General features: G+C 38.9%; 1 protein-coding gene and 1 pseudogene across 7 annotated transcripts; one reads left to right on the top strand and one right to left on the bottom strand.

Moving 5' to 3' along the window:
• The first annotated feature begins 28447 nt into the window (after positions 1–28447).
• On the top strand, positions 28448–29520 carry LOC138160387 (taste receptor type 2 member 3-like; annotated as a pseudogene).
• A 12509-nt stretch (positions 29521–42029) lies between these two features.
• On the bottom strand, positions 42030–68729 carry SSBP1 (single stranded DNA binding protein 1). Of its 7 annotated transcripts, none has more exons than XM_069087395.1 (7): positions 68715–68729; positions 65456–65522; positions 61367–61427; positions 55403–55543; positions 51324–51411; positions 44901–44989; positions 42030–42304 (listed from the first exon to the last, which is right to left on the bottom strand). In XM_069087395.1, exons 2-7 carry the CDS (start codon positions 65477–65479, stop codon positions 42261–42263), a joined length of 447 nt encoding a protein of 148 aa, XP_068943496.1. In that variant the 5' UTR covers positions 65480–65522; positions 68715–68729; the 3' UTR covers positions 42030–42260. The 7 variants fall into 7 exon arrangements, with proteins under 7 accessions (XP_068943496.1, XP_068943494.1, XP_068943492.1 ...); XM_069087393.1 differs by lacking the exon at positions 68715–68729 and adding an exon at positions 68433–68652; XM_069087391.1 differs by lacking the exon at positions 68715–68729 and adding an exon at positions 68212–68349.
• Between the last annotated feature and the right edge of the window lie 3360 nt (positions 68730–72089).

Below are 72089 nucleotides of genomic sequence, written 5' to 3'. Positions count from 1 at the left end.
GACACAAAGTGAAACGAGCAGAACCAGGAAAACACGTTAAACCGTGACTACACTAATGCAAAATGAAACAACTTATAAAGACTTAAAAACTCAGATCAATGTAATAAACAACTATGGCTTTGAAAGACTGATGATAAAGTATGTCTCTTACCTCTCTGTGTTCTGTTGTGTTTAGGGAAATGCTTTTATTTCTTGGTGTTTTAAATTTAATTTTAAATTAAAATGAAGTTTAAATTTTTTTTCCAAAATAAAATTTAAATTGCTCAGCAAAGATCCATATGGAGGCTACACATATTTCATATATATGTGTATATATATGTGCATGTATGTATATACACATACATATATGTATATATACACAGAGAGATGTCTATAGATATGAGTGTATATGTATATATACACATATATCTCTTTACCTATCTTATCTCTTCATATATATAAATAAAATCTCTCTGTATAGATATATTTTGTATTTATATATTTTTACATATATATATCTTACCTAACAATAATCTGGCTCTCAACTATGAGGGGGAGGGGTAGCCCTCCACTATATATGTCATAAAAAGGTCGTCCCCTTTTCTGTGACCTTGATTTCCTATGCTCTGATCATCCTCTCCTTGAGAAGACACACCCACAATCCTAACTGAAGGAGAGAATTCTGAGGCCATCTTGTGCATCTGCATGAGGCGGTAAAGTTGTTGGGAAAGATATGTGGTTCCTAAGACTCTTTAGGAGAGAGATATACTGAAAGACTTTGGAAACTGCAGATTATATACAGAAAACTGCTTCTTCAAAATGTTCCTGATTTCTAGATTGTCTCCTAGAGACTTCAGAGATAGAATTCCCCCTTTGATAAGATTGAAGCCTCTCTTGTGGTTGAGCTGAGATCTTTTTTTTGTTTTCATCAACAGAGCTTATTCACTCAAACATTTTCTGATATATCCTTTTTGTTTTTTCTTTGGATAAATGGGCTTTCTCATTATTCTCTATTTGTGATGGTCTTTTATGGAACCTATTTTGGTGGGAAGGGACTAAGCTGCAAGTGTAAGCTAAAAGAACTACGCTGCCCCTTAAGAGTAACCAGGGTAATGTCTTTTGCTTTAAACACCACCTTATCCCCCCAAAAGTCATACTCCTAGGGCAGGGATACTTGGAAGGAGGGGGCAAAGAGATAAAATTCCTCTTGGAGAGAGGAAAGGAGGGGAGTAAGCACCCAACCATGGCCTTTTCCCTTGCTCCACTCAAGAAGGAAATTGTGGGCTCCCTTGAAGAGGGGTTGTTCAGTTTCAAGAGATAGCTATCCATTCTACCTCAGAGCTACATCTATATATTTATACAACCCATGAAAGCATCACATATCTCACATGTGCACACCAACCTTGCATTAAAATGATTCCTATTTTTAATAGCTTAAGGTTGATAAATCAGTTTCCTGACCCTATAAAATACATGGAACATGCAAATATTATTATTCCCTTTTAATATATGGGGGAAAAAATTGAGATTTTGAGAAATTAAGTGACCTGATCTTGGACATATAAAGTAATGAGTATCTGAGGCAAAAGTAAAATTCAAGACTCTTTTTTTTTGGTCGGGGGGAGCTTTTTGGAGGGCAATTGAGGTTAAAAGACTTGCCCAAGGTCACACAGTGTTTTTGTGTTGAGTTTCTGAGACCAAATTTGAACTCAGGTCCTCCCGACTCCAGGGCCGGTGCTCTATTCACTACACCACTTAGCCACCCCTAATTCAAGACTCTTTACAGAAAAATATTTTTCCACTACAACATGCTGCCTTATTTCCTTTATCAATTAATTGATAATTATATTATGATATTATAATGATATTATAAGTACTTAATTTTACTACCCCTGGTCTAGTAGAAAGTGTGACAAACTTGGGCCCAAAGATCAAATCCCTGCTCAGTCCTCTCACTATCTGTGTGACTTTGGGCAAGTAACTCACCAACTCAGGGCCTCAGTTTCCATATCTGTAAAATGAGAGGGTTGAACCAGATGGCTTTTAAGGACTTTTGCCCCTCTGAATCTGTGGTCCTAAGTCCTAAATGACATGATTGACTTTGATTGAAAGAGGAAGCTTTTTGTGAACAATGCACTGATCAGATCACCAATACCACCTGGTGAAAGGAAAATAAAGAGTAGATAACCCAGGAAATTTAGTGAGAATAGCATTAGATTTCACTTAGGTGGTTGTATTTCTTTAAGCTTCATCCTAAGGTAACCATCACATTACATAAGTAGAAAATTTAGATAAACCAGTATTAATGATATTCTAATAACTATCTTAATAGTTGCTTTTAAGTAACATTCTTGATATGTGATGCTGATGTTGTTCAGTCATTTGAATCATGTCTGGCCCTTCAGGAGAACCATTTGGGGTTATCTTGGCAAAGATGCTGGAATGGTTTATCATTTCTTCTCCAGCTCTTTTCTACAAAGGAGGAACTGAGGCAAATAGGATGAAGTGATTTGCCTGGGGTCATACAGCTGGTAAGTGTTGAAAGCATGAAGATGAGTCATCCTGACTTCACCTGGGCACTCAATCCACTGTGCCAACCAGCTGCCTCTTGTGACAGTGACAGTTGACAAATAGTCCCTTCTCTGAGTGACACTTACCCACCTCACAATGGTCTCAGGACCCCTCCACTTTATCTGTGTGACACTAATCTCTGCTCTCTGGGTAACAAAGAACACCAGTGCTTCTCATACACCCCTACATTGTTCTATCTAAGAGGGATCACAGATCATCTACTCCAAGCCTCTTGTTTTATAGATGAGGAAACAGTGGTTTAGAGAAGTTAACTGGCTTAACTAGGGTCTCACAGCCAATGAATGACAGAATTGGGACTCAGATCCTGCCCTTGACATTCTAAGTCCAGTTATCTGTACAACTGTGTGACTCTGACCTTTCCTTTCCTAGTGTGAAATGAGGAAACCTACTCTTTATGTGGAATCAGATCCTCCCCTGTTTGGAGCACAAACCATTCTCCTTCATGTGATGCTCCCCCCTCCTTTCTCAGTGTGACATAGAATCCTGTATCCATTTGCATCTTAGCAAAAAAGCTGTTTGGTCTTTCATCCATTAGTTTAAAGTGACAACCCAAGTTGCTAAGTGACTCAAAGGCTGGTATATAATACATCAACAGATCTTCTTGGAAGGAAATCATGAAGGTCTCTTGATGATAGCTCTTCTGTTTAGATACCCTCTTCTCTAGCCTCCTAAGGCAGGAGCATAACCATTGTAGAAAACAGACGATTACTACCAGAGAGGAACAGCAAGCATCTCCCTCTTCTGGACCCAGGTCAGAGAAATTCTGGAAAAGCAAGGAAGTGTCCAAGCAGATATCCAGAATCAAGGTTGACAGTCCTTCTGCAAACATGATCAAGATAGCCCAAAGCCTGTTTATAATTGTGACAACCAGTGAGTCAGTTCTGGGTATTTGTTGTAATGGATATATCTGGTTAGTTAATAGCATCAGCTTGGTCAAGAGCAAGAAAATGTCTTTGTCTGAATTTGTCATTACCAGCCTGGCCATCTGCAGAATTTGCTTCCTTTCAATAATCATAACTAATGTGTTAATAGTGTTCGAAAGTAATTTGAGTAAAACAAGCATAGGATCAATAATAGAGTTTTGGTTTTGGATTCTTGCTAACTTCTTAAGCATCAACTTGGCCACCTGCCTTAGTATCCTCTACTGCCTGAAGATTGCCAATTTCTCCCACCATGTCTTCCTCTGGCTCAAGTGGAGGGTTTCCCAGGTGGTTAGATGGATTCTTCTGGTCTCTGTGCTCTTATCTTTCTTCAGTACATTGATGTTGATCAAAGAATTTCATGATGCTTTTAGTGACACAGAAATGGCACCTACAGTAAACTGCACTGAAGACATTAGGAAAAAGAAATGTGCTAATGTTTTCATGTATATCTTTATTACACTCTGCATGGTCATGCCCTTTATTTTGTCCTTGATTTCTTATGTTCTGATCCTCCTCTCCCTGAGAAGACACACCCAACAGATGCAGAACAATGGCACTGGCTCCAGAGACCCAAGCACTGAGGCTCATGTGAGAGCAACCAAAATCATCCTCTCTTTCCTCTTCCTCTTCATTGTGTATTTGGCTGGCTTTTTTCTTATTACATGGGGCATATTTTTTCCAGATTCTATTTTGGCATGGGTAACTGGTGAGATGATTTTAGCTGTTGAACCTACTGTACACTCAATCATCATCATTTGGGGCAATAACAAGTTGAAACAGGCATTCCTGGGGATGTTACAGATAAAGAAGTAGGGTATGGAGGTAGAACACTGCACCCAAAGTTAAAAGAAAAAAAATAAGTATTTATTAAGAGTCTGCTATGTGTCATACCCTAAGTTAAGTGCTTTACAAATACTTCATTTGATTCCCATTTTACAACTGAGGGCAGACAAAGGAAAACAGTTTCTAAGAGGTGGAGACAAGATGATGGAGAAAAGGCAAGAAGTTTCCTGAGCTCTCCCTAATTCCCCTCAAAACCACTTTAAATCATACCTCAAAACAAATCCTGGAGTTACCAAACTTACAAAATGATGGAGTGAACCAATTTTCCAGCCCAAATAACTTAGATGGAGTGCAGGAAAGGTCTGTCTCACTTAGGAAAAATGTGATTGCAGCCCAGCACATATCATGTGCAGGGAAGCCAGCAGGAGCTCCCTAGACCCACCACAGATCAGCAACCAAGGCCACTCAGCCACTTCAAAAGGTCAGCCATGATCAAAAAAAACAGCCTGGACAGCAACTTTCAAGAAATTATCAAGGAAAACTGTCCTGATAGCCTATAGCCTAGAAAAGAGGGTTAAATAGTAATGGAAAGAATCCACCAATCACCTCCTAAAAGAGATCACAAAATGCAAACTCCCAGGAATATTATAACCAACTTGCAGAATTCTCAGTTCAAGGAGAAAATACAGCAAGCAGCCAGAAAGAAACAATTTGAATATCATAGAACAACAGTCAGGATTACACAAAATTTAACAGCTTCTATATTAAAAGATTGAAGGACATGAAATATAATGTTTCAGAACTCCAAGGAACTAGGACTGCTACCAAAAATCATCTACCTAGCAAAAGTGAGCATAATCTATCAGGGTAAAAATGGATATTTTAATGACATAGGGGACTTTCAAACATTCCTGATGAAAACACCAGAGCTAAACAGAAAATTCTATTTTCACATACAAGACTCAAGAGGAGGAGAAAAAGGTAAACAGGAAAGAAAAAAAAACCACCAATTCTTTAATAAGATTAAACTGTTTACATTCCTGTACAGAAAGATGATACTTGTAATTTTTAAGAACTGCATCTCTATTATATCAGTTAGAAGGAGTATTCATAGATAGAAAGCACAGGTATAAGTTGATTTTGATGGGATGTTATAAAAAAATACTTAGGGGTTAGAAGAATTGCCTTGGAAGAAGAGGGAAAGGGAGAGGCATAATAGGGTAAATTATATCACATGAAGAGGTACAAAAGACCTGTTAAAGTGGAGGGAAGAAAAGGAAGGAGGTGAGCATGACTTGAATCTTATTCTCACCATATTTGGCTCAAAAAGGGAATAACATACACACTCAGTTGGGAAGTAGGAGGGGAAGGGGCAAAAAATAGGCCTGATAGAAGGTGGGACAGACTGAGGGAGATAAAGATCAGAAGCAAAACACTAGTGAGGAGGGGCAGGATGAAAGGAAAGAGAGAAACATATAAAGAGGGAAAAAATAGGATGGAGGGAAATATATAATCAGTAATCATAACTGTGAATGAGAATGGGATGAACTCTCCCATAAAACAGAAGCAGACTAAAAACTAGAATCCTACAATTTATTGTTTACAAGGAACACATTTAAAGCAGAGACACACATACAGAGACAAGGTAAAAGGCTGGAGCAGAATATATTATGCTTCAACTGAAGGAAAAAAAATCAGGGGTAGCAGTCATAATCTCAGATAAAGAAAAAGCAAAAATGGATCTAATTTAATCTAATTTAAAGAGACAAAGAAGGAAACTACATCTTGCTAAATGGTACCATAGACAATGAAGTAATATCATATATGCACCAATTGCTACAGCATCCAGATTTCTTTTTTTTTTCTTTTTTGCTTTTTGAAGGGGCAATTGGGGTTAAGTGACTTGCCCAAGGTCACACAGCTAGTAAGTGTTAAGTATCTGAGGCTGCATTTGAACTCAGGTCCTCCTCCCTCCAGGGCCGGTGCTCTATTCACTGTACCACCTAGTTGCCCCCAGCATCCAGATTTCTAAAGGAGAAGTTAGATGAATTACAGGAATAAATGGACAGTGAAACTATACTAGTGGGGGCCCTCAACTTTCCACTCTCAGAACTAGATAAATCTAAATACAAAAAAAGCAAGAAAGAAGTTAAGAAGATGAATAGAATATTAGGAAAGTTAGATATGAGAGACCTCGTAAGAAAACTGAATGGGAATAGAAAGGAATAGACCTTTTTCTCTGCAGCACATGGCCCCTACACAACAACTGACCATATATTAGGGCATAAAATCCCACAATCAAGTGCAGAAAGACAGAACTATTAAATGCATCCTTTTCAGGGCAGCTAGGTGGTGCAGTGAATAGAGCACCGGCCCTGGAGTCAGGAGCACCTGAGTTCAAATCCGACCTCAGATACTTAACACACGAAAAAACTAGCCATGTGACCTTGGGCGAGTCACTTAACCCCAATTGCCCTACCTTCCCCCCTCCAAAAAGTAAAAAAAAAAAAAAGCATCCTTTCTGGATGATGATGCAATAAAAAAAACCATGCAATAAAGACCATGGAAAGATAGATTAAAAATTAATTGAAAACTCAACAATCTAAACATAAAGAATGAGTGGGTCAGAGAACAAATCACTAAATCATTCAATAACTTCATCAAAGAGAATGGTAACAAGGAGGCAACATAGCAAAATTTATGGGATGCTATCAAAGCAGTACTTAGAGGAAAATCCTGAAAAATCAAAGGAGATATTAATAAAATTGAAAATGAGAAAACCATTGGACTAATAAATAAAACTAAGAGCTGATTTTATGGAAAAACAACTTTAAAATAAATGATTGGTCAATTAGATTTTTTAAAAAGAAAAAAAAACCAAGTGAGTATAGAAAATGAAAAGGGTCGGGGGGCGGCTGGGTGGTGAAGTGAGTAAAGCGCTGGCCCCGGAGTCAGGAGGACCTGAGTTCAGTTCCAGCCTCAGACACTTAACGCCCACACAAAAAAACTAGCCGTGTAACCTTGGGCAAGTTATTTAACCCCAATTGCCCTGAAAAAGGCAAAAAAAAAAATGAAAAGCATGAATCCACCACCAAGAGGAAATTAAAACAATAATTAGGAACTATTTTGGCCAATTTTTTACCAATAAATTGGACAATGTAAGTAAAATGGATAAATATTTACAAAAATAAAAATTGCCCCGGTTAACAGAAGAGGAAACTGAATGCTTAAATATCCCCATTTTAGAAAATGAAATGGAACAAGTCATCAATGAACTTTTTAAGATAAAAATTCCCAGGATCAGATGGATTCACAAGTGAACACTATCAAACATTTAAAGAACAACAAATTCTAACACTATATAAAATTATTTGGGAGAATAGGCAAAGGAGTCCTACCAAATTTCTCTTATGACAAAATTATGGTGCAGAAACCTAAATCAGGAAGAGCCAAATCAGAGGGGAAAAAAACTATAGCCTAATATTCCAAAATAACCCTAATGAATATTGATGCAAAAATTTTAAGTAAAATACTAGCAAGGAGATTATAGCAATATATCACTAGGATCTGTAATGGGAATGTAAATTTTTAAGATCTTCCCTGCCCCTAGGCTAAAATGCACCTGGAACCTGGGGCTTCTTTTTCAGTAGATACTTTTTGATTGGTCAGTGGGTCCACAAGGTTGTTACATTCTCTGAGCCAGGAGAAGGCCATATAAGCCCTGATGTGTAGCTTTGTTTTGGGGGTTCACTTTGAGAAGTGTTCTGTGATTTGATCAGATGAGACTCTGGGAAGCCGTTGTTGAGAGTCCCCCGGCTTTGAAAAACCCAGATGTTGATTTGGTATGGATGTAATTGTTGAACAGTTTGGAAACTGTCTACTTGATCTGTTTCTCTGTCCTGATAATTCTGTCTGTATATTCTGAAGTTTGGGGTGCTGACCTTTTTCCCCTGAACTAGGCAAAGGATACATATTTGACAGATTAAAGTAAACTTGTTAACCCATTTTGAGTTGCTTTCCTTTATCAAAGCAGATCCAAGAACCTGTGTTGGCAACCACCCTGAGGACACTTGGCGTGCTTGCTGATACAAAATGTAGTCATGAACAGGATCTGCAGAGTAAAAGGAAAGTATGGGGGCTGGGATAATTGTTTGTTTCCCAGTTGTGGTAGCTGTGATTCTGTGGAGCCATGGAGCAGGAGAGAGGAATGGCCTGCATGCGGACTTTGCTGAGCTGAGAGCAGGAATGGTGAGCTGCCTGCATCAGGACCTGGGCAGAAGCCAGGAGCAACTGCTGCCTGTGGGAGGAGAAGGAACCCAGGAGTTTGGAATTCAGCCACAGGAAAAGATAAGAACTGAGCAGCAAAGCAGGGGAACTGAATGTGTTTCCTTGCTGCATCCCACAGTTTGGGACCCAGGGGGAGGATGGACTTGTGACTATGGTGGGTGGAATGAAGTGCCTTGGACCCCCAAGGACTCCACCTTGTTGGTTTTGTTGTCCAGCCCCCTCTCTGTACTTGGAAGCAGGGGCTGGAGCTGTGTGAGGGGAAGGACACACCCCCTGCCCTAGAGAACTTTATTTGGACTCTTGTTTTTGAATTGAGGTGATAATGCAATGTACTTTGTGTTTGTTTAAGGCCCAGTGGCCACTTTGGTAACTTTAGTTCTGTATCTTGAAAATGTGACCTAAGAGATGTTTAATGGTAATTCGAAAGTAAATTGACTATGCTATGGGCATGAAAGATCTTGGGGACGAATGTAATGGGAATGTAAATGTTTAAGATCTTCCCTGCCCCTAGACTAAAGTGCACCTGGAACCTGGGGTGGGAGGCTTCTTTTTCAGTAGATACTTTTTGATTGGCCAGTGGGTCCACAAGGTTGTTACATTCTCTGAGCCAGGAGAAGGCTACATAAGCCCTGATGTGTAGCTTTGTTTTGGGGGCTCACTTTGAGAAGTGTTCTGTGATTTGATCAGATGAGACTCTGGGAAGCCATTGTTGAGAGTCCACCGGCTTTGAAAAACCTAGATGTTGATTTGATATGGATGTAATTGTTGGACAGTTTGGAAATCTGTCTACTTGATCTGTTTCTCTGTCTTGATAATTCTGTCTGTATATTCTGAAGTTTGGGGTGCTGACCTTTTTCCCCTGAACTAGGTAAACGATACATATTTGACTGATTAAAGTAAGCTTGTTAACCCATTTTGAGTTGCTTTCCTTTATCAAAGCAGATCCAAGAACCTGTGTTGGCAGCCACCCTGAGGACGCTTGGGGTGCTTGCTGCTACAGGATCATACACTGTGACTAGATGGGATTTATACCAGGAATGCAGGCCTAGTTCAGTATTAGGAAAATCATTGGCATAATTGGCTATATCAATAACAAAACCAACAGAAATCATATGATAATCTCAAGAGGTGCAGAAAAAGCTTTTGACAAAGTACAACACCCATTCCTAATAATAACACAAGTGAGCATAAGAAAAGATAAATAATGTATAGTATATGCAAATATATAACATATATATAAATACATAAATAGTATCTCTCTAAAAACATTAGCAATGCTATCTATAATGGAAATAAACTAAAACCCTTCCCAGTAAGATCAGGGGTGAAGCAAGGATGTGCATTATCACCATTGTTATTCAGTATTGTACTAGAAATATTAGCTATCGCAATAAGAGAAAAAGAAATTAAAAGAATTAGAAGAGGAAATGAGGAAACAAAACAATCACTCTTTGTAGATAATATGATGGTATACTCAGATTATCAACTAAAAAACTAATTAAAATAATTAACAACTTTAGCAAAGTTGGAGGATATAAAATAAAACTACATAACTCATCAGCATTTCTATATATTACCAACAAAGTCCAAGCAGCAAGAGAAAGAGACATTCCATTTAAAATAACTGTATATTGCACAAAGAAAGCCAATGCAACAAAGATTAGGGGTGAAGCAGAAAAATGGGAAAGAATTTTTACAACTAGTGCTTCTGATAAAGGCCACATTGCCAAAATATACAGAGAAATGACTCAAATTTATAAGAACACAAATCATTCCCCAATTGACAAATGCTCAAAGGATATGAACAGGCAATTTTCAAAGGAAGAAATTAAAGCTATCTATAATCATATAAAAAATGCTCTAAATCACTATTGATTAGAGACATGCAAATCAAAACAACTCTGAGGTACCACATCACACCTCTAAGATTGGCTAGTTGGAACACTAATTCATTGTTGGTGTAACTGTGAGCTGATTCAACCATTCTGGAGAGCAATTTGGAACTATGCCCAAAGGGCTATAAAAAATGTGCATGCCCTTTGACCCAGCAATTCCACTTCTAGATCTGTAACCCAAAGAGATCATAAAAATGGTAAAAGGACCCACATCTACAAAAATATTTATAGCAGTTCTCTTTGTGGTGGCCAAGAACTGGAAATTGAGGGGATACCCATCAATTGGGGAATGGCTGAATAATTTGTGGCATATGAATGTAATGTAATACTACTGTGCTATAAGAAATGATGAACAGGGGGCGGCCAGGTAGCACAGTGAGTAAGAGCACTGGCTCCACTGTCGAGATGACTTGTGGATCGAATCCAGGCTCAGACACTTAGCACCTACCCAGAAACACCTGGCCGTGTAACCTTGAGCAAGTTACTTAACCCCAATTGCTTAGGGGAGGCCAGATGGCTCAGTGAGTAAGAGCACTGGCTCCAGTGTCGGGATGATCTGGGGTTCAAATCCAGGCTCAGATACTTAGCACCACACCCATAAATAACTGGCCATGTAACCTTGAGCAAGTTACTTAACCCCAATTGCTAAAAAAAGAAAAGAAAGAAAGAAATGATGAACAGGCAGACTTCAGAAAAATCTAGAAAGACTTTATGAACTGATGCCGAGTAAAGGGAGAAGAACCAGGAGAACATTATATATAATAACAGCCACAGTGTGCAAGGACTGATTTTGATAGATTTTGCCCTTCTCAGCAATGTAAGGACCTAAAATATTTCCAAAGGACTCATGATAGAAAATTCCATGCACATCCAGAGAAAAAACTATGGATTCCGAATGCAGAGTGAAGCAGAGTATTTTCTCTTTTGTTTTGCTTTGTTATGTTTTGTTTTCTTTCCCATAGTTTCTCCCATTTGTTATAATTCTTTTTTGCAACATGACTAATATGAAAATGTGTTTAATAGGAATGTATGTGTAGAGCCCATATCAGATTGCATGCCACCTTGGGGAAGGAGGAGGGAGAGAGGGAGAGAAAATTTAAAACTTATGGAAGTGAATGTTGAAAACTGAAAACAAATAAATTAGTAAATTGAAAAAAGTAAATAAAATAACTGTAGACAACACAAAATAATTGGGAGTCTGCCTGCTATGACAGACAAACCCAGAAACTATAAAAACACAATTAAAAAGCACTTTTCACACATATAAAGTCAGACCTGCACAACTGGAAAAATATTCAGTGCTTGTGGGCAGGTCCAGCCAATTTTTAAAATAAAGATGACAATTCTGCCTAAATTAATTTACGTATTCAGTACTATAGCAATCAGACTACCAAAAAATATTATTTTATAGAGCTAGAAAAAATCATAACAAAATTCATCTGGGAGAACCAAAGGTCAAGAATAGCAAGGAAATCAATGGGAAAAAAAAGCACGTGAAGGAAAGTGACCTAGCTGTATCAGATCACAAATTGTATTATAAAATAGTAACCATCAAAACTATCAGGGACTCGCTAAGAAATAGAGCTGTCGATCAGTGGAATATATTACATATACAAGATTCAGTAGGAAATGACAATAGTAATCTAGTGTTTGATAAACCCAAAGACCCCTGCATTTAGAACAAGAACTCACTACTTGACAAAAAAAGTGCTGGGAAAACTGGAAAACAATTTGGCACAAACTAGGGATAAACCAGCATCTTACACTGTATACCATGAGAAGACCGAAATGGGGACATGATTTAAACATAAAGTATGATACCAAAAGGAAATTAAGGAAGCAAGGAATAGTTGTCAGGTCTATGGAGCAGGAAAGAATTTATGACCAAATGAGATAGAAAGTATTATGAGATGTAAAATGGAAAATTTTTGCTCTATTCAATCAAAAAAGTTTGCAAGAAAAATGCACTCAAAATTAGAAGAAAAGCAGAAAGCTGAAAAGCAATCTTCATAGCAAGTGTCTCTGATAAAGACCTCATTTCTCAAATATAGAGAGAAATGACTCAAATTCGTAAGAATTAAGGTCACTCCCCAATTGATAAATGGTCAAAAGAAATGAACAGGCAGTTTTCAGATGAAGAAATCAAAGGTATCTACAATCAAATGGAAAAATGCTCTAAATCACTAATGATACAAATTAAAACAACTCTGAGGTACTACCTCACAACTCTCATATGGGGTAATATGACAGAAAAAGGAAAATGATAAATGTTGGGGCAAATGGAAAAATCAGGACACTAATACCTTGTTGGTGAAGTTGTGAACTGATACAATCATTCTGGAGAGTATTATGAAACTATGACCAAAGGGCCATAAAACAGTGCATATCCTTTGATCCATTGAAAAGAGATTTTAAAAAACTGGGGCAGGAAGAACTTATTTGTTGAAAAATATTTATAGTAGTTCTTTTGGTAATGGAATTGGAAATTGAGGGGATGCCCATCAATTGGGGAATGACTGAACAAGTTGTGATATATGATTGTAATGGAATATTACTGTGCTATGATAAGTATGATGGTTTCAGAAAAACCTAGATAGACTTATATGAACTGATGGAAAGTCAGCAGAACCTAGAAAACCTCGAACACAGTAACAGCAATACTGTACAATGATAAACTGTGAAAGACTTAGGTGTTCCCAGCAATTCAAAGATCTAAATCAGTTCCAGAGGACTCTTGATGAAAAATGGTATAGACTTCCAGAGAAAGACCTGATAGAGTCTGAATGCAGATCAAAGCATACTATTTCTCATTTTTTGTATTTTTTTTCTTTGAGACTGTGTTTTCTTTCAAACATGACTAATATAGTAATAGGCTTTGTATAATTGAAAATGTATAACCTATATCAAATTGCATACTTTCTCAGGGAGGGGGAAGGTAAGGGAGCGAAATAGAAAATTGGGAACTCAAAAAAAATTTAGATCAATGTTAAAAATTCTCTTTACATTTAACTGGGGAAAATAAAATATTAATATTATTTATTTTTTGGTTATTTCAAACAGTCCCCTCTCTTTGTATTTCAATTGCAGGAAGAACCTGCTTTTAATTCACACCTTCTAGTTGTACATTATGTGGCTATTGACAAGGGAGTGATTTGGTGAGTTTATGCAGGTACTTAAATGATTAAATCTCCTTGGGAAAGAGACTGGGGAACATAACTCTGGAAAGGCATAATAATATGTCATGGAAGGCTATACTCCCCAACTGCAAGCAAGTGCTGACCTTCTGAAACTGGTTACTGTCTGCAAAGTATGTGGAGAAGAGACAGACCATTGATTGACTGTGGAGCCAAAATTGGCCAAAGCAGTGGTCTTTTCTTTTACTCTTTCCTGACTGGTCAATGTTTGAGAAAAGAGAATGAACTCCAGGGTTGGGAGACACTTTGGGAGACCTCATGGCCCATGGCCCATGGCCCAAATGGTGGTTCTGCCTCTATTGTTCCTGTCTCTATTATTGATTTTAGCTGAAAGATTACTAGTGATAATTATGGTGTTATGAACTTCAGAAGATCAGGAGAGTGAGCTATCCAAAGTCCAAGAATAGGTATCAAATGTCAATGATTTCCAAAAGTCAGATTTGGGCTGAGGGGAAAACATCCCTAGTGATCTGTTTGACCCAACATAGATTGAAGGCAGGTAAGTAGGAGTTACAGCAAGTGAACTTGGGGAGGTGAATACTACATAGAAATTGCTCCAACTTTAAACCTACTCTCCCCAGGAAACAAGCTGCTACAGTAAATATCCCTTTGTAAAAGCTTTTTTATGTTAGTTGGTTAAATGAAACTGGTACATTAATTAGTGGAAGGAGGACACATCAGTCAGAGTTCAAGGCAATGACATTAGAGAAAGACACCTCCCCAAAGTCTCTCAGGAGTGCCTCTTAGAACTCTGAGGAGATGGAGATGCCCCATGACAATGAGTCCAGCTTATCACTACATACACATCCCAACCTAAAGTTCATAGTGACTCTACTTTGATGATTTGGAGACAATGAATTCTGCCTGATTAACACATCCATGGTTTCCTGGTATGAAGACTGAACTGGAAGTCAGAAAATTTGGGTTCTTAAACCAACCCTAGTCTGAATAAGCTATATGTTATAGGACTAATCACTTAACCCTCTCCTCAGTTTCCTGATGGAGTTGCCATATTTTAAAAATATGAGTGATAGAGTCCAATGTTGTGAGGATTACTCGCAAGCATCAATGATTTTGACAAGGCTTCTTTTTGGGATAGTAATGGTCATGAATGTAAGCTTCTAGTGACATTAGGCTGCCTGCATATCTAGTGTTGAGCAAATAAAATGTGATGTAGCTTAAGCGGAGTACTCCATCAGTTGAGTGCTGGACTTTTGTGCCACATGCAAATGTTTCATCGAACTCATTTGTCCTGTTTTAAATTCTGGGGTCTTTTAAGAAGTTATTACTCCAAGGAAATGTGCAAAAGTTATAGCTCTTAAGGAGCACAATTCTATGACTGTTAGAGATACTGCAGGGGCTGTTGGTATGGGGAACTCAATCATTTCAAGCATCATCCAAGCCACAACAGAACAAGATCAGTCTCACTGTAGAGTTAAGGAATGTGCAGTTGCAAATGAAAAACATCACCTGTCAGTAAGACTGACAACCTATTGCTGTAAAATAACTTAATTAATCTTTCAGGAAACAAGCAAGAGCCTAGAAAGGGATCTAGCATACTCTTAGATCAGATATACTTGGGAGGAAGGGATAAATAAAATCCCTCTGGGAGGGAGGGGCAGGGAACAAGTGAGCACCCAGCCTTGGCCTTTTCCCCTGCTCCACTCAAGAAGGAAAGTGCAGGCTCCCTGGAAAAGGAATTGAGGACCTTCCAGAGTTAACTGTCCTTTCTATCTCGGAACCACATCTATATATTTAGGCAACCCATAACCACATCATATCTCATATATGCATACTTACCTTGTGCATCAATGATTCACATTTATATAATTGTTTAAGATAACTTAATCAATTTCTTGACCCTATAAAGTCCCTGGTACATGCAAGTATTATTATCCCCCTTAAATATATGAATAGAAAAATTGAGATTTTGAAAAATTAAGTGACTTTATTATGGTTCCATAGGTAATAAATATCTGAGGCAAAAATCAAACTCGAGGTTTTTTACATAAAAATACTTTCCTCTACAATAGTCAACTAATTAATTACAAAATTTGTAATGATATTAATTAAGTATTTAGTTTTATGGAAAAGGAGCAGTATGGTCTAATGGAAAGCATGCCAAACTTAGAGTCACAGGCCCTGTGTTTGAATCCCAGCTCTACCACCTCACTATCTGTGTGGCCTTGGGCAAGATACCTCAGTTTCTTTATACTGTACCTCATCTATATAAGGAGAGAGCTAAACCAGATGACCTCTAAGGTCTCTTGACCCTCGAAATCCATGGTCCTAAGTCCTAAATGACACAATTGGCCTTGACTTAAAGAGGAATTTGCTTTTGAGGACTGCACTGAAGCAGTCACCATTACCATGGGGTAGAAGGTAAATAGAAATTGATTAACCTGTTAATTTAGTGAAAATGGTATTAGATTATACTTGGTTGTATTTCTTTCAATTTCATCCTAATCTATACATCATTGTAGTAAGCCAAAATATTTGATTCTTGGGGTCAGTTCCTATGTAGATGTCCTTTGTAGATGATGTGGCTTTGGCTTCCGACTTTGAAGTCTGCTCTCAGAGCATCCTTTGTTATGTGAATGCATAAGACAGGAGTTAATTGACCTTTCCTAAGACTTTTTGGCTCATAGATAACATGGCCTTACCCAATTTTGAGTTATTTCCAAGGTATGCCAGACTAAGATAATGATAAGAATACTCCAGGATATGACAGACTAAGCTATTGATAAGAGTACTTGAATCTTTGTCTGCTTGATCTTTAAAAACCTTGTTCAAAGAATCATTAAATACACTTCATGGTTCTTCCTTGAACCACCCACATGGCCTGGTCATTTCTTATCCACATCTCTGATCATACTTAGTGCTAGACACTGAGTGGCCCACGACACATCACATTATATTAGGAGAAATTTGAGATAAGCCAGTATTAGTCCAAGCAGCAAGGGACAGAAAGAGAAATTCCTTTTAAAATAACTGTGGACAACATAAAACACTTGGGAGTCTACCTGCCAAAACAAACCCAGGAATTATATAAACACGATTATAAAACACTTTTCATACACATAAAGTCAGATCTAAATAACTGCAAAAATATTCATTGCTCATTAGTAGACCCAGCCAATATAAAAAAGATGACAATTTTATCTAAATTAACTTACATATTCAGTGCCATGCCAATCAAACTACCAAAAAAAATTTATAGAACTTGAAATAATCATAACAAAGTTCATCTGGGAAAACAAAAGGTCAAGAATATCAAGGGAATCAATGAAAAAAAAAATCTGAAGGAAGGTGACCCAGTTGTACCAGATCTCAAACTGTATTATAAAGCAGTAATCATCAAAACTATGGAGTAGTAACCACCATCCCAGCCACCCCCGGGGCCCATCTCCACGGGGATTCTTTGGAAGCACCCCACAATGTACCACCACACTGAGAGTCAGTGCCAGCTGGGGAAAGGGAGAGAGGGTTGGCAAGCGGGTGAGTGAGGCCAGGGGGCTGTATCTGGTGCTGGCCATCACCTCCCACACTAGGACCCCCACCTGGCCAGACTGTCTGCTTTCTGCCCACCAATCCGAGTAGTTGACAGAAGAGTCACAAAGACAAGCCTCAAATTGTAGAAGGGAAGTAGGGCCTACCCACTAAAAGTGCCTCTAAGGCAAAAGTGCCATCAGACTGACCACCATCAATATGGATGCTGTGAACCAGTGTATATTCTGGAACCTAGAGTTCCTCCTTTGTTTACAGCAAAAACCCTGCAGCCTAGTGAATGCTTTCGATCAGGGGCTAAACTAAAACATATATATTAAGAGATGTGGACATACTTTTTGAATGTATATTATGTAGCAGTCTTTTCAGAGGATTACCAAATTAAATTACTCAAAATATTCTGCTGCCCTCCAAGTCTCCAGATGGATGACAGCCTGCCTGATGTAAATGATAAACAAATCTAAGTCACAAATGATCTAGAAGCCATTTATCCAAGAGTGGATAAGGGAGAGTTTATTATTAGGCTAGAACCCATATAAACTAATCAGAATTCAGTGTTTCAGTATATATCAAGGGCTAATAATCCAACTGAGGTCATTGAGTCAAGTAATTCTCCTGATCAAACTCGAATTCAGATGCAAGAACCTTACATTGAACAGTCCAAAACACCACCAGGTCCCCATACAGAAGAAGAAATACAGAAGGAGCCCCTCTCCTGCAGAAACAGTTAAGACTGAAGCAATACCAGCTTCTTTCTGATGAACAACCTCAGGAATCACACACTCACTTGAAAACTTCTGATAATTCTGATTTTGGTCATCAGTCGATTTGTTGTCTTTGTAGAAAAGAATTCAACTCCAGACACGATGTTTCATAGACACTTTTGAAAAATACACAAAAACCCATCTTGCCCTACTAGGAAGTTGGGGGAGGGGGAGGGAAGAGGGAGGAGATAAGAGAAAAGGTTGGGGGAAGGGTATTCAGTAGGCTCACTGTCTTGAGGTGAGGGGTAGGTGGACAGGGAAAAAATTTGTAACTCAAAATCTTGTGGAAATGAATGTTGAAAACTAAAAATAAATAAATTGAAAAATACAACAAAAAAAGATGGAAGAACTAAAGAATTATATTGCAACACGAAAAAATTCGAAACAGTCCTCTATTAAAGGACACAAAAATGAATGTTCTACTAACACTGAGCTGAAGTTGTCCAGTGTGCTATAAATCATTTGCTACAAAATCAAGTGTAAGGAGGTATTTTGATGAAGTCCATAGAAGACTGAGGAGGGATTCAATTACTCCTGATAAAGCTACAAAGCCTGGGCAACTTTTGTTCCTGGATTCTGTTTCTCCTAAGAAATCTTTTAAGACTCAGGAACAAAAATCTTCTTCAAAGGCTGAATACAATTTAACTGCATGCAAATGCCTTCTTTGCAAGAGGAAATACAGTTCACAAATAATGCTTAAAAGACATATGCAAATTGTCCACAAGATAATTCTATCTGGAACAAACTCTAAAAGAGAGAAAGGCCCTAATAATACTGCAAACAGCACAAAAATAAAAGTAAAAGTTGAACCATCAGACTGCAGAATCTTCACCCCCTTCTACTACCCATTCTTCACAGAATGAATTAAAGGGAACAAATCATTCAAATGAGAAAAAGAATACACTAGTAGCACAGAAAAATGAAGTTAAGACTTGGACAGCCCTAAATCAATGAGTCCTGCTGATGCAGGTGGCCAGCAAAAAAAACAGGAATTCAAAACTTTCAGCTGGCTTTGACTTCAAGATGCTTTACTGTAAACTTTGTAAATGCCAATTTACTTCTAAACAGAACCTAACTAAACACATTGAGTTGCACACAAATGGAAATAACATTTATGTTAAATTTTATGAGTCAGGCGGAATCAAGATGTCAAAGTAGAAGCAGGACCTCCCCGCTGCTCTGGCTTCCACCTTCCCCAATCCATGCAAAAAGGGGACTCTAAACAAAATTTGGAGCTGCAGAACCCACAAAATAACACAGAGAAGCTACCCTCCCACTGAGGACAGCCAGGCAGGCTGGCAGGAATCAGCCAGCGCAGTGCTCTGGGAGCTGAGCTCAGGCATTAGCCCCAGGGTGGGCCTGACCAGCCACAGGCTAGAGGAACTACAGATCAGCAGCAGCTGTGGCCGTTTCCAAATTTATCAACACATAGATGCCAAGGACAAAGTGAGAGGTCAGAGCAGTCTGGACTTTGGGACCCAGTAGCTGGGAGTGTGTTGGCTTTTGCCCCCAGGGCGAGAAGCTGCTGAGATGCCAGCACAGCCAGCCAGTGCCACATGGCAGCTTCAGCTCCATGGGTGTAGGGGGACCGAGCACCAGTCTGAGGGGTAATCGCTCTTGCTTTAACCTTCTTGGATCTGGATTGCAGTCTAGGGTGGAGGTCCTGGGGTGTGTGTCCAGCTTGCCAGAGCATGTGGAGACCTCAGAGAGGGCAGCCATCTAATACCTCCAGCAAATGAGAAAACCCCAACGTTTGGGATGAAAGCTCCCCTGGCTGGTGGCAGAGTTCTACTGTGGCAAAAAGCCCAGGGGTCAAGTGACTGACGGGAGACATGACCAGGCAAAAGAAACAAAGCAGACAGAAGCTTCCAACATTAGACTCCTATTTTGGGGACAAAAAGGAGCAAAGCATGGTATAGGAGGAAGACAGTGAAGTCAGAACTCCTGCACCAAAAGCTTCAAAGGAAAATACGAGCTGGTTACAGGCCATAGAGGACATTAAGAAGCTGATAAGAGAAGTGGAGGAAAAATTGGAAAGAGAAATGAGAACAATGCAAGAAAATTATGAAATGAGAGTCAACAGCCTGACTGAGGAAAATATGATACTCAGTTTTTCTGGGTAGGTGATTCTTGGTTTTAATCCCAGCTCCTTTGACCTCTGGAATATCATATTCCAAGCCCTTTGATCCCTCAGTGTAGAAGCTGCCAGATCCTGGGTTATTGTGATTGTGTTTCCACAATATTCAAATTGTTTCTTCCTGGCTGTTTGTAATATTCTCTCCTTAATCTGGGAATTGCTTGTAATATTTTCTCCTTAATCTGAGAATTCTGGAACCTGGCTATAATATTCCTAGGAGTTTTCTTTTTGGGATCTTTTTCAGGAGGTGATCAGTGGATTCTTTCAACCTCTATTTTGCCCTCTGATTCCAAAACATCAGGGCAGTTTTTTTTGAGAACTTCCTGGAGGATGATTTCTAGGTTCTTACTTTGGTCATGGCTTTCAGGTAGTCCAATAATTTTAAAATTATCTCTCCTGGATCCATTTTCCAGGTCAGTGGTTTTTCCCATGAGATATTTCACATTGCCTTCTATTCTTTCATTTGTTTGGATCTGTTTAACAGATTTCTCACAAAGTCATTAGCTTCCATTTGCTCCAATCTAATTCTGAAGCAATGATTCTCCTCAGTGAGTTTTTGAGATTCTTTTTCCATCTGGCAAATTCGACTTTTTAAGGCATTCTTCTCTTCATTGCCTTTTTGAGGCTCTTTTGCCATTTGAGTTAGTCTATTTTTTAAGGTGTTATCCCAAAGAAATCATAAAAATGGGGAAAGGACCCACATCTATAAAAATATTTATGGCAGCTCTCTTTGTGGTGACCAAGAACTGGAAAGTGAGGGGATACCCATCAACTGGGAAATGGCTGAACATATGCCAAATTGTAACATATGAATGTAATGGAATACTATTGTGCTATAAAAAATAACAGGCAGACTTCAGAAAAAAAAAACCTGGAAAGATTTATATGAACTGATGCTGAGTGAAGTGAGAAGAACCAGGAGAACATTATACACAGTAACAGTTACAGTCTTCAATGACTGATTTTGATAGACTTAGCCCTTCTCAGCAATGCAAGGACCTAAAGCAATTCCAAAGGATTCATGATGAAAAATTTCATCCACATCCAGAAAAAAGAACTATGGAGTCTGAATACAGAGCAAAGCAGACTATTTTCTTTTCTTCGTTTGTTTTGCTTTGTTTTGTTTTTTCTTTCCATTATTTCTCCCATTCATTAGAATTATTCTATACAACATGACTAATGTGAAAATATGCTTAATAGGAATGTATATGTAGAATCTATATCAGACTGCAGGCCATCTTGGGGAGGGAAGGGAGAGGGAAAAGGGAAAATTTAAAACTTATGGAAGTGAATGTTGAAAACTAAAAATAAATAAATTAACTAATAAATTTTTAAAAGAATCACCTTGAACATCATAAGAAAATTCAAAAGGCAAATGTCTCTAATTTACCTGAAAGAAATAAAACCAAAGGCAGAAGTACAAGAAGTACAAGATTCTTTTCTGATAACTTCAAGTGATGTAGGGAAAGGTTTGGAGTTCATTTGTATGGAAAGATTTTAAATTGGTGCTAGAATCCCTAATTTTTCAAATGGTACTATAAAGAATAAAGAAAAATATTTTCATAAATATTCAACTGTTGCTGTTGCTTTCTAACTAATGAATAACCATCTGACTACATGTTTCTAAGGCCATGGCCTCTTCAACACTTTCAAGTAGCTATGAAGTCAGCTTTATCATACCTACATAGTAATTTATCTTACCTCGTGCATTTGGTCTATAGGCTCATCCTATTGTATTTTTTAAAAATGGGAGACTTGTTTTCCTTTAAAGAGCAGAAGCTGCAAACAGTTAACCTGAGGGAATATCTCTACTGGTGGTATTATTTGACAAAGAAGTTCTATCCTACTTTCATTTTATTTGGCAAGATTTTCATCCAGGTTGCATGATTTCAAAATTTTCTCCAGTGAATGAAGGCTAAAAACAGTCTCTTAAAAGAGAGGAACTTAAGTCTGCTCAATATTAGTACTTGTCCTCACATCAGTTCATCTCCAACTGATTTTATAGTGTAATGAAAGTTTTATTGTACTAAAAATAGTATGAAGTTTCAGTTCATTTTCATGCATGGTTCATAGTAACACCCTTAATTTGTAAATATATAAGGTTTTCATGAAAATCAAACATCCCCCCATTTTTTCTTAAAATTTTGTACACAAGGGGCAGCAAAGTGGTGCAGTAAATAGAGTACTGGCCCTGGAGTCAGGAGGACCTGAGTTCAAATGTGACCTCAGACTTTTAACACTTACTAGAGACTTCATGGCCCAAATAGCAGCTCTTTCCCTATTGTTTCTGTCTCTATTCTTGACTTTAGTTGAAAGAATATTGATGAGGACTATGGTGTTACGAGCTTAAGAAGGTCAGGAGAGTACCCAAAGTCCAAAAGTAGGTATCAAATGACAACATTTTGAAAAAGCCAGGTTGGGGGGAGGGAGTTAGGTGATAACATCCCTAGTGATCTGTTTGACCCAATATAGATTGAAGGTAAGAGAGAGGGAGTTATAGCAAGTGAACCTGGTGAGATGAATGCTACATAGAAATTGCTTAAACTTTGAACCTACTCTCTCCAGGAAACAAGTTACTATAGTAAATATCCCTTTGTTAAAAAAAAAAGTATATGTTTGTTTAAATGAAACTGGTACACTATTATTAGAAAAAGAACACACCAATGAGATCTCATTCAAGGCAATGGCATTAGAGAAAGATACCTCCCCCCAGTCTCTCAGGAGACCCTCTAGAACTCTGAGGAGATGGAAATGTCCTTGGACAGTGATTCTAGATTATCACTACATACACATTCCAATCTCATGTTCATACTAACTCTACTTTGATGATTTGGAGACAATGAATTCTGCCTGAATAAGAAAATCTATCCATACCCCACATCCATGGTTTCCTGGCATGAAGACTGAACAAAAAGTCAGAAAGCCTGGGTTCTTAAAACAGCCCTACTCTGAATTAGCTATATTTTACAGAACAAGTCACTTAAACCTCTCCTCAGTTTCCTGATGGAGTTCTCATATTTTAAAAATATGAGTGATAGAGACCAGTGCTGTGAGAATTACTCAGAACCAGGAATGATTTTGACAATGATTTTGTGATAGCAATGGTCATGTACATAAGCTTCTAGTGGCATTAGGTTGACTCGAAATATCTGGTCTTGAGCAAATAAAATAAGACTTAGCTTAACCATAGTTCCCCATCAACTGAGAGCTGGACTTTTGTGCCATATGCATGCATTTCATTGTGCTCATTTTAAATTCTGTGGGGGTTTTTTAAGACATTATTGCTCCAAGGAAATGTGTAAAAGTTATAGCTCTTATAGGAGCACAATTCTGTCTGTCAGAAATGTGCATGGGGCTATTGGTGTGGGGAACTCGATCATTTCAAGCATTATGCAAGCTGTAATAGTAATGGAATCTAAAGATCCCCCTGTATTGGCTTGGTTTTTGGATTGATTGTGTTAAAACCCAGAGCTTGTGAATCCCACTTGTGGGATGGACTTGTTGATGTGAAAAGAGAGTGCTGAACTGGGAGGAGCTGGTGACGTAAATTTAGAGAGACACAAGCAAAGGGAGAGGCAGAAGAACTTTTTGGAAGCAGCATCTTGGAGGCAGAGAGAGACAGAGGATTGCTAAGGGCCAGTTTGAATTGCCCAGGACTTCTGAGAGCTGCCACCCAGAGCTGCCAAGGACTGAGGAGACATGGCTGTTATGCTGGTACTTTGTCTGTTTTGATGTTGTTTTGCCAGATTTTTCCACTGGTGAAAGACAGTTCTATTGTTACAGAGGTCCTGGAACCTTGCTGTTGATTCAGAGTTCCTGAGACTGTTCTGCAGACAGAGAGTGAATTCTGTCCACTGGTGAAGGACAGTGCTGTTGTTGCAGAGGTTCTGCAACCTTGCTGTTGGTTTAGAGCTCCTGAGACTGTTCTGCAGACAGAGAATGAATTAATGAAGACACTGGCAATGTATCTTGTGGCCTTGCTAAGCTTAGTTGCCCCAGGAACAAAGATTGCTGAGAACTTGCCTCCGGTCAAGATGAAGAAAAGACCTCTCTTTGGGTATTAAATGCTTTGCTTAAGCTTGTTGTAACTCTGGGGTAGATGGCCTATTCAGTTGCAATTCAAGGGTGGGAAACTTTTCACTTTTTTGTGCTCTGTGATTGAACAAATGAATGTACCTTACTTATGGTTGGAAACTAATCTCCATTTGAGAAGTGGGGCTTTGCAATTGACTAAATGAATGTACAGCCTAGGGGTGGAGAAGTATTTAGAAGAGGGACTTTGTGCTTGATTAAATGAATGTGATGTCCAGGGGTGGGGTAGTACTTGATTGAATTACACTTGGTAAATGCTGTATTTTGAATTATGCTATATTTTGATTCTCTGTGTTCTTAATTTGTAACTGAATAAAATGGAGAGCACCTATGCTGGTATTTTGAACCTTGGGAAGTTGCCTTTGCTTGGCATTACATTATGGCATAGTCAGAAGGATTACAAAGCATAGTGCCTCTATTTGTTCCAGGATCCATGGCCATTTAGATTGAGATTGTAAGGCCAAGGATCCTGGAGGGGTGGAACTATTACATTCCTTTAATGTAGTGGAAATGCAAATTTAAAAATCTTCCTTGCCCATAGGCCCTTTGATAGGCTTAAGAAACTCTGAGAACCTTCCTTGATTTGAAAATATACTCTGCCTCCTAATAGGCTGAATGTGGTTACATGGAGCCTGTGGCAGGAGGCTTGGTTTTCAGGAATGCCCACACCTTGATGCTGTGTGATTGGGCAGTGGGCCAAGAGGGTGGTTACATTCTCTGACCCAGGAGAAGGCTATATAATCCCTGATGTGAGGCTTTGCTTTGAGGCTCACTTGGAGAAGTGTTCTGTGATTTGATCAGATGAGACTCTGGGAAGCCGTTGTTGAGAGTCCCCCGGCTTTGAAAAACTCAGATGTTGATTTGGTATGGATGTAATGGTTGGACAGTTTGGAAACCTGTCTACTTGATCTGTTTCTCTGTCTTGATAATTCTGTCTGTATACTCTGAAGTTCAAGGTGCTGACCTTTTCCCCTTGAACTAGGTAAACAATATATTAAATTAAATTAATTTATTATTTTATTTTTAATTATTGTATTAATTAATTACTTAAAATTAATTAATAAATTAAATTAAATTACTGATTAAAGTAAGCTTGTTAACCAATTTTGAGTTGCTTTCCTTTAGCAAAGCAGATCTAAGAACCTGTGTTGGCAGCCACCCTGGGGACGCTGGGGTGCTTGCTGCTACACAAGCCCACAATACAACAAGATCAGTCTTACTGCAGTGCAAAGGAATGCGCAGTTGCAAATGAAAAACGCCACCTGTCAGCAAGACTGCCATGGCAACCTATTGCTGTAAAATCACTTAATCTTCAGAAAGCAAGCAAAAGCCTAGAAAGGGACCTGGCATACTCTTAGGTCAGATACTTGGGAGGAAGAGGCAAATTAATAACATTCCTCTTAAAGGGAGGGCTGGTAAGGAATAAGAGCCCAATTATATCCTTTTCACCTGCTCCACCCAAGTAGGAAACTTCAGACTCCCAGGAAAAAGAGTTGGTCAGCTTCCAGAGTTAACTGTCCTTTCTTGTCTCAGAGCCACATCTACATATTTAGAAAACCCATAACCACATCACATAACCTAACTTGTGTAACAATGATTCACATTATATAAATGTGAATTTTATTTTTATTCTTTTTTTAATTTAATTTAATTTTTACTTTTTTTAAGGTAAGTTAATCAATTTCCTGGCCCCATAAAGACCCTGGTATATGCAAGTATTATTATCCCTCTCTAATATATGGGGGGAAAATGAGATTTTAAGAAATTAAGTGACCTTATTGTGGTTCCATAGATAATAAGTATCTGAATAAAAGTCAAATTCGAGGCTCTTTACAGAAAAATATTCTTTCCTCTACAACATACTATCCTTTAGGAATTAGTAAATTAGTTGTAGTGACATTAATAAAGTATTTAAATTTATCAAAAAGGAATAGTACAGTTTAATGGAAAGCATGCTGAACTTAGAGTCACAGACCCTGAGTTCAAATCCCTGCTCTACCCCCTTCCTATCTGTGTGACATTGGGCAAGTCACCCATTCTGGGCCTGTTTCCTCATTTGGAGAATGAGAGGGCTGGACCATAAGGTCTCTTGCTGTCCAAATCTGTGGCCCTAAATCCTAAATGACACAATTGGCCTTGACTGAGGAGTAAGACACTGAACAAATAACCAGTACATTCTGGTAGAATGAAAATAGAGTTAATAACCTTGGAAATTTAGTGATAATGGCATTAGAGCACACTTCGGGTGGTTGTATTTCTTTAAACTTCATCCTAAGCTAAACGTTACATTATATGAGGAGAAAATTGAGATAAACCAGCATTAATGATATCCTAACATCAGTAATTAAATACTTAATAACTATTACTATTGCTACTAGTACTTAATTAGTAATTAGTACTAATTATCTTAATAGTTGCCTTTGAGTGGCACTCTTTCTTAATATGTGACCCTGCTATGTGACAAGCAGTCCCGTCTCTCACTGACATTTACCCACCTCACAATGCTCTCCAGACCCCTCCACTTTATGTGTGACACTAATCTCTGCTTTCTGGGTAACAAAGAACACCAGTGCTTCTCATACACCCATACATTGTTCTATCTAAGAGGGATCTCAAATCATCTACTCCAAACCTCTTGTTTTATAGATGAGGAAACAGTGGTTTAGAGAAGTTAACTGGCTTAACTAGGGTCTCATAGCCAATGAATGACAGAATTGGGACTCAAATCCTCCCTTGACATTCTTAGTCCAGTTATCTGTACAACTGTGTGTAATATAATGCCAAGGAAAGGCAACTTCCCAAGGTTCAAAATACCAGCATAGGTGCTCTCCATTTTATTCAGTGACAAACCAAGAACAGAGAAGATCAAAACATAACATCATTCAAAATACAGCATTTACTAAGTGTGATTAAATAATCTCCAAGCACTACCCCACCCCAGGACCTTCCAATCATTCAATCAATTACAAAGTCTCTGTTCTAAATACTTCTCCACCCCTAGGCTGTACCTTCACTTGGTCCATCACAAAGCACAAAAAGGTCAAAAGTTCCCCACCCCTGGATCACAATTGAATCTACCCCAGAGTTACATCAAGTTTAAGCACAGCACTTAATACCCAAATGGAGGTCTTTTCTTCATATTGACAGGAGGCAAATTCTCAGCAATCTTAGTTCCTGGGGAGACAAGGCTTAGCAAGGCCACAAGATACATTGCCAGTCTCTTCATTAATTCATCCTCTGTCTGTAGAACAGTCCTAGAACCCCTGAAAACATTAGCAAAACCCTCTCCCAGGATTCCTGTAAACATACAACAAGAAAATCCTTCTTCAGGGCTTCTGAGCCAACAGAAAGGTTCCCAGACCCCTGCAACAACAGCACTGTCCTTCACCAGTGGACAGTATTCACTCTCTGTCTGCAGGACAGTCTCAGGGCTTCTTAGCGAACAGCCAGGTTCCAGGACTTCTTCAACAAAAGGACTGTCTTTCACCAGTGGACAAATCTGGCAAAACAACATCAAAACAGACAAAGTACCAGCAAAACAGCCATGTCTCCTCAGTCCTTGGCAGCTCAGGGAGCAGGTCTCAAAAGTCCCCCAGCAATTCTCTCAGTCTCTCTCTCTGCCTCCACGAGGTGCTCTTTCAAAAAGTTCTTCTGCCTCTCTCTTGTGTCTCTCCAAATCTACGTCACCAGCTCCTCCCAGTTCAGGACTTTCTTTTCACATCAACAAGTCCATCCCACAGGTGGGATTAACAAGCTCTGGGTTTTAACACAATCAATTTGAAAACCAAGCCAATACAGGGGGATCTTTAATTGCCATTACTATCACACTGTGTGACTCTGACCTTTCCTTTTCTTGTGTGAAATGAGGAAACCTACTCTTTATGTGGAATTGTATCCTGCCCTGTTTGGAGCACAAACCATTTTCCTTCATGTGACCCTCCCCCCTCCTTTCTCAGTGTGACATAGAATCCTGCATCTATTTGCATCTTAGCAAAAAAGCTGTTTGGTCTTTCAACCATTAATTTAAAGTGACAACCCAAGTTGCTGACTGACTTGAAGGCTGGTCTACAATTACACCAACAGATATTCTTGAAAGGAAACTGTGAAGGTCTCCTAACGACAGCTCTTCAGCTTCTGACCTAGACTCCCAAGGCAAGAACCTAACCATCTGAGATTACTACCGGAGAGGAGCAGCAAGCATCTCCTTCTTCTGTACCCAGGTCAGAGAAACTCTGGAAAAGTAGGGAAGTGTCCAAGCAGATCCAGAATCAAGGCTGACAGTCCTTCTGCAAACATGACCAAAATAGCCCAAAACCTGTTTATGATTGTGACAATCAGTGAGTCGATTCTGGGCATTTGCTGTAATGGCTTCATTTGGTTAGTGAATTGCATCAGCTTGGTCAAGAGCAAGAAAATGTCTTTGTCTGAATTTGTCATTACCAGCCTGGCCATCTCCAGGATTTGTTTGCTCTGGCTAATCATATCTGACATTTTAATATTCTATACCAATTTTCATGGAACAAGCATAGCAATGCAAATAATTCCTATGTTAAGGAGTTTTGCTAACTTCTTAAGCATCTCCCTGGTCACCTGCCTCAGTATCCTCTACTTCCTGAAGATTGCCAATTTCTCCCACCATGCCTTCCTCTGCCTCAAGTGGAGGGTTAGGTGGATTCTGCTGGCCTCTGCGCTCTTCTCTTTCTTCAGTACATTGATATTGAGCAAAGAATTTGATGTTACCCTTAGTTACACACAAATGGCACCCATAGCAAACTGCACTGAAGACATTAAGAAAAAGAAGAATGTTTTCTTTTTCTTTTTCTTTTTTTTTTTTAAGCAATCAGGATTGAGTAACTTGCTCAAGGCTACACGGCCAGTTATTTCTGGGTGGGTGCTGAGCGTCTGAGCCCGGGATTCGGTCTCCAGGTCTTCTCAACACTGGAGCCGGTGCTCTTACTCGCTGTGCTACCTGGCAGCCCCGAATGTTTTCTTTTTCAAGTATATCTTTGTTGCCCTCTGGATGGTCATGCTCTTTATTTTGTCCTTGATTTCCTATATTCTGATCCTCTCTCCCTGAGAAGACACACCCAACAGATACAGAACAATGGCATTGGCTTCAGAGACCCAAGCACTGAGGCTCATGTCAGAGCAACCAAAATCATCCTCTCTTTTCTCTTCCTCTTCATTGTGTATTTGGTTGCCTTTTTTATGATTCTGTTGGGCTTTTTTGTGCCAGACAGAAATGTGGCATGGATTTCTGAGGAGATGATTTTAGCTGCTCGCCCTACCGTACACTCAATCATCCTCATTTGGGGCAATAATAAGTTGAAACAGGCATTCCTGGGGATGTTGCAGATAAAGAAGTAGGGCACAGTGGCTGGAACTAAGTGACCCTGAACCCAAAGAAAAAAGAAAAAAAAACATTTATTAAGCATTTGCCATGTGTCAAGCATTGTGTTAAGTGCTTTACAAATATTTCATTTGATCCCCATTTTATGGCTGAGGAAACTGTGGGCAGACAGAGGTTAAGTGACTTGCCCAAAATCATCTACCTGGTAAGAGTCTGAGGCTATATTCGAACTCAGTTCTTTTTAACTCCAGACCCAGAGCTCTATCCACTGTGCCAATCAAGCTTGAAGAATAAAGACAACATTCAGAATCCTTCAATCTGGCTCAAATCTAGGTTCCATTGTCTTCCCACCCTCTTCAGACTGCCACCATCCTACAATTTTGGGTTCCATTGAACACCAATTAATTGCTTCTGTTCCACTGTACCAATATTATCAACAAGAGGCTCTGTCTGTGGTGAGATCTACATTTGGCACTGTCTCTCTGCATTTGCTTTTAGGAGACAACTTTGTATTTTCTGGGAAAAGTTAATTGAAGCTAGAAAATAATTTCTAGGAGGCAGAGCCAAGATGTTGGAGGAAAGGCAGGAAGGTCCCGGAGCTCTCCCCAATTCCCCTCAAAAGCATTTTAATTCACACCTCAAAACCAATTCTAGAGTAACAGAACCCATAAAAGAATGGGGAGAAACAGTTTTCCTGCCCAAAAAAATTTAGATGAACTGCAGGAAAGCTCTGCCTTACTTAGGAAAAAGGGGAGCACAGCCTGGCCTATATCATGTGCAGGCAATCCAGCAGGGGGCCCCTAGACTCAGCACAGATTAGCAGCTGAGACGACTCAACCACTTTAACAGGCCAGTGGCACAGCAGTACTGCTGTGAGACCTCTAGGCCTGCACATCAGGACAGCTGCCAGACCCAGAGGCCTCAGTGCCGCAAGCCAGTGGCCAGGCCTGTAATGGGAATGTAAATTTAAAGATCTTCCCCGCCCTTAGGCTAAAGTGCACCTGGAGCCTGGGGTGGGAGGCTTGTTTTTCAGCAGATACTTTTTGATTGGGCAGTGAGTCAATAAGGTTGTTACATTCTCTGAGCCAGGAGAAAGCTATATAAACCCTGATTTGAAGCTTTGTTTTGGGGCTCACTTTGAGAATTCTGTGATTTGATCTGGACTCTGGGAAGCCGTTGTTGAGAGCCCCCCCTCAGCTTTGAAAAACCCAGATGCTGAGGAAACCCAGATGTTGATTTGGTATGGATGTAATGGTTGGACAGTTTGGAAACTGTCCACTTGATGTGTTTCTCTGTCTTGATAATTCTGTCTGTATACTCTGAAGTTCGGGGTGCTGATCTTTTTCCCCTGAACTAGGTAAACGATACATATTTGACTGATTAAAGTAAGCTTGTTAACCCATTTTGAGTCGCTTTCCTTTATCAAAGCAGATCCAAGAACCTGTATTGGCAGCCACCCTGGGGACACTTGGGGTGCTTGCTGCTACAAGGCCCCAGTACAAGAAGCTTGGGACAGTGCCCCCCCATACCCAAGAAGCAGAGTTCAACTTTAAAAGTCAGGAAATAGGCTGGAAATGACAAAAAAAAAAAGTCACAACCACAGAAAGCCACAAAAGGGACATGGAATATCAAAACACAAACTCGGAAGAAGACAACAATGTCAAAACACCTACGTGTAAATCTTCAAAGATAAAAAGGAATTGATCTCAGGCCTAAAAAGACCTCCTAAAGAGCTCAAAAGGAAATTTAAAAGTCAAATTAGTAGGTAATAGAAAAACTGGGAAAAGAATGAGAGTTATGCAAGAGAATCATGAAGAAAAGAGTCAAGAGCTTGGTAAAGGAAGCAAAAAATGAAAAAAAAGATGCACAAAAAATCAGCTGAAAAAAACAACTCCTTAAAAAGTAGAAATGGCCAAATAGAAAAGAAAGTGTAAAAGTTAAATGAAGAAAATAATTCCTTAAAAATTTGAATTTGTCAAGTGGAAGCTAATGACTCTATGAGAGATCAAGAATAAAGCAAATATAATTAAAAGAAAGAAATAAGAGAAGAAAATGAAAAAGTGCCTCATTGGAAAAACAACTGACCTGGAAAATTGATCCAAGAGAGATCATTTAAGAACTATTGGACTGGGGCAGTGAGGTGGCACAGTGAATAGAGCACCAGCCCTGGAGTCAGGAGGAACTGAGTTCATATCTGGCCTCAGACGTAACACTTTCTAGCTGTGTGACTTTGGGAAAGTCACTTACCCCAATTGCCCTGCCTTCTCCCCTAAAAAAAAAAAAAGAACTATTGTACTACCTAAAAGCCATGATCCAATAAAACATCCTGGACAACAACTGTCAAGAAATTATCAAGGCATCAGGGCAGAAATATCAGGACAATTTTTACTGCCCTGATAATCTAGAAAGAGAGAGTTAAATAGTAATTGAAAGAATCTACCCATAACTTCCTAAAAGAAATGAAAACTCCCAGGAACATTATAGCCAAATTCCAGGACTTTGAGATCAAGGAGAAAAAGATAAAAGCAGCCAGAAAGAAACAGTTCAAATATCAAGGAGCCATAGTTAGGACTACACAGTATTTAACAGCTTCTAAATTAAAGGACTGGAGGGCTTGGAATATGATATTTCAGAGGACAAAGGAGCCAAGACTACAACCAAGAATAACCTACCTAACAAAACTGAACATAATCTATCAGGGAAAAATGAACATTCAATGACATAGGGAACTTTCAAACATTCCTTATGAAAAGATCAGAGTTCACATACAAGACTCAGGAGAAGCGTAAAAAGGTAAATGGGAGTGAAAAAAAAAACACAAGTTATTTAATAAGATTAAACTGTCTACATCCCTGTAAAGAAAGATGATACTTGTAATTCATAAGAACTGTATCTCTATTAGGGCAGTTAGAAGGAGTATTCATACATAGATGGTCCAGGTATAAGTTGGCTTTGATGGGATGATATGAAAAAAAATCAAGGAGTGAGGAGAATTACACTGGAAGAAGAAGGAAGGGGAAAGTAGAATGGGGTAAATTATATCACATGAAGAGGCACAAAAGACCTATTACAGTACAGAGAGAGAAGAGGAAAGGGTAAGCATGGCTTGACTCTTACTCTCATCAGATTTGGCTCAAAAAGGGAATAACATACACACTCAGTTTGGAAGTAGGAGGGGAGGGGGACAAAAGTAGGGCTGATAGAAGGGAGGACTGATTGAGGGAGGTAGAGGTCAGAAGCAAAACACTGGTGAGGAGGAACAAGGTGAAAGAAAAGAGAGAGAAACATATAAAGAAGGGGGAAATAGGATGGAGGGAAATATACAATTAGTAATCGTAACTGTGAATGGGAATGGGATGAACTCACCCATAAAACAAAAGCAGATTAAAAACCAGAATCCCACAATATGTTGTTTACAAGAAACACATTTAAAGCAGAGACACACATATAGAATCAAGGTAAAAGGCTGGAGCAGAATATATTATGCTTCAGATGAAGTAAAAAAAAAAATCAGGGAGAGCAGTCATGATCTCAGACAAAGGAAAAGCAAAAATAGATCTAATCTGATGAGTTGAGGAAGGAAACTACATCTTGCTAAAAGGTACCATAGACAATGAAGTAATATCAATACTAAACATGTATACACCAAACATTATAGCATCCAGATTTCTAAAGGAGAAGTTAAATGAATTACAGAAATAAATTGACAGTGATGGGGAGCCCTCACCTTTCCCCTCTCAGAGCTAGATAAATCTAACCATAAAATAAGCAAGAAATATATTAAGGAGATAACTAGAATTTTAGAAAGGTTAGATATGAGAGACTTCTGGAGAAAACTGAATGGGGATAGAAAGGTACTTTTTTTTCAGCAGTACAGGGCCCCTACATAAAAACTGACCACATTTTAGGGCATAAAAGTCCCACAATCAAATGCAGAAAGGCAGAAATATTAAATGCATCCTTTTCAGATGATGATGCAATAAAAACAACATGAAATAAAGACCATGGAAAAATAGATTAAAAGTTAATTGAAAACTAAATAATCTAATCCTAAAGAATGAGTGGGTCAAAGAAAAAATTATAGAATCAAAGAATAATTTCATCAAAGAGAATGGCAACAATGAGATAGCATACCAAAATTTATGGGATGTAACAAAAGCATTACTTAAAAGGAAAATTTATATCTCTAAATGCTTACATCAGTAAAATAGAGAAAGACCTGATTGATGAATTGGGCATGCTACTAAAAAAGCTAGAAAAAGAACAAATTAAAAATCCTCAATTAAATACCAAATTGCAAATCCTAAAAATCAAAGGAGAGATTAACAAAAGTGAAAGTAAGAAAACCATTTAAATAATAAATAAAACTAAGAGTTTTATGAAAAAAACTATAATATAGATAAACCATTGATTAAATTGATTTTTTTAAAAGAAGAAAAGCAAATAACAAGTATCAAAAATGAAAAGGGTGAATTCACCACCAATGAAGAGGAGATTAAAGCAATAATTAGGAACTATTTTACCCACTTCTATGCCAATTAATCTGACAAGCTAAGTTAAGTAGATATTTACAAAAATATAAATTGTCCCTTATTAACAGAAGAGGAAATAGAATACTTAAATATACCCATTTTAGAAAAAGAAATAGAAAAGGGCATCAGTGAACTCCTCAAGAAAAAAATTCCCAGGACCAGATGAATTCACAAGTGAATTCTATCAATTTTTTTTTTTTTAAAGCAATCGGGGTTAAGTAATTTGCTTAAGGTTACATGGCCAGTTATTTTTTTGTGTGGGTGCCTAGTATCTGAGGCCAGAACCGATCCCAGGTCTCTCGATGCTGTGGCCGGTGCTCTTACTCACTGTGCCACCTGGCCACCCCTCTATCAAACATTTAGAGAACAATTCCAACATTATATAAACTATTTGGGAAAATAGGCAAAGAAGAAGTTCTATCAAATTCCTCTTAAGACACAAATATGGTGCAGATACCTAAATCAGGAAGAGTCATATCATAGGGGGAAAAACTATAGACCAATCTCCCTAATGAATATCAATGCAAAAATTTTAAGTAAAATACTAGCAAGGAGATTATATCAAATATATCAACAGGATCATACACTATGATGAGGTAGGATTTATACTAGGAATGCCAGGCTGGTTCACAGCATAAATTGATCCTATCAATAATAAAACCAACAGAAATCATATGACTATCTCAAGAGATGCAGAAAAAGTCTTTGACAAAGTACAACACCCATTCCTAATAAAAACACAAGTGAGCAGAGGAAAAGATGGAGCTTTTCTTAAAATAAGTCTTATCTGTCTAAAAACATCAACAAGCATTATCTGTAATGAGGAAAAGCTAAAACTCTTCCCAGTAGAAGCATGAGTGAAGCAAGGATGGCCAATATCACCACTATTATTCAATGTTGTACTACAAATGTTAGATACAGCAATAAGAGAAGAAAAAGAAATTAAAGGAAATAGAAGACGCAATGAGGAAACAAAATTATCACTCTTTGAAGATGATATGATGGTATACTTAGAGAATCAACTAAATAGTTGAAATAATTAACATTAGCAAAGTTGCAGGATATAAAATAAACCCACATAATTCATCAGTATTTCTATATATTACCAACAAAGTCCAAGCAGCAAGAGACAGAAAGAGAAATTCCATTTCAAATAAAATCTAGACAACATAAAATATTTGGGAGTCAACCTGCCAAGACAAATCCAGGAACTATATAAACCCAATTACAAAACACTTTTCACACACATAAAGTCAGATCTAAACAACTGGAAAAAATTTCATTGTTCATGGGTAAGCCCAGCCAATACAAGAAAGATGACAATCCTACTTAAATTAATTTACATATTCAATGCCATACCAATCAAACTACCAAAAAATGTATTTTATAGAGCTAGAAAAAATCATAACAAAAAATCATCTGGGAGAACAAAAGGTCAAGAATATCAAGGGAACGAATGGAGGAAAAAATTGTGAAGGAAGGTGGCCTACACATACCAGATCTCAAACTGTATTATATAATAGTAATCATCAAAACAATTGGGTACTGGCTAAGAAATAGAGCTGCGGATCAGTGGAAAACATTAGTTACACAAGAATCAATAGGAAATGACAACAGTAATCTAGAGTTTGATAAACTCCAAAACCCCCACTTTGGGAACAAGAAGTCACTATTTGAAAAAAAAAAAAACTGCTAGGAAAACTGGAAAACAATTTAGTAGAAACTAATGATAGAACAAAATCTTCTACCATCTACCAAGATAATATCAAAATGGGTACATAGTTTAAACATAAAGGATGATAGCATAAGCAAACTAAGAGAGCAAAGAATAGTTTACTTGTCAGAACTATGGAGAAGGAAAAAATTTATGACCAAACAAAAGACAGAGATCATTACAAGAAGTAAAAAGGACAATTTTTGGTTAGATTAAATCAAAAAGTTAGAAAAACCAAAACCAATGCAACCAAGATTAGAAGGAAAGCAAAAAGTGGAGAAACCATTTTCACAGCAAGATAAAGGTGGGTTTAAGAGAGAATACATATGTATTTAGAAGAGTATAAAATTCTTCTAAATTCAGAAGAAATAAAATGGTAGGAGCACAGAAAGGGGGAAGAGGACAAGGGAGGGATCTGTAGAGGGGAGAATGAGGGAACAGGTAAAAGGGGGTGTAGAAGGGTATTTAGATTTGTGGGAATGGGATACGGGAGGGATCCTTGGAGGAGTGTAGGCAAGTAAAAGGAGGGCAAGGTAGTGGGTAGAAGTAGAGTAGAGGAGGCAGGAGGGATACGAAACAAGATGTGCACAAACATAAAAACAAAGATCAGGAGCAGATTATGTTTGGGAAAGTATATATCTATATACATATGTATATATATATGTATGTATATATCTATAGCTATAGAGAAATATATCTAAACATTATTGTAGCCTTTTGGGGGGTAGGGGAAAGGTAAGAAAGAACAAAGTAAAAAAGGGCAGAGCAAAGAACAAAAAACTCACAAGGAAGCAAAGAAAAGATGGAAAATTCTCAACACAACATGTATTATTTGTCACACAGGCTTTCTTGAAATGAAATTTGTCACATATTTTGAATCCTCTCTTATGTTCTGCTGTGCACATGACATGTTTTTTTTTCCTTTTTTTGTATTTAAATTCCAATATTTAAGTTTATGATATATTTGTGTTTCTTTTCTCTACTCTGTGATTTGTGTTTTGGCATTTGAGTCTAAAATAAAAAAAAAAATTTTTTTTAAATAAAGACCTAATTTCTCTGATACACAGATTACTTTGTCAAATTTGTAAGAATTCAAATCATTCCCCAATTGATAAATGCTCAAAGGAAATGAACAGGCAGTTTTCAGATAAAGAAATCAAAGCTATATGAAAAAATGCTCTAAATCACTATTGATTTGAAAAATGCAAATTAAAACAACTCTGAGGTACTACCTCACACATGCCAGATTGGCTAATATGACAGAAAAGGAAAATAATAAATGTTGAAGGGGATGTGGAAAAATTGGGACACTAATATGCCATTGGCAGAGTTGTGAACTGATACAATTATTCTGGAGAGCAATTCAGAACTATGCACAAAGGGCTATAAAACAGTGCATACTCTTTGATCCAGAGAGATTTAAAAAAAAAAAAAAGGTTGGGGTGGGAAGAACCTATTTGTACAAAAATCTTTAGAGCAGTTCTTTTTATGTGGCAAAGAACTGGAAATTGAGGGGATACCCATAAATTGGGGAATGGCTGAACAAGTAAGTGGTGGCATATGATTGTAATGGAGTATTACTGTGCTATAAGAAATGATTAGAAGCATAGTTTCAGAAAAACCTGGATAGCCTTATATGAACTGATGCAAAGTCAGCAGAAGCTGGAGAGAACCTTGTACACAATAATAGCAATATTGTACAATGATCAACTGTGAATGACTTAGCTATTCCCAGCAAAACGATGATACAAGGCAGTTCCAAGGGACCATGAAGAAAAGTGTTGTCAACCTCCAGCAAAAGAAGTGATAGAGTCTGAATGCAGATTGAAGCATACTACTTTTCACTCTCTGTATTTTTTTCATATCCCCCCCAGGTCTGTGTCTTCTTTCACCACATGACTAATATGCTAATAGTTTTTGCATGATTGAAATTGTATAACCTATATCAAATTGCTTACTGTCTCAGGGAGGGAGAGATGAGGAAGGAAGAGAGAAAATTAAGAACTGAAAAACTATTTAGATGAATGTTAAAATTTTTCTTTACATGTAAGTGGGGAAAATATTTTTTCTTTTTTTTAATTTTAAACTTATATAGTAAAATTTCAATTCACAATAAGAAAAGAAAAAATAAACATATTATAAAATTAAGTACTGAAACTTAAATACAAAATAAGAAAAAGGGGGAAAAAGCAGTCATGTGCACAGTAGAACCTAAGAGAAAACCAAAATATCCAGTAATAAATTTCCATTTCAAGAAAGCCCATATAATCAATACCACTCATTTTGTTCTGAGATGTCTATCCTTTCTTTGCTTCCTTGTAATTTTTCCTTGTCTCTGCTGTGCACTTTTTACTTTGTTCTTTTTTTTCTCTCTTTTGTTCCCCCCTACCCTCACCAAGGCTACAATTAAGCATGGATATATTTTTATATGCATACATATATATGTACACACACATAGACATTTATACACACAAAAGTATATATGCATACATATACACCTACATACATACACTTACATACACATAGATATACTTTACTGTGGCCAGCACAGTTGATGGGCTAGCAAGCAGTGAGAATAACGAGACGGGGGTGTAATTAATAGTCTTTTTATTATAGGACCATTTCATACAGAGCCAAAGATGCAAGGGGCTCACAGTTTATATTTCATCCCCAACAGAAGGTCTGTGTGACCCAAAAGAATGTAGACACCCCAAAAGAATGCAGACAATGTACAAGGACCCTCCCTCTATGTGACCCAAAGGAATACAATCTACAAAGATTCTCCCTTAATCTTGTTTACTATTTACCCTTGCTTAAGGTTATTTATTAGGGTAATATCATAGGATCATATCTGGAGGCATAAACAAAAAGAGATTACATGCCCTCTTGCTTATCTGCCCTGTAACCTTGCAGGTAACTGTATAGGGCAGGGGAATATTCCTTTAGCGGGGCCAAGGGATCCCAAAAGTTCTCTACATCCAAACAAGTTTATACATCCTCCTGCTTATCTGCCCTGTAACCTTTCAGGGGAGGGGAACATTTCATTAGTGGAGCTGGGGGACTCCTAAAAGTTCTCTACAGTACTTATCTATAATCATACTCATATATAGTCATATACATTCATATGCATCTATCTAGGACTATACTATACCTATTTGTTCTCTTTTTCTCTGAGAGTAGATAACCCTCTTCCTTCATAAATCTGAGTCTTAACATACTTTTCCAAGTCCACCAACTCATCATTTTATACACCACAGCAATATTCCAACCTTATACTGTCTAGTTATTTTACAATCCAAAACAATATTGATGAATATGGCTGACACCTACTGTAGTTGCCCTGTTTTTCTCTTTTGATTAAATCTATTTTGGTCTTAACTTTCTACAAGATCATGATTACCACTCCTGCTCTTTTTTTCCCTAATTCTAGTCATGATCTTTATTTTATTTGTTGTATGGATCTATTTCCTATCCCTCCTTACTCCTCTACTTTGCTTATACCCACTACCTTGCCCTCCTATTACTTAACCTACCCCCACTTCAAGGATCCCTCTTTGTTCTCCCATTCCCATAAATCTAAACAGCTTTCTATTATTAGAATTATCCTATTCCCTCACCCTCCCCTCTAAAAACTCCGTTATGCTCTCCCCCCACTCCCTATCCCCTTAACCTTTTATTTCTTGCTGAATTTAAAAGACTTTTATACCTTTCTAGATAACTGCATTGTTGCCCCCTTAAACTCATTCCCAATGAAAGTAGGATTCCACAACTACCAGCCTTCTTCCCCCATCTAATTACTCTGTCAGTTCTTCCTCTTGAACTTCATATCTTTTTTTTTTACCTGTTCCTAAAGGTTTTACTTTTTAAAATTATCATATTCAGGACTACCCCAATCATTCTTATGAACTACCCAATTACTAATAACAATCTTAAGACATACATTTTACATTCCCTCATATAAAAGGTAGTCTGTCCTTATTTAGTTCCATGTAATTAGTCTTTGATGTGTAGCTTATATCTTTCTTGGCTCTTGTATGTCAAACCTTATGTATGTATATATCTATAGCTATAGAGAAATATATCTAAACATTGTTGTAGCCTTTTGGGGGGTAGGGGAAGGGTAAGAAAGAACAAAGTAAAAAAGGGTTCGGTTTTGGTGTTTTGGTTTTTTTAAATCCTCAAAGTTTGACAGTTCATTAAATTTCTTTTTTTTTTCATTGAGGAGTATGCTTAACCTTTCTGGGTATGATATTTTTGGTTGGAACTCCAGTTCTTTTGCTCTTTAATATATAGTGTTGCAAGATCTGCAGTCTTTTAGCATCACTGCCACTAGGTTTTCTGTGATTCTAATTGTGGCACTACCATATTTGAAATGCTTTTTTTTCTTGTTGCTCATTTTATCCTTGAGCCAGGTGGTCTCAGAATTTGACTGTGATATTTATGTATGTTTTCCTTATAAGATTTCTTTCAGGTGGTGATAAGTGGATTTTTTCTATTTCTACTTTCCCCTCTTGTAATGTATCAGGAAATTTTTCTTTGTTTCTTGTATTATGGTAGCAAGATTCTTTTTTTGATCATAGCTTTCAGGTAGTCTAATTATTCTTACATTTTTCTCTTCTTGATCTCTTCTCCAGTTCAGCTATTTTCCTTATGAGATGTTTCACATTCTCTTGGAGTTGTTCATTTATATTTTGTATTATTACTTCTTGGTCTCTTATAACTTCACTGGCTTTCCTTTGCCCAATCCTGATTTTCAAGGTGTAATTTTCTTCCTTAAGATTTTGAACTTCCTTTTCTAATTGGTTGACTTTCTTTTCATAATCTTCTTGGGGTTTTTTGAGTTGTTCTTATATTTTCTAAAAATTTTCTTCAATCTCTCTCATTTGATTTTTAAAATCCTTTTCTAAGTTCTTCTACAAATTCTTTTTGGAAAGGTGACCATTTGACATTGTTTTTTGGAGTAGGAGAGGCTTTCTTGCTCCAGTATCCTCCTCTAAAGACAAACTCCAGTCGTCTCTATTCCCATAGCAACTTTCTCTAGTTGGATTCTTTCTGCTTTTAGTGCTCATTTTTTTTAAAAATGTGTAGCAGTTTATTTTTTGTAATTGCCTCTAATCCTGGGGTATGGAGGATGGTGCCTCTGGCCTCTGATCTTCCTTCAGTTCTCCCCTCTGGCCTAGAACTGAAACCAAGGACTCCACCCTCCTGCAAGTACACAGGACAACAGCTTTCCTGCCCCACTGCTTCTGTACTCACCAGGCTATGCTGCTTCTTTCTTGCCCAAGGCAGCATCTCCACACAGCTGGGGATGGAGTTCCTTGTCAACAGAGGTTCCCTCAATCTTCCCTAGCTCAGATACCCAACTTCCCTCACTGTGTAGGAGGTAAAAGATCCTATGGCTAGGGCCAAGGCTGCTCCCTCCTCCCCCAATGCAACTAACCATACAGCACGCTGCTTGTTGTTTAAACAGAACTAGGCTGGAAGTGGTTACTCTTCACAGGGGCCAAACCTCATCCTGGGATTTTTCTTCCAGTCTTCTCCAATTGTCCCAGGAGGACCACCATTCTGCCCCAACTTTTGTTTATTTTTAACTGGTCTATGCTCATCCTGAGACACTATTCTATTTCATTTGTGTGGAAACCTGGAGAACTTGGAATTTTCTTACATACTCTGGCATCTTCCCAGAATCCTCTCTCTACAATATCATGTATTTTTAGTAAAAAAAATTATTTCAATTAGTTCCCTCACTTTTGTATTTTAATTGCAAGGAGAAACTTCTTTTAATTCATGCCATTAAAGCATCTAGTTGTACATAATGTGGCTATTGACAAGGGAGGGGTTTGGTGAGTTTCTGCAGCATGCCTAAATGATTAAATCCCCATAAGGAAGAGGCTTGGGAACATGACTCTGGAAAAGCATGATATGTCATGGAAGGTCTACACTCCCCAACTGCAGTCATCTGCTGACCTTCTGTAACCAGTTCCAGTCTGCTACAAGTGTGGTGAAGACCATTGCCTGTGGAGCCAGAACTGGCCAAAGAAGCAGTCTTTTCTTTTACTCTTTCATGACTGGCCAATGTCTGGCCTAAGAGGGTGAACAGTTGTGGGCCTCCAGGCTGGGAGGGACTACAGGCCATCTCATGGCATATGGTCCAAATGGTGGTTGTCCCTATTGTTCCCGTCTCTATTCTTGATTTTAACTGAAAGAATGTTGTTGATGGCTATGGTGTTATGAGCCTGAGGTCATGAGAGTAAGCATCACAAGTAATACAAGTAATATGTATGTTTGTATAAACAATTTATGCTTAAAAAATGTGAACTAGGTTTTATATAAATAAAATACAGAATAAGCCACCCAAGGTTCACAGCACAAGAGAAAAAAGAAAATGTTTTTTGTTCATTTTATATATGTATAAAAGCATATTTTAATTCTTGTCAAAAGAAATTCCAAAGATTATACATGATTTCAAAATGAGGATGTCCCAACACTGGCCTTGAATAAGTTGTCCATTTCACTCCTTCTCTTTTACATAGTCACTCAGAAATATGATATTTTCTGCAAGGAATCCAAAGAGAAAATGGTTATTTTCAAAATTCTATTCCCTTTTACTCCTCTTCATTAGTCTATCTATGACAGCCCATTTACAAAGTACTTTAAAGAGTGCACTTTATATAGTCTGTCAAGCAGGCCTCACAACCATCCTATGACGCACACACTATTATCTCCACTTTACCAAACTAGAAAATGAGACACAGACATTAACTGACCAGTGATTGCCAGCAAAAGAATTCAAACCCAGGTCCTTCCTGACTCCAAGTCTAGCACTCTATCCCCTGTCTTACTCTCTCTCATATATAAATATACTGCTCACTGGTAGGAGTAAACAGGTCTCACAAAGAACCTATGGAAAACCATTATGATTGATCAATAATTGTCGCTATGTTGTTATTCATCTTCAAAAATATTTAAAATTGTTGAAACTGCCTTGTTATTTTTAAAAAGTAGTTAAAATCAAAAGAAAGGCATGGAGAGTTAATGCTATACTGGCCTTTTTAAAACATCTAACATGTGAAGGGGAAATACAAATCTCTACCTCAAGTTAAAAAGTCAAAGCCAACTAAGAGAGCTAAAAGGCTCTTCAGTCCACCTAGTCTTGACAGGGTGGTTGGGTGCTTGTGCTTAGACCCCACTTCCAAGATCACATTTCAACCTTGCCTCAAAACACTATTACTGATAATTTTCTCCCCAGCCCAAGGACACTATGCCCAGCAATAACTCATGAGTGGGCGCCAGTAAGACAAACTATCTCTCCCTGTTACAAGAACATGTTGACCTCTGTAGAATTTCCCCTATAGAAACAGGACTACTACCAGAACTATCATGTACTGATTCCCACAGTTACCATGTACAATTCAGAGGTCAAGCTATAGAAGTCAACTCCTGAAGCTATCTTGTTATAAACATAACAGACCAAAAATACACCCCTTAGGAACCCCACACCACTGTCCCACCCCTCCACCTCCACTTCCAGTAGTGAATGACATCAGTGACTAAGGTTATGTGTTATCACCTAATTAGCATATCTGCCAGATAATCCACTATTATTTTTATATAAGCTTTAGCATCATTCCTGTTAGGTTGCAAGTTCCCTAAGGAGCGCTGCCCCTCATATTGGCATTACGATAAACCTTTGCCAACTTGACTTAAAGAATATTTGAGTCTGAGAATTCATTCCAGACAACCTTCTCTTGTACTTAAGTCCTTATGGGGTCCCTGAACCCCCCAAAACCGCATCAGCCCCTTTCTTGAATTATGTCCTGTGGAAATCCATTGCACCAAAAAAACTTTTACAGATTTGAGAAATGGTAGTGGAGTTATACTTATCTTACAGTTAAAAATGGCATTTCATATAATCTATTAGTTCATTTGTGTAAGCTAGCACATAGTAGTGGGGAGGAAAACAAATCTGTTAAGAGTAGGTCATTTCTAAGGAGTGTAAAATTCTAGTTCAAAGAAAAAGGCAAAAAACTACTGAAACTTCTGGTCAGGGGTGGCACACTGACACCACTTTAAGGTATGACCTATGACAAAAGCCCTTAGTTAAAGTAGGTAACATAAGTCCCAGTGTGAGTACTATTTGCAGCCATCAACTGGAATGGACGAGGAAGCAGAGACAGACAGAAAATATTTCAACTTTAACTCAGCTCTAAGCAGGCAGATTGACAGCATCTAGAAGTCTCAACTGAACTATAAGAAAGAACCTCAGAATTGTTCCACCTGAGTCTTCCCAGTATCTCTAGGGAATACCTTTTTTAGTTAACTACTTCCCTTTATCCCCACCTCATTCTACCCCTCCTCTCCTGAAAAGTAGCCAAAATCAGTGCTGAGAGAAACTATGCTACCAGCTAATAGTAACAATTCAATTCTATTTTGGTGGAGTCAAAGACTTTTCAGACAAGAGATAAGCCTATACCTTCTTAGCTAAAGAGTATTATGAAGTGAAAGTTCAACTGAGTTCCATGTACAGCAATTACACACTTAGTAATTGTCACATTTTAAAATAACACCTTGGAGCATCGAAGTGACTTGGTGAATAGAGAAGGTCTGAAGTCAGGAGGACATGGTTCAAATCCGGCCTCAGACACTTAACACAAAGCTAGTCCTTTGACCTTGGGCAAGTCACTTAACCCCAAATGCCCTGCCTTTCCCTCTCCAAAAAGCAAAAATAAATAAATAAAAGAAATAACACCTTAAAACTTTTGCCCTCTATCAGAGATGAAATATTCTTAGTCAACTTTACAGATGGGGAAACTAAGGCTAAGTCATTTGGTAAAGGTCTTATGGTCATTAATGTCAGAGCCAGGACCTGACCTCAGGTCCCCAGACTCTAAGACTCTTTCTACTGTATCACATTACCTCTAATTATCCTGAGCTCTTGGTAAATGTGAAAATTCCTCAGCAAACACACTCAAAATTCTTCTGATTTGTCTTTCAAGTCATTTTGTATTTAATTGAGGGAAAATACCCCCAAATCCTCAATTCGAAATCCCACAGGACATGCTCTAGTCTTTACAAAGCACAAAGAAGTAGGACGATAAAGTGTGTCTTTCTTCCCCAAAGGACAAATGTTTTGAAGAAAAATGTTTCTCACCAGCTATAATTGTTGTGGCTTGTCGTCTCACATTGTTTTTATCCATGTATTCACCATAGTCTATTTTCCCTTCCACAAAAACTCGAGACCTGATGAAAAAAAAATGTAAACAAATAAGTGAAACAGCTGACACCTTCCAAAATGTGTATTAGAATTAGAATCTAATTAGGAGAGGTAAAAACAAACACACACACACAAGTATGAGAAAGTCTACGGACATACATAACCACACTTACAGTGACAAATACTGAAGTTCAGAATAAGAGCACAATAAACTCCACTTCTCTAGCAGATCTTCCTGCCAATCACCCCCACTTTATTTCATAATCTTGTATCTCTCCCCATTTGATGGCTCTTCCCCAGATACCTACAAACATTTCCACGTCTCTCTTGCCTTTAAAAAACCTTTACTTGATCCAACTATTCTTCCCTTCATGGTTAGTTAACACTTTAAAGAAAGTTGTCCATCCTCATTGCCTCTATTCTCCTTTCACTCTTCTAAATCCTTTGCAGTCTTGCTTACAACAAATCCCCATTCAGCTGAAACTGCTTCCTCCAAAGTTACCAACCTCTTAATTGAATTCAATTAACATTTATTAAGCACCTGGCTTAATAAGCCTTCACTCATTCCCCTCAGCTCCCTCGTGGAGGCAGGAGACAGAATACTCCTTTCAACCCACTGCCACTGTCACTTCAGGTTCTCACCTACCACTACATCACACAGCGACCTCTCTCCCTCTGAGGTTGATGCTATTCAAACCAGGGTGGCTAGGTGGCACAGTGGATAGAGTGCCAGGCCTGGAGTCAGGAAGACTCATCTTCCTGAGTTCAAATTTGACTTCAGACAATTCCTAGCTGTATTACTCTGGAAAAGTCACTTAATCCTGTTTACCTCACTCTCCTCATCAGTAAAATGAGCTGGAGAAGAAAATGACAAACCACTCCAGTATCTTTGCCAAGAAAACCCCAAATGGGGTCCCAAGGAGTTGGAAATGACTGAACAATAAAATAAATAAAAATTCTAGTGACTTCCAGGTCACTCCTCTTCCTTCCTCAGTAAGTTCAGTATATGACTCACAAATTTTCTGTCCTAACTCCTACCCTCATACTAGGGGGCTTCAACATACTTTCTGACTCTCCCTCCCATTCAGATTCTCAACCTATTTACTTCCTATCATCTATTCGTCTACTTCACCTCAGCTACACACAAAAATGGTCATATCTTTGCCCTTCACCTACAAATGTACCACTCATCACTAAGAATTCCTGATGATACAGGGGAGGCCAGGTGGCTCAGCAAGTAAGAGCACTGGCTCCAGTGTTGGGATGACCTGGGGATCAAATCCGGGCTCAGATACTTAGCACCACACCCAGAAATAATAACCTTGAGCAAGTTACTTAACCCCGACTGCTTTAAAAAAAAAAAAAATTCCTGATGATAATTTATTGGCTTTTCACTGCTCTCTCTACCTTCACTTCAAATCCTACTATTTATCTGTGCAGTGGACCTCAAATCCCTCAAACCTTGAATGCACTTCCAGGTTATTTCCCCTACACTAGCCATTCTCTCCAACTTTTTCCCCATCTTGACCCCTTCGTGAACCAATTCAGCTCTACACTGTTCTTTCTTGACTCCCTAGTCCCCTTATCATATGGACAATTACATGCTGCTAAGCCTTAGCCTTGGACCACTCCCACCATTCACTACCTTGGCTCCTACACAAGCTGCTGAAACAAAGGTGGAAAAAGCATGCAACCATTCTGACTGAGTCCACTACAATTTATGCTACATATAACCTCTACTGAGCGCTCACTGCAGCTAGACAATCCTACCACACCTCCTTTATCAACTCACTAATCCCACTATCCACAAACAGCTTTTCCCAACCTTTTCATCCCTACTCATGTCTCATGGTTTGCTTCTCCCCTTTCTCTCAACTGAGTGCCTTGCCTAATATTTGACAGAAAAAACTGAGGTCATTCCCCATGAGCTCCCTCTTCTCCCTCTTCCCTATCTCAAATCACTCATATGCCTTCTGCTACTATCTAAATCTTCCTTCAGCCCTATCTCACATGACAAGGTGGCCTTTCTCTTTACCAAAGCTAACCCTGCTGGGGCAAATCCATTCCATCCCATCTCCAATAGGTTGTCCCCTCCGTCATTCCTGCTCTATCACTTATTTTCTTTCTTTTGCTTTTTTTTTTTTTTGGAGGGCAATTGGGGTTAAGTGACTTGCCCAAGGTTACACGGCTAGTTTTCACGGCTAGTTTTTGTGTTAAGTGTCTGAGGCCAGATTTGAACTCAGGTCCTCCTGATTCCAGGGCCGGTGCTCTATTCACTGTGCCACCTAGCCACCCCTATCACTTATTTTCAATCCCCCCTTGATTACTGCCTCATTCCACAGTGCCTATAAACAAGCCCATTTCTCTCCCATCCTCAAAAAAAAAAAATCCTCATTTGATTCTAATCTATACCCACCAACTATTACCCTATATCTTTTCTGTCCTTTGTGGCTGAACTTCTTGAAAAATCTGTGAATGAGAGGGGCATCTACTATCTCTCACCTCACTTTTTTCTTAACCCTTTACAACACCGCTTCTGATTTCATCATTCTATCAAAACTGCTCGCCAAAGTTGCTAATATTCTCTTGTTGCCAAATGTGATGGCCTTTTCTCAGTCTTCATTCCCCGTGACCTCTCTGCAGCCTTTGAAACTGTTACTCACTCTCTCTTCCTTGATAATCTCTTCTCTCCAAGTTTCTGGGAGAGTACCCTTTCCTGGTTCTTGTACTACCTATCAAAACATTCTTCATCTCCTGTGATCGATCCTCATCTAGATCACACCCTCTAACCATTAAGTGTCCCAGAGGGTTCTGTCCTGGACCCTCTTCTCTCCTCCTTCTATACTACTTCACTTGGTGATTTCATTAGCTCCCATGGATTTAATTACCATTTTATTTCTGTTCATTTCATATCCACCTATCTCACCCTAACCTCTCTGCTGACCTCCAACTGCCTTTAAAACATCTTGAAATGGACATTCAGTAAATACCTTAAACTCAACATATCCAAAACCTAACTCATTATTTTTCCCCCTAAACACCCCTCCCCTCTTCTGCAAGGCCCCTTCCAAGCCACTTAACTTCCCTATTACTGTTGAGGGCAACACCATCTCCCCAATCTCTCAGGCTCAAAAGTTAGGAGTCAGACTGTACTTCTCACTATCTCTCACCTCTCATATCCAATGCTACCAAGGCCTGTCCTTTTCACCTTTGCAAAATCTCTCAAATATCCTTTTCTCCTCCGACACTGATACCACGCTGGTCCAGCCCTTCAACACCTGAACTACTGCAATAGCCTGTGGATCTGCCTGCCTCATATCACTCCCCACTCCAATCCATCCTCCACTTAGTCGTAAAGTGATTTTCCTAAATGGAAGGTCTGATCATGTCTCCCCCACCCCCCATCCTCTGAGCATACTCAATAAACTCCAATGGCTTCTTATCACCTGCAGGATCAAATAAAATGCTCTGTTCAGCATTCAAAGACTCTCATAACCTATCTTCTCATGCCTTTCCAGTCTGACACTCCATCTCTTGGCTCTGGGCATTTTCTTTGACTATCCCCCTAAGCCTAGAATGTTCTCCCTCCTCATTTCCACCTATTGCCTTTCCAATATTTGCTTTTCTCAAGTCTCTGTGAAAATTATACCTCCTGGATACCTTTCTCAATCCTTAATTCTAGTGCCTTCCCCCTGATAATTTTCCTATTTATCCTGTATATAGCTTGTCTGTACATATTTGTTTCCTTGTCTCCCTCATTCATTAGTACTCTCCTTGAGTGGGGGAACTGTATTTTTGCCTCTTTCTGTATACCCAACACTTTTTTTTTTTTAAGCAATTGGGGTTAAGTAACTTGCTCAAGGTTACACGGCCAGTTATTATTTCTGGATGTGGTGCTGAGTATCTGAGCCCAGATTTGATCCAGGTCATCCCGACACTGGAGCCGGTGCTCTTACTCGCTGAGCCACCTGGCCACCCCTAAGCAATTGGGGTTAAGTAACTTGCTCAAGGTTACACGGCCAGGTGTTTCTGGGTGGGTGCTAAGTGTCTGAGCCTGGGATTTGATCTCCAGGTCTCCTCAACACTGGAGCCGGTGCTCTTACTCGCTGTGCTACCTGGCCGCCCCTGTATACCCAACACTTAACATAGTGCCTGGCCAATAGCAGGTGCTTAATAAAAGTTTATTGTTTGACTAGCTAAGGCTTATGTTAGCCTTATTTATCCTCAATGAAATTAAGCTGCTGACACTTAAATGTACCACATCAGTATTAAATATGCTACTTAAAAGTCTTCTCTAGGGATTTCACTGTAATATACCATAAACTAAACTAGATGACCTTAACATTCCCTTTTGAATCCAAATTCTGATTAGGATTATAAGGAAGTTACCAAATGACTATTTCAATTTAGTTGTACTCTATCCTATAATAAGTCATGCTCACTAAAATTCTAATGAAGTAACATAAGAAGCCTAGGATGACACAGGTGGACAGCTTACATAAATCCTTTTGCTAAAATTCCTCATATGTATATATGCAAATAAAATCCAATTAAAACAAGAATGAGAGTTTGGCTAGTTACTAAAGTCAGACAACACAAGACTATGAAGATGGCTATTACACAATACAGCCTCTCCCCTACATCCCTAGAATACCTGAAATCTGCATAAATTGCTAAAGAGAAAGTAATTCCATGTACGTTAACATAACTATATCTGGTTATCAGAATGTAAACTCCTTATAGGGAAGGACTGTGTTATTCGTGTACCTTTAGCCCCAGAGCCTAGCACAGAGCCTCCCCTTAGAAGGTGCTTAACATTTATTCAATGATTGATTGTTTCAGTCAAGTGCAGATACATATACTACTCCTGCTACAAATTTTGGAGTTGTCTTAAAAAGGAATTCGATTTAGTATAAAAAAAATAATCTGTTCTTGAGATAAGAAAAACATTTCCCTGGGATTTTAGCAAATAAACAAATATCTACTGAAACATACTTCATTTTCCTTTTTTTTTTCTTTCCAGGTCCATGACATCCCTTGTACTATTACTGAAGTCTTTAATGCATATTATGTTCTATGTCCCCAATTACACTGCAACCCTCACACTGGAAGAGATTAACTTGTTCAGCTTTGTATTGACCATAACACAAAGCAGAGAGCCTAACACAGAGAAGACATTCAGGTATTTGGTGAAAAAGTCATTTCCCACCTAGGAAGAAATTCAAATCATCAGCAACCATATGAAAAATTCTCTAAATTATTAATTAGATAAAGGAAAATTAAAACAACTGTAAGCTATCACTTTAAGCTCATTAAGTTGTCAAAGATGGTTGAAGTTTTCAGGGGTGACAGTGAGTTAAACCACTGATTACATTAGTAAAAGGGAATTACCAGTGTGGTTATTCTCTCCACTACTACAGATCAACAATTCCTGCATAATTATAGATTTGGAGAGTTACTTGAGGCCCTAAGAAGCTAAATGACTTGATCACATTCACACATATTTGTCAGAGAAGGAGCTGAATCCAGATCTTCCTGACTTGAAGCTAGACCCTAACAGTCACAATGTCTTGCTACTGCCATTCAACAATGATAGAAACAGTCAATGTTGGAGAACTATGGGAAAATTATTATTAATAAATAACTGTTTGAGCTGCAAACTGGCCCAACTATTCTAGAAAACAATTTGGAATTATGTAACAGTAAAGTAAACCTTTATCCAGTGTTTCTTTGATCCAGTGTTCCTACAATCAGGTTTATATGCCAATGAGTCAAAGATATAAAGAAGTACCCCCTAAGTACCAAAATATTCATAGAAGTACTATTCATAGTAACAAAAATCTGGAAATAAATTAAATGCCCTACAAATACAAATGACTGAGGGTGGGGGGGGGTGTGTGTACATAGATATATTATTGTATTGTAAGGAAAGAAATATGAAGAACTCAGAAAAACATGAAAGACATTTTATGAACTGATACAGAGAGAAGCAGAACCAAAATAATATACACTGATAAAAATTATAAATGGAGACAACAGTAAAAGTCAAGAGAATTCAGGTCAAATAGAAAGTATAGTTTTGGTTCCAAACTAAACATACTTTCTACTGAGAAAAGGCAAATTACAAGGGTGGAAGTGAGGAAAACTACATCCCTGGGTAGTTTTGCTTAGATTTTTTATGGGATTTATGCCTCAAAATAAGATACATCAACAAAAAAATTATGAAATGATCTCATCCCTGAAGGTTGTAAAACTTTCTTCAACTACATGATTCCTACAATCTCCTTGAAGTAAGATATTTTTGTCCTCAACTCTAGAAAGCATTTAAGCCTTCCTACATGTCCTCCTTTCTTTACTTACCCTTTTTTTACATACTGATAGGCCAGATCCCTCAGGCCTGGCCTGAAAACTGATATTCTGTGCCATGTGGTCCTTTGGCTGATATCACCTAAATTACAAAGAGGGGTGGAAATATTAGCTGACACCACACAAAACAGAATCATTGCAATTATTCTTAACAGAACAAAAAAGTGAAGGTTCTTTTTATATTCTGCTGCCTAGGATGATAGCACTGACTAGGTCCAAATTTCTGAATCTTATTAGCAATATACCACAAGTACAGATAACATTATTTAACTAGCAAGTTCTCAAGATGCTCAGGTAAGTGGCACCAATGAAGTACAAAAGACTATTAAGAGGATAAAGAGCACTACAAAATGCAAAATGAATAATTTTAATTACATTAAACTGAAAAGTTTTTGTACAAACAAAGCCAATGTAACCAAGATTAAGAGGGAAACAGAAAACAGGGAAAGAATTTTTACCAGTGTTTCTGATAAAGGCCTCATTTCTAAAATATACAGAGAACTGAGCCAAATATATAAGAACACAAGCTATTCCCCAATTGATAAAAGGTCAAAGGATATGTATGAGCAGGCAGTTTTCAGAAGAAATTAAAGATCTATAATCATATGAAAAAATGCTCTAAATCACTATTGATTAGAGAAATGGAAATTAAAATAACTCTGAGGTACCACATCTCACCAGTCAGACTGGCTAACATGACAAAACAGGAAAATTATAAATGCTGGAGATGGGGGAAAATTGGAACACTAATCCATTGCTGGTGGAGTTCCGAAATGACCCAACCATTCTAGACAGCAATCTGGAACTATGCCCAAAGGGCTATAAAAATGGCAATACCCTTGGGGAGAGGGGTGCAGCTAGGTGGTGAAGTTAATAAAGGACCAGCCCTGGAGTCAGGAGAACCTGAGCTCAAATCCCGCCTCAGACACTCAACACTTACTAGCTGTGTGACCTTGGGCAAGTCACTTAACCCCAATTGTCTTGTCATTCCTCCCTCCAAAAAAAAAAAAAAAGACTAAAAACAAAATGTACATACCGTTTGACCCAGCAATACCACTTCTAGGGCTGTATCCCAAAGAGATCATACAAATGGGAAAAGAGCCCATATGTACAAAAATATTTATAGCAGCTCTCTTTGTGGTGACAAAGAATTGGAAATCAAGGGGGATGCCCATCAATGGGAGAATGGCTAAACAAGTTTTAGTATATGAATGTAATAGAATACTATTATGCTATAAGAAATGAGGAGCAGACAGACTTCATAATAACATGGATTTATATAAATTGATGCTGAGTGAGGGGAGCAGAACCAGGAGAACAATTACAGACACATAGCATCTGCGATGACTGATTTTGACAGATTGGACTCCTCTCAGCAATGCAAAGCAATAAGACAACTCCAAAGGGCTCATGATGGAAAAGGCTATCCACATCCAGAGAAAGAACTATGGAATCTGACTGCAGATTGAAGCAAACTACTTGCTCTCTCTCTTTTTTGTTTTTTGTTCTTTCTTTCTTGTTGTTCATTCCATTGGTTATAAATTCTTCTTTACAACCTGACTAATATTTAATGTGAAGTTATTTGTAGAACCTACATTGGGAGGGGAGAGAAGGAGGAGGAGGAAAAAATTTGGAAATCAAAAGCTTATGGAACTGAATGTTATAAACTAAAAGTAAATGAATGAATTCGTGAATGAATAAATGAATGAATGAAAAAGACTATTAAAAGGCAAGCAACAAAAAAGGGCGGCTAGGTGTTGAAATGAATAAAGCACCAACCAGGTCTAAAGTCAGGAGAACCTGAGCTCAAGTCCAGCCTCAGGCACTCAACATTTACTGTGTGACCTTGTGTAATGGGAATGTAAATTTTAAAGATCTTCCCTGCCCCTAGGCTAAAGTGCACCTGGAGCCTGGGGTGGGAGGCTTGTTTTTCAGTAGATACTTTTTGATTGGGCAGTGAGTCAATAAGGTTGTTACATTCTCTGAGCCAGGAGAAGGCTAAATAAGCCCTGATGTGTAGCTTTGTTTTGGGGCTCACTTTGAAAAGTGTTCTGTTATTTGATCTGGATTCTGGGAAGCTGTTGTTGAGAGCCCCCCCTCGGCTTTGAAAAACTCAGATGTTGAAACCCAGATGTTGATTTGGTATGGATGTAATGGTTGGACAGTTTGGAAATCTGTCTACTTGATCTGTTTCTCTGTCTTGATAATTCTGTCTGTATACTTTGAAGTTCGGGGTGCTGACCTTTTTCTGAACTAGGTAAACAATACATACATATTTGACTGATTAAAGTAAGCTTGTTAACCCATTTTGAGTTGCTTTCCTTTATCAAAGCAGATCCAAGAACCTGTGCTGGCAGACAACCTGAGGACTCGGGTACGCTGGGATGCTTGGATGCTTGCTGCTACATCTTGAGCAAGTCACTTAATCCAGTTGCTATGCCTTCCCCCTCCAAAGGGCAAAAAAAAAAAAAGGCAAGCAACTAACATGAGATAAATGAAAAACAACTTAACTTTAAACAAAACAGTGTTTCTATCTTGATTCAATAATTCAAAGACCAACTTTAGCCCTCTACCAATCTGGACAAAACTTCTCTTAGCATAGAGTTCTCACAAACTGTTTTGGACAAAACAAATGATCACCTAGTGGCAAACTGTAATGATAAGTTGCTCTGAACCTAAAAAACTGTTCTCAATGGTACTTAAAATTTTTTACCTTCACACTACCATCGGTCAATTTTTGAGCACACAGCTGCTTATATGTATATTTATTCATAAATTATGCAATATACCTACTGTATTAATGTCATGCATATTATAAAATATATGCAAAATAAACATTTTAAAACATAAAGCTGAAATAATATTTTTAAAACTTTTTAATACTGCAAAAAACTTTTTGCTCTCACTAAAAAAAATAATTTCAGTGAGAGCAATATGAACATACTATTATTTTTTATCTTAGTCTAATACTTTGTGATTATGGTGATTCAAAAAAATCTGTTAGGTTTATTTCTAGAGTTGCTTTTGATGGCTATTATAGCAAATTTCGTAAAAATAAGGAGATCCAAATATGTGCAATGTTGGTCATGCTTCCAAAAGTATATTAAGGTTTTTGTTGAAACTGGGCTACAATTTTCCCTTTTTTAATGAACAGAAATGTAATCTCTCCTTTCTATTCCCCTCTCATTTAAAAAAACAGAAAAACAAAATCCTTTTCACTTGTGCCTTCTTCGTTTGCTTCCAAGTTGTCTGGTGGGTTTGAAATGAGAGTGATAAGGGCAGCCTTTGGAACAATGTTACAGCTCTGAAAGAATTTTGGGAGCCTCAAACCCACTGCCACAGCCTCTGATTCTTGCTGCTGCTGCTTGTTTCCACTGCTGCTAATTATCTATGGCTGAGCCCCTCCTTATTGAGAGGAGGATTTTAACATCTGGGTAGCAGGAAATCACTGAGGCATCTTTTTAAAAAATGTACAGAGAACAAAAGGCCAGAAAAAAGCACAGGCAAACTACAGCTTTAAAAACAACAGGCTGAACTTACTTAAAAAGAAAAGCAAGCAGTACACAAAAGGGATTTGCATTTTTATGTACAATCCTCTTTTTTTGTTATCCTATGTACATGGAAAAGCCCATTTAAGTCTTTATTCAAGTCAGAATAAAAAACTACACACAAACTATCTCTATAAGGAAAAGTATTACTCAATCTGTCTTAAGGAAGTCACTATAAAAAATGGTATGAAATTGGGGGTCACCTTTGAAAAGAATCAGGATCTTCAGTTTACTTACATAAGATTACAATGGGGGCTGCTAGGTGGAGCAATGTGAATGGAGCACTGGCCCTGGAGTTAAGAGGACACTTAACACTCACTAGTCATGTGACCTTGGGCAAGTCACTTAACACCAGTTGCCCTGCCTTTTCCCCTCCAAAAAAGGAAAAAAAAAAAAGATTACAATATACAAATAAGAAAGAATAGTGTCTTACAAGTAAGATGTAAACTCCCATAAAAAGCCTATCTATCATCAAATATCCATTAATAAATATACTTGGTTCACCCAAAAGTCTTTAAAACTTACCCTGCTGGGATATCTCACTTTCCCCTGCTCGCCACATCTCATTTGTGGCCAAAGAAAAGATTGTGACTGGATTTTTTCCTTCTGACTGTCTCAGAACAGGATCCTGACCCACTCTTCCAAGTAACTGGACACGATTAAGAGCTGAAATAACAAATAAAGATAAATGTACAATTGAAAAACAAAAACTTAATTTGAGAGGAATACTCCAAAGAACAATTGAGAACTAAGTCTCACTAGACTTTAATGGGGGGGGGGGTTGGAAAGGGAACCACATGCCATACACAGTGCTCAGAGTTTTACAAATTTTATCTCACTGGATCCTCACAAGAACCCTAGAAGGTAGGTGCTATCATGATCCCTATTTCATATTTGAAGTAACTAAAGAAGACATAGGGACATAGGTTAAGACTTGTCCAGGGTCACAAACCTTGTTAAGTGTCTAAAGCCACATTTGAACTCAGGTCTTCCTAATTCCAGGCCTAGCCCTCTATCCATTTCACCGTTCCAAAAATGGAAGGTGAGGGAAAGTAGGCCAGATCATTGGTTGGTAAAAAGAGGTAGAGAGCAGACACTGACTTCAGAAGAACACTGATTATTGGTACCAGAATAAACCCTCAGAGGGAGCTCATTACCTAGAAATTAAGGAATAAACTTTAACATTACACTGGCAAGGTCAAACTGCAGCTGAATGGTTTATTTCAACGAGAAAAAGGGAGAGAAGGTAGATTTTTGCGGATTACATGGAAAACTAAATTTAAAAAAAAAAAAACAATTTCTAGGATACAACCTGGGTACATGAGTTCAGTGTCCCATACCTTCCACATCTATACTCTGTAGAATAAATTACATTCACAATAATGGTCATTTGTTTTCGAGTAAAAAGTTAAACATACTTTGTTTAATAAGGCAAAAAAAGTTAGTTACCTATAAAACCATGCTGAGGTAACAGAGAAATTTCTAAAAGTATTTTATTTTCTCACCTGCCATGTTTCCTATAAAATAAGATTTCACAGGCCCCAGAAAGGATCAGAGAAATCATCTGGCTCAATCTCCTCCTTTTATAAATAAGGAAACAGAGCCAGAATGAAGTTAAATTCTTGCCCACAGTGACACAAGTAGTAAGTGGCTAAGTTAGGATTTGTACCCAGGACCACTGATTTCAAATCCAATCCTCTCCTCTGGCATCACTCCATCACTAACATAAGGTAAAAATTTGGGAACAATAGGCAAAAATTTCTGAGAGTTTGCCCTACTTCTACAAAGCAACCTCTTGTTCCTCCATCTATGTTATAACTAAGATTTCAGACCCCTCAAGCCAAGGAATTAAAGGAAAAGAAGAGCAGGAACCCAAACACGAAACAGGGACATTTGGTCAATGACAGTTTCTAATGTGATCAAATGCTAATCCCTGGGCTATAGACCTTGATCAATAGACATTTGAAATGTTGTTGATATCACCATTAAGACCAAGCAGAATAAGACCAAAGGATACCCATCAGCCTGCCCTTACCCAGCAGAGGTTCTACAGGACTTCAGGGAACAAGCCTCATGACTGACCCAGGTGTAATATAATGCCAAAAGAAAGGCAACTTCCCAGGTTCAAAATACCAGCATAGGTGCTCTCTATTTTATTCAGTGACAAACCAAGAACAGAGAAGATCAAAACATGACATCATTCAAAATACAGCATTTACTAAGTGTGATTAAATAATCTCCAAGTACTACCCCACCCCAGGATCTTCCAATCATTCAATCAATTACAAAGTCCCTGTTCTAAATACTACTCCACCCCTAGGCTATACCTTAATTAAGTCCACCACAAAACCCCTCTTCTCAAATGGAGATTAGTTTCCAAACATAGGTAAAGTACTTTCATTTGTCAATCACAGAGCACAATAAGGTCAAAAGTTCCCCACCTCCTGGATCACAATTGAATCTACCCCAGAGTTACATCAAGTTTAAACACAGCACTTAATACCCAAATGGAGGTCTTTTCTTCATCTTGACAGGAGGCAAGTTCTCAGCAATCTTAGTTCCTGGAGAGACAAGGCTTAGCAAGGCCATAAGATACATTGCCAGTCCCTTCATGAATTTATCCTCTGTCTGTAGAACAGCCCTAGAACCCCTGAACACATTAGCAAAGCCCTCTCCCAGGATTTCTGTAAACATACAACAAGAAAATCCTTCTTCAGGGCTTCTGAACCAACAGAAAGGCTCCCAGACCCCTGCAACAACAGTACTGTCCCTCACCAGTGGACAGTATTCATTCTGTCTGCAGGACAGTCTCCAGACCCCTGCAACAACAGTACTGTCCCTCACCAGTGGACAGTATTCACTCTCTGTCTGCAGGACAGTCTCAGGGCTTCTTAGAGAACAGCCAGGTTCCAGGACTTCTTCAACAAAAGGACTGTCTTTCACCAGTGGACAAATCTGGCAAAACAACATCAAAACAGACAGACAAAGTACCAGCAAAACAGCCATGTCTCCTCAGTCCTTGGCAGCTCAGGGGGCAGGTCTCAAAAGTCCAGGGCAATTCAAAGCGGCCACCAGCAATTCTCTTAGTCTCTCTCTCTCCACGAGGTGCTGCTTCCAAAAAGATCTTCCGCCTCTTTCTAGTGTCTCTCCAAATCTACATCGCCATCTCCTCCCAGTTCAGGACTTTCTTTTCACATCAACAAGCCCATCCCACAGGTGGGATTAACAAACTCTGGGTTTTAATACAATCAATTTGAAAACCAAGCCAATACAGGGGAATCTTTAATTGCCATTACTATCACATTAATGTAATGGAAATGCAGATTTAAAGATCTTCCCTGCCCCTAGGCTAACGTGCACCTGGAGCCTGGGGTGGGAGGCTTGTTTTTCAGTAGATACTTCTTGATTGGCCAGTGGGTCAATAAGGTTGTTACATTCTCTGAGCCAGGAGAAGGCTATATAAGCCCTGATGTGTAGCTTTGTTTTGGGACTCACTTTGAGAAGTGTTCTGTGATTTGATCTGAATTCTGGGAAGCCGTTGTTGAGAGTCCCCCGGCTTTGAAAAACCCAGAATGTGGAAACCCAGATGTTGACTGGGTATGGATGTAATGGTTGGACAGTTTGGAAAGCTGTCTACTTGATCTGTTAATGTCTTGATAATTATGCCTGTATACTTTGAGATTCAGGGTGCTGACCTTTTCTCCTGAATAAGGTAAACGATATATGTCTGACTGATTAAAGTAAGCTTGTTAACCCATTTTGAGTTGCTTTCCTTTAGCAAAGCAGATCCAAGAACCTGTGGTAGCTGCAAACCCTGAGGACGCTTGGGGTGCTTGCTGCTACACCAGGTACTGGGGAGAATTGTGACAAGGAGTTCATACCGGAAAATACAGGGAGGGGAGAAGGTAAATAGGCTACTGCTATCTGAAGTTCAGCTTAATTTGAACATGCTCCCTTTCTCCCTGAAAATTCTGGAAGGCATGCATTTGCCAAAAGCCTCCAATCACACATCCTCTTCAGTCCATGTCCATTTGAAATGCACTACAGTACATCATGAGTGTCAGTCTACTTCCCTGGAACTTTTTAATGCTTAAGAACTTCAGGAAGAACCCAGGATCTGGCAGCTTCTACATTGAGGGATTGAAGGGCTTGGAATATGATATTCTGGAGGGCAAAGGAGCTGGGATAAAAACCAAGAGTCACCTACCCAGAAAAACTGAGTATCATATTTCAGGGGAAAATATGGTCATTCAGTGGAATAGAGGACTTTCAAGCATTCTTGATGAAAAAACCAGAGTTGAATAGAAAAGTTGACATTCAGATACAAGAAGCAAGAGAAGCATGAGAAGGTAAACAGGGAAAAGAAATCATAAGGAACTTGTCAAAGTTGAACTATTAACATTCCTACATAGAAAAACAATAATTGTAACTTATGAAACTTTTCTCAGTAGTTGAAGGGAATAGAAATATATATATATATGAGGGTATATGGGCATATGAATACATATGTGAATGTGTGTATTTATGTTTACAGGTATACATAGATAGAGGGCACAGGACCAATTTAACAGGAAGGGATGATACTTAAAAAGGTGAAATTAAGAGATGAGAGAGGAATATAATGAGAGGAGATGGGGAGAGACAGAATGGGGTAAACTATCTCATATAGAAGAGGCATGGGAAAATGGTTACAATGAGGGGAAGAATAGAAGGCAAAAGGGAATGGGTCAACCTTATTCCCATTGAATTTGGCTTGAGGAGGGAATGAAATACACACTAACTAGAGTACCTCACCCTCCAGGAGAGTAGGGGGGGGAAGGAGATGAGAGGGGGGATGATGGAAGGGAGGGCAGGCTGGGGGGGAAGGAAGTTGGAAGCACCCACTTTTGAAATGGGACTGGATCAAAGTAGAGAATAGAACAAGTGGGAGGTGGGATAGGAGGGAGGGAAATACAGTCAGTCTTTTACAATATATCTATTATGTTATTGTTTTGCATTATCCACACATGTACAACCTATACTGAAGTGCTCATCTTCCCAGTAAGGGTGGGTGACAAGGGAGGAAGGGAATGAATCTGGAATTCAAAGTTTTAAAATCAAATATTCAAACATCAAATATATACATATACATATACATACACACTATTATTAATACTGTTTTACATGTAATTGGGAAATAAGATATACAGGCACTGGGGCATAGAGACCCACTGGAAAAGTCGAAAAGGGTATGGGAGAAAATATGGGAGAGAGCAGATTGGAGGAGGGGATATCCTGTGGGACTGCCATTTTGGGGCAGTGGGTAGGGGAAAAAAGGGGAGAAAATTTGTAACTCAAAATCTGGTGGAAATGAATGATATAAATCAGAAGTTAATAAAGCATTTGGGAAAAAAAAAACTTCAGGGAGAGTGGTATGTAGATGGCCATCCTTTCCTCTTGTTCCTCATTTCCCTTTCCCTAAAGATGCTAATATTTCAAATTCTTCCTAGAAGATGTAGTCCAGTGATAGGCAACTGATTACAATGAAGTCTGTAGTTCATTATGATTTCCCTGTTGAGAAACCCTAGGTGAGGTTAAGTTCAATACCTCAAGGAAAAGCCTAATTACAGGCAAAGTAGGAAGGTAGACACTTGATAAATACTTTAACTAATGCCTGAACTACTCTTCCAAGACAGTCAAGTCTCAAGGTCCTCCATCCCCCTCTCCTATTTCTCTTCTACTTGTGCAGAAGGAAGATGAAAGCGTGGATATCCTCTTCAAGGTATGTTCAGTTTTATGTAGCCCTTTTCCTTTACCATCTCCTCTTAAATTCAGACTTTTCAGGGAGCTTGAACTCTAAACTGATCACACTCAGTAGAGGACGAGGAAGTTGTGTGGCAAAAAAAGAGCAGACTCTCAGAAATGTCTACTGAGAGGGTCCATCCTACTTTAGTTAGTAACAAAACAATGGCAGAGCTGATCTCTGGATTTGGAATCAAATGTGCCAGGCTTAAGCTTGGCTCCACTTCTTACTCTATGTAATGTTTAGCAAATCACTTCATCTTGTTGAATAAATTTCCTCATCTATAAAATCAAGGGTTTGGACCAGATGCTCTTTATCAGTCATTCTGGCTAGAAATCTATCCCTCAGTGGATGGGATCATCGGTTCAGGCACAAAACTTAAGTCAACAAAAGAATTCATAGGTCATTTGTCACAGAAAAATAAATTAACAGATAAATTTAAGGTTATTTATATATGTCTTCACACACAAATACATATATAACTTAAGTATACAATTTATACATTTATACATATATAACTTAAATATATAACATATATTTACACATAAATATATAATAATATATGATATATAAATATATTTAAATATATAACAATTATATATAACTTAATTTACATACATAACATATATATAACTTAATTTAAGCTTAATTTAACCTTTAAATCTAAGGTTACAGATATAACATAACCTAAGCTATCGGCTACTTACATCGTTCAAGAACTAAACCGGTACTTCCTTCAGAGTAATGTCTTATAAACTGATGAAATATCTAAACAGGAAGAAACAAGAGAATGGCTTTAATTTCCAGAAAGGACAAACAAAACAAGTAGCAAAGAAAAGAGAGTATTTGCTAACCAAGTGATGTTTTTTCTAAAAAATAAACAATAAGCTGCTTTAAACAAACTCAAAAAACTGTTGATAAAATTTAAAGAAAATATTTGTTGGCTGAAAAAATCACTAATTGGAATTTTCAAAATAATTCTTAATTATGTATTCAAAGGCACCTCTTCATCACAAAAAGACTAACTTTTCCCTCTCTCCAAGGGCATAACAGAGACTATCTCCATGACAAAACCCAGTTATACACTTAAAATGTACCTAAGAATGCAAAAGAGATCACCAAATAAGACAGCCCTTGACTCTGTCCAGTTGTTTCTTGGATTCCCATATGGTCAGAGTTCTTTTTAGGTAGCATGGCTAAGCTAATATTGGCACAGCATGCAGGGTAGACACATCACAGCAGCTTCATATACAAACTGTATTTCAGTTTCACCACTTGGCAAGAAAAATGCATATATAGGCCCCCTAAAATAAACAATCCCAGGAGAGATGGACATCATTCATACCTGAATGTAAACTACTTTAATCAGATACACAGCTGTGGCTCAGTGCTTAAAAACACACAAGAAAGAGAGTTCTAAAGAGGAAAGGGAGAGGGCAGAGCAAGAGGAAAAAATTTCAGAAAAGGTAAGGAGAACCATTTAGTCAGTCAGAAGGTAGCATAAGAATATCAAGAGCCTGGAGAGCTGGTGGCACAATGAATTGCATACTGGGCCTACAGTCAAGAAGACGAGATCAAACCCAACCCTAAACATTTAGTAGCTGTCTGAACCTAGGCAAGTCACTTAACAACTATCTGCCTCCATTTCCTCAACTGTATGAGGATAAAAGCACCTACAATGTAGGACTACGGTGAGGCTAAAATGAGATAACTGTAAAAGTGCTTAGCACAGTGCCCAGTACATAACAGGCACTTAATAAATGTTTTTTCCTTCCCTTCCCCTCCCCCACAATAAGGAAAAGGAAGCTGGGTGTAGGAGAGTGGTTCATTAAAGGGGACGGGCAACAAAGACAAACCAGCAATTTTGCTCTAGGCACTGCAGGCTCCAGGGCACATTCCAGCCCACTTCCAGGAAAATCATTGCTGTAAATGGCTGATGACTAATATATCAGGTATAGTTAGGATGGTCACAAAATTTCTCAACTCTGTACCTCAATCTACTTCATGATCCACTCCCCTCAGAAGGGAAAAAGAGAAAATAGATGTCATGATTCTCCTCCTCCCTTTCCTCTCTATTACCACCATCTGTATCTACTTTGCACAGAATATGAGACACTAGAGCTGATAAAAAAAATTTAGATAAGAAATCCCCTGTATGTAAAAGAGCTCAGGCTTTATGATAGTCTTGAGACTGCTCTACTTCCAAGACATCAGAATATATCCTAATATATGCTTAAGGTACATTATACCAGCACAACTAACCAAATGCACAAATGCAATTTTTAAAAAAGAGCTATAGATAAGTGATATGGTAGGGTCAAAAAGTTAAAACATATATGCACAATGCTTGGACCCAGAACCCTGATTCTCCAAAGTCTAATTTTCAAACAACTATAGTCCTCAAAAGTTCTCAGGGATTCTGCAGCAGATTCAAAATCCAAGTCATCCTACCCTACCAAAACAAGTGGAGTTTTTTAAAATTAATTTTCCACTGCAGAATTGACTACATTAAACAACATACAAATAATTATTTTTAAACAGAATAACAGTGATCAATCAGGCAAAAGTCCAAGACTTTTTGGGCCTTCAGCAAGCATGGACATTTAAGAGAAATAACGTAAGGCAGAACTACTATGTTATAGAACCCTTTGGCAGTCTGGAGAAACCTATGGAATCCTCTGAATAATGTTTTCAAATAATTGAAGAACATCTAAATTTTAGTCAGAGAAATAAAAATTTTATTTTTCCCCCTTAAAATCTATCTGCAAGGTAGTCTCTTTAAGCCATTTTCATATACAGTAGTTGATAAAAAGGGCATAAAAAGTGTTTGCTCTAAAAGTTTTATATTGATTATCAGGTGAAGTTGCATATTGCTACTATTAGGGATGAATATTTTGATGTCTAATATGAGTAGAAAATGAACACTGTTTTGCTACAAACTGCTAAAATAAGCATATGAAAAAACTGCTTTTAGACAGGATTTTGGACCATTTGGGAGAGATCTATGGCTTGGATTCCAGGACTTCAAACTCTGTTAATGATGTGTAAGGATGTCTTGTTTGTGTGGGAAGAGGATGATATAAACACTGAGAAAAATCTATTATTTATGAAAAACTAGAAAAATGAGTGTGAAGAAAGTTTCAAAGACATAGACTGCTTTGTTGAAGACTTAAATGTTGAGACATGACAGGTGCCTCGTCACATCTGTACATACATGATTTCTGATTAAAGAGTCCAAAACTAAGATATTGAGAAATCACATAAACATATGGAGGTTGAGATATGACTGAAAAAGGGCTATCAACTTGACTTGAGAAGTTGACTTTTTCAGTAAAAGGTGAGTCACTGAGAATCAGAAGGCTCCCATTTAAAACATCAGTACAATGAAGCCAAGAGAGGGCAGCAGCAGGTGAGAGGAACTGATGGAAGACTCATCAGGGAGGCTGAGAGGCACAGCTAGAGCCTCAGAATCAGCAGAGAAGCTTCCACAGCACTCATGACTGGCCAGAGAGAAGTGACATCACTGTACAGGAGCTCCAGGTAACAGCTACTTCCCTTCGGTTCCACCTGCTGCTTGATAAAGGTGAAGCTTTTCTTCGGAGCTTTGCTCTCTGGAGCCCTCTGGCTTGAGAATGAAAAGCAGTGGGGTTCCTGGCTGCTGTGGCATCCAGAGGAGCTGGTTAAAGAAGGGAAGCTGACCTGTGTGAGCTAGGCTATGACTATACTGAACAGATTCTGGCTGCACAGCACAATATCCTAGTCCTGCCTGGGCTGGCCTATCTAGCCTAGAGCAGAACTTCTTAAACTTTTTCCATTTGTGACCCCTTCAGGGTTTCTTAAACTGTGGGTCCTGACCCCACATGGGGTCTGGTAGACTACCTCTCCTAGAGGTAGTTACTTTTACAAACTTTACAGCTGTCTGCCTTAAAAAGAACTACTATTCACGTGCAAAGCTAGCCCTTGCCAAGGGTGAAGAAAAGTTGGCCTAGGCTGTTTTCCAATCAAGGAGGATTTCCCCCAGCTGAATGGGGGGAAGAGGGGATCAGAAGTAAAGTTCATTAGGAGAGAAGCAGTTCCATGTAATACAAATGGTCCTGAATGGACCTATGACACCAAGCCTGCAACCTATTGCAGAGCTGCACCAATCACTTGTTTCTTTCCCTGATATGTTTCTCTTCTAGGGTGCTGCATGTGCTCACTCTTCATCACACCTAAATGCACTGGTGGAAGAGTGTGATCTGATAATAGTATTTGTCTTATTATTAAGCAAAAGGATGTTTCAGATCTACAAGTGTCATTATTGTAGAAGGCTATACAGGCAGAAAACATTCTGGATGGGGACTCAAGAGCTAGAGTAGTGAGGAAGACAAATCCCCAAGGACTCTGAGAGAGTGAATATAACCATGCTGGGGTGGGCCATCTTTGCTAACTTAGACCAGATAGTATGTGTGTAGATTGGGAGAGCTAGTCAAATTCAGAGAGAAGTAGAGTCTATTACACACCGAAGTGAAAGGCTGAGAGACCCTCTCAAGTCATGCATAGTGTAGATGATAACTATAGTCCCCTGTAACCCCCAATTTGTCTTGTCACATTCTGAGGGCAATTGTAGACATCACAGATTACTCCTTAATTGTCATTACATTCCCATGGTTCCCTTAGGGGTCCTGAACCTCAGGTTAAAAACTCCTAGTCTAAGAGGGGTTTTGCCCCACCAAAGTGATGGCTTAAAAGCGCTCAAACTTTTGAAACATTTCAAATAGCAAATGATCCCATTAATGTGATGGGAAGGAAGTTACCTGTAAAATAGGTTTTTGAGACATGATTTGTATTTTCTTTTCTTCTTAGCTGGTTTGGAGTTTCTTCCTGAAGAATAAAAAACTGAGTTATATGTTGCTTTCTATGCCAACTAAGATAGGTTTAAAGTCTGGCTTCCAGAGGATACATGTGTAATCAAGCTGATATTAGAAGTCCTCATAAAGGGCAAAGGGTTGCTGATTTGTATTTTAAATCAAAAAAGAGTCTGAAGGCTTCAGACAATTATTTCATACTGTAAAGCAGCACTTCTTAAACTGTGGGTTACAACATCTTATGGGGTCACAAAAAATCTGGCAACAGTAAAAGTTTTCCGAATGAGCAATGACCAAAAATTAATTAAAAATCAAACGTGTAATGAAACAGGTGTTTCTGGCAGTGCTTGCCCAGCCTTGGTTCTGAACACAAAGCATGCACTTTACATTGAACATGCCCTCAGGCCACGCAACTCCCAACAAATGCAGAGGAAATGTAAACTGGGAAGCAAATTGTAACCAACCTCACTGTAATAATTATGGCTCTGATATATGCATAGTCTGTTCATACAGGCTATTCCAGTCCCACCTTCACCAGCTGGAAAACTAGAATAGCCTTAATGCCTCCACCTCCATACCATCCACTCATTTGTAAAGCTCTCTCAATTTGTTTTCTGGTTTCACTCTATTCAAACTGCTCTCAACCTGCAATCCCTTAACTGCTAACTCCAACAGCCTTGCCCAGTTGTCATCCTCCTTGACTTCTCTGCAGCTTGGGACTTTGTGGAGCTGTGGAAAAAAGACAAAAGTGAAACGGTCTCTGTCCTCAAGGATTTTACATTCTAATGGAGGAAGACAAAAAAGTATATTTAGGATATATACAAAATAAATTCAAGGTAGTCTGGGAGGGGCATACATTTTCAGAGGGGATGGAGAGATCAGAAAAGTCTCACTCTGTTACACTGCTCTTTTCTGGTCTTCCTCCTACTTGTCGGATCTTTATTAGTCTTTACTGGACCATCCACCTTCTTTCCCTAATTGTCAGTTCAATTAAGCAGAAGACTCCCAAAGTGGTAGTGGAAGGAATGGGAGAAAGACATGACTGTCTTCAAATATTTAAAGGAATGTCACATGGAAAAGGTACTGGACTCTTTGTTTATCCCCAGCTGGCAGAACCAGAAGCAATAGGCAGAAGTTATGAAAAGATAAATGTGGGCTTGGGTAAAGAAAAACTATTAGAGATATCCAGAAGTGGAATGGGCTGGGGAGTAGATATAGGGGATTCCTACTCAATGGAGGTCTTCAAGCAAGTTTATGTGCCTGACATATATAATAGGTCCTAAATAAATGCTCAGTAAACTTATATATCCAGTTATAGTCCCTCTTTTGAATGCCAGGGCTATTTTGCCAACTGCCTATGCATTTATCTACCATTTACATACCTGGGCCTCCCAGGGGTATCTCAGTCAATATATCTAAAACAAAATTGATGCTTCTTCCTTCAAGCTCCCAGTTGTAACCTGTTATCCTTGATTCTATCCTCTTTGTCCAATACAACATCCAATAAGTTGCCAGGTCTTCTCAACTTGTCCTCCACATTACCCTTCCCCTTCTCTCCACTCAAACCACCACCCAGTGTGGTGGCAAGCCTTCTCTCATGTTTTGCTGTCTTTTCATTGGTCTTCCTGCTTCTATTCTCTTTCTTCTCCAATCTCCCCCAAATGCAAAAAACAAACAACAACCCCAAAAACCTAACTTCCTAAGAGTCTGACCATTATCTGGGTGCTCAAAAGCCTTTGGTGACTCCCTCGTGCCTCCAGAACAGCACGTCGCAGTTTCACCTCTTCCCTCCAGTCTGGATCCAGCTTCCCTTTCTACCCTTAAGCCTCATCACCCCCTTCAAGCAAGCTTCCCTGCCAGTCAAAGCGGCTCACTAGCCATCTCCGCAGCCTGGCGCTGAGGCCCCAAGCTCTCCCACACGAGGAATTCGGCCTCTCAAGCCCCGTTCTGACTCCTTCCTTCATTCTTAGCTCAGGTACCAACCCTCCAAAAATAGCGCCAGCTCCTTGGGGATGGAACCGTTTTCACCTTTTGTCTTTGCAACGCTAACACCGGGGTCAGTGGGTGCGCAAACCATGTTTGTGGACTAAAGCTAAGGGCTGGTGGATATGGGGAGTGTGGTTAGGGTATTACGTCAGTCAAAATTCACACCCCGTCCCACCCACCATCGGACGTATCCATACCACCAAGCAAAGGAGACACTGGTTTCGGAGCAGCGCCCTTTGAGGTGATCTAATGTAGTACCCTCGTTTCACTGGGCAAAGGGAAGTGGGGAGCGCCCCGGCTATGGTGTCGGAGGTCCCAGATTCAAATATACGTTCTGCCACTTCTTGACAGGAGACCTTGCGTAAATCACTCAACCACTCTCAGTGGCCGAGCTTTCCTCAACTGCAAAACAAGGACGCAGGGGGCCTCAAAACCCCCACCAGAAACTACAAAGCGAGGAAACGGCAGCGCCGCATTCGAACGCGCCGCAGACACGCTTCCGCTGCGTCACGTGGACTGACAGACTACTTACCCTCCTGCTCCCCCCTTCCCCCTCTACATCACTTGCCCCGCACGCCGTGGGGCCGCCACCTGTTCCACTAGCTCTCGCTCCCGAGGCCACGCGCGGCCGCCCTGCCCACGAGTTCGGCCGCAGAGGAGAGGAGGGTGGCAAGGCGAGAAGCCGTCCCGGGTCACCCCACCCCACTCGCCGCCTTTACCTAACTCGGAGGCCCGCAAGCGGCGCCGAGCCTGGCAGACGGGAACCCAGGAGATGAAACAGGCCGGAAACGGAAGTAGTGCTACCGCCGCCGCCGCGCGGCCACCGAGGCGCCGACTCCCCCCTGCGGCCAGGAGGGCCGACACAACGCCTCTGCGCAGGCCCCGAGATCCGGGAACCGAGACCCCGCGAGGTTCAGCGGGGCCCTGGCGCGCTCCTCACCATCTTCCCGCTCTTCTCCCGTCTCGTCCTTCACTGTCCTCCAGACCAAACTGTGGCTCGCTTCCAGGGCTACCGCCACTCTCCTCCCCACGTCATCTCAATTCCTTCCGATTCAATTAATATTTATTTACATCTACTATAGACCGGGCTTTTCCGTTTAAGCGCGGGGGATACAATTAAGAAAAAGATCGTTCCCTCCCTAGGGGACCTTCCATTCGCATGGGGGAGGCCGGAAGTAGGGGGGAGGGGAAGGACCCCAAGACTCCCTCCCCCTGTACTTACTTGGCGCGTAGCCAGCCCTTGTTCTATACGTCTTCATGTGGCGTCTTCTAAGGCTCAGTTCAAATGGCCACCCGCCCCGAGTCTCTCCATGCTTCCTGTGCCTACGCCCGGCCCTCCCTCTGCCCTTCACCCCATTCCCTGCCATGCGGGTCATTCGACGTTTGCCACACGGCTATATTGTGGCCTTTAATAAGGATTTTGGAGAGAGAAAAAAAATATAACAGCAAAGCTCCTAATGATGTCTCTCAATGTACCAAAATTATTTTAAACCCTTTGCAAGCAATAAATTTTACAAGGGGCCAAGTTAAACTCGTTTCTAAGACAGTCACAAATAAGCCAAAACGCGAATAACATGTGCTTAATACTTCCTCAGAATATGTTTAGATACATTGCCTCACCTCCGCCTAGAGAGTCTGGTCCAGTCCTTATCCGTATCAGCCGAGGAAAAGAGGGTGGAGAGAAGGCTCACGGTCCGCGTCCGAGGGATAGTTATGGACACTAAAACCCCAGGTCTTTTGAATCCTGACCTGGTGCATCTTTATCTAAACTGGGGGGGGGGGGGGGGGGGGGGGGGGGGGGGGAAGCATCTGTAGCCTCAGTCATTCCCACAGTGTTTTGGGAAGCAACTGAATGTTGTTTTGAACTATGTTGTATAGCAGTGGTTCGATTCAATAAACATTTCATATCCAAATAATTCACATTAGAGGGGTTTTTTTTTAATATCCAGTTTCCCATAACATCCTTATCAATACGCTGGGAACAGTTAGGGTTAGGGGACCATGGTAGCATAATTGTAAGGAAGGACCGCACTTGAGCCTTCATGGCCAAACTAAGCAGGATTGGTGGCGATAGTGCACAATTTTTCAGAACCTTGTAAGGAACTTTTCCTGGAGGGATATACAGTACCTTACTGTATTACAGGACTCATGAGTTTATTATCATAGAACCTCAGAGTTGAAAGAAATCTCTGAATTTTGCCATTTTAACTTGAGTCTAATCAGAATTCCCTCTACAACATTCCTGAACATTCATCTCTGCTTACAAAAACTTTCAGTGAGGGATGGATGGCCCACTGCCTCCCAAGGAAGCCCATTCCACTTTTGGACAAATCTAAATTTTTTTAAATTATAACTTGTATTGACAGTATTCAAATATGTAAATAAGAAAATCAACCAAATGATGCAAAATAAAAGCACTAAAAATGACCATACCTATCTGTAAATTGCCATTTTTTTAAATGAATTGTTAACGGGAACCTAAAAAATGAAAATACTGATTTAACACTATTAGTTTCTGTAATTCTTTTTAGCCTTTTCTATGGATTTTTGTTACTGCTTTTAATTACATAATTATAGTTAGTGTCTATATTCCTTTGTTTCTGTTTACTATCTTCCATTTCTTTGAATTCTTCATATTCATCCTTTATTATGACACAATAATATTTCATCACGTATTTCTTAATTTGTTTAGACTTTCTCCTATCATTGAACATCTAGTTTGTTTCTAGTTTTTTTTTTTAATAATTCTAACTTTTAGACAATTTTTCCCTAACATGGGGCCTTAAATCTGTGACTGGAACTTCGTACCTGTTTATAAGTTGTAGTGCTGCCCTCTGGGACCAAGCAGAAGAAGTCTAATCACTCTTCTACCTTACAGCCCTTTAAATACTTGAAGATAAATACTCTGTCCCACCTAAAACTTCAATTTTATAGGCTAAATGCCATCACTTATTTTTCCAGCTGATCCTTACATGGTAGAGTCTCCAGTCACTCCACAATTCTGGAAGCCTTCCTTTGCACCCATTCTAGCTCATTCATTTAGCAAGCATTTCTTTTCTCTTTTTTTGGAGGGCAATTGGGGTTAAGTGACTTGCCCAAGGTCACATGGCTAGTTTTTGTTTTAAGTGTCTGAAGCCAGATTTGAACTCAGGTCCTCCTAACTCCAGGGCCGATGCACCTAATCATTCTATTTAACCCTCCTCTCCCCTCTGGCCCTATTTAACATTTTCATCAATGAACAGAATCATAAAATTGTTTGGAATGATATCAAATTAGCCAGTATCTCTAGCAATTTGGAAGATAAGATTCATCTTCCCAAGACAGGATAAGGAGAAAGTAAGAGCACCAAGACAATGTTAATAAGTTCAATGTCCCCGGGTGCAGAAGGAACTCTTAGGCATGATCTCAGAATCATCAGGAAAATGCCAAGAATGAACCAGAGTTGTGGAAGCAAAGACATCATCTCAGTTTAAAAAAAAAAAAAGGAAAAATTATGAATCCTGGAAATTTTGTACTAATTAGTGTGGTCTCAATTCTTAAAAAAAAATTTCTAGAATGTATTATTAAATAGGTATTTTGTACACATTTACGAAACAATGCAGTGATAGCATCTTTTTTCTAGTCTACTCTAGACCCTTCTACTTTGTGGGTTTCTGCATGCTGTTCCGATACTTCACCACAAGATGGCTCCCTATTTTGGAAGGTAAAACAAAGCTAAATCTTCAATTATGTAGCTAATTCACTATTAGAAAAATATAATTCTTTATTAATAAAATTGAATTGTAGAATCATAGAATATTAGACATGGAAAGTGCCATGGAAATAATCTAGTCCAACCTCCTTCATTTTGCAGATATGAAACTCATTAATCACTCCATACATATGCATTCATTCTTTCAGAAACATTTATTGAGAACTCACTAGAGGCAATATATTGTGCTAGATCAAGAGAAAAAGAAAGAAGATGAGTATTACTCTCATGAAGTTTACCATCTAGTAGGAGAGATAGAGGACTGCTAGGTATAGTGGACAGAGTGCTAGCCCTGAAGTAAGAAAGCCTCATCTTCCTGAGTTCAGATCTAGCCTCAGATACTTACTAGCTGTGTGAACCTGGCCAAGTCATTTAACCTTGTTTGCCTCAGCATCCTTATCTGGAAAATGAGCTGGAGAAGGAAATGGCACACCACTCTAGTACTTTTGTCAAGAAAACCCCAAATGGGGTCACAAAGAGACAGACATGACTAAATAAACAACAGAGGAGATAAATGTTTCCCAAATAACTATATTAAAAAGCTAAATGTGAACACACAATATGACATATAGAAAAGCTGTTGTATGGTTTATATATAAACTATGAGACTTTTCTCAGGATCTTTATCCTAAGTGGAGCAAGATATAAAAGAACATTGAATCTATACACAGTAAGCACCTGACTCCCTTTGCAATGCCTCACACATAGCCTCATAGAAATGGGGCAGAAACTTAGACTGATCTCTTTTGCAGAATGAACCAGGCTATATATGCATTGATATGTCACAGATTCATTCTTCAAGTAAAGAGACACCCACCTACCCCCATGCCCAAGGCAGAACAAGGC

Source organism: Petaurus breviceps, unplaced genomic scaffold (genome assembly GCF_028583685.1).
Source record: "Petaurus breviceps papuanus isolate PSGF00001 unplaced genomic scaffold, PetGlider_PUasm1.0 181, whole genome shotgun sequence".
In the NCBI taxonomy this organism is placed as follows: domain Eukaryota; kingdom Metazoa; phylum Chordata; class Mammalia; order Diprotodontia; family Petauridae; genus Petaurus; species Petaurus breviceps.
This window is presented reverse-complemented; position numbering and strand designations above follow the sequence as displayed.

Coding starts and splice junctions, on each gene's coding strand:
- SSBP1 (XM_069087395.1), bottom strand. CDS start 65,479: ATGTCTCAAAAACCTATTTTACAG. Junction 55,544..61,366: donor CGGTTTAGTTCTTGAACGAT/GTAAGTAGCCGA, acceptor TTGTTATTTCAG/CTCTTAATCGTGTCCAGTTA. Junction 42,305..44,900: donor AGCCACAACAATTATAGCTG/GTGAGAAACATT, acceptor GATTCCTTGCAG/AAAATATCATATTTCTGAGT.